Source organism: Eschrichtius robustus, chromosome 2, assembly GCF_028021215.1.
Source record: "Eschrichtius robustus isolate mEscRob2 chromosome 2, mEscRob2.pri, whole genome shotgun sequence".
NCBI lineage: Eukaryota > Metazoa > Chordata > Mammalia > Artiodactyla > Eschrichtiidae > Eschrichtius > Eschrichtius robustus.
This window is the reverse complement of record NC_090825.1, coordinates 60,388,375-60,460,463: the sequence shown is the minus strand read 5'-3', so window position 1 is coordinate 60,460,463 and position 72,089 is coordinate 60,388,375. Positions and strand designations below refer to the sequence as shown.

At 38.5% G+C, this 72,089-nt stretch overlaps 2 protein-coding genes across 2 annotated transcripts in view; one reads left to right on the top strand and one right to left on the bottom strand.

Annotated features, from left to right (window-relative positions):
- ZBED3 (zinc finger BED-type containing 3) overlaps positions 1-5,705 on the top strand; it is a 12,949-nt gene extending 7,244 nt beyond the window's left edge. Inside the window, exon 3 of the mRNA XM_068535534.1 lies at positions 237-5,705. Coding sequence (XP_068391635.1) covers positions 251-886 — 636 coding nt within the window. The 5' untranslated portion in view covers positions 237-250 and the 3' untranslated portion in view covers positions 887-5,705. The remainder of the gene's footprint in view (positions 1-236) is intronic.
- Positions 5,706-15,921: 10,216 nt separating this feature from the next.
- On the bottom strand, positions 15,922-60,867 carry AGGF1 (angiogenic factor with G-patch and FHA domains 1). The gene is made up of 14 exons (XM_068535533.1): positions 60,297-60,867; positions 57,692-57,794; positions 56,451-56,653; positions 55,417-55,581; positions 52,937-53,125; positions 39,031-39,361; positions 37,925-38,036; positions 37,044-37,095; positions 25,751-25,852; positions 24,356-24,521; positions 23,136-23,218; positions 19,894-20,021; positions 17,596-17,695; positions 15,922-16,324 (listed from the first exon to the last, which is right to left on the bottom strand). The coding sequence occupies exons 1-14, from the start codon at positions 60,504-60,506 to the stop codon at positions 16,124-16,126; spliced, it is 2,145 nt and encodes a 714-aa protein (XP_068391634.1). The 5' UTR covers positions 60,507-60,867; the 3' UTR covers positions 15,922-16,123.
- Between the last annotated feature and the right edge of the window lie 11,222 nt (positions 60,868-72,089).

Below are 72,089 nucleotides of genomic sequence, written 5' to 3'. Positions count from 1 at the left end.
AAAGAAGGGCTAGGCATTTTCTACCTTTTTTTCCCCCCTGCGGAATCAACGGTTAATACCTACTGAAAAAGAAACGCAAGCATCTACCCAAACTAACCACAGGATTTTTATCAGTAGTGAGAGGGAGGCATGGTTTCTTGACAGGCTAACTCTCGTCCTAGAAGTTGTGTGTTGGAGCGTGTGCCCGTGTGCACATGTAATTTTGTGGTCGTCTTACCCTGTGTCCCTCGGTGCAGGCGCTGCCTAGAGAATGAGGAGCGACGAGCCGGCCGTGACCATGGAAGAGACGGGCGGGCCGGACGCGGCTGCGGGCCGCCTGGGGGCGCCGTACTCCGAGGCCTGGGGGTACTTCCACCTGGCGCCGGCGCGCCCCGGCCACGCGTCGGGCCCCTGGGCCACCTGCCGGCTGTGCGGGGAGCAGGTGGGCCGCGGCCCGGGCTGGCACGCGGGCACCCCGGCGCTGTGGAAGCACTTGAGGAGCGCGCACCGGCGGGAGCTGGCGGAGAGCACGGCCCGCCGCTCGCCGCCCTCCGCCCCCGCCGCGGCCGCCGAGGGCGACTGGGCGCGCCTGCTGGAGCAGATGGGCGCGCTGGCCGTGCGCGGCAGCCTGCGGGAGCGCGAGCTGGCGCGGCGCGAGGCGGCCGTGGAGCAGGGCGAGCGCGCCCTGGAGCGCAGGCGGCGGGCGTTGCAGGAGGAGGAGCGCGCGGCGGCCCAGGCGCGCCGGGAGCTGCAGGCCGAGAGGGAGGCGCTGCAGGCGCGGCTGCGGGAAGTGAGCCGCCGGGAGGGCGCCTTGGCCTTGGGCTCGGCCCTGCTGCACGCTCCGCTCAAAGAGGAGCCCGAGGGGGACCCCAGGGACGGCTACGTCATCACGAAGGTCTTCCTGTAGGTTTTAGCCGCTCCCACCCCTCCACCCCCGGCCAGCGCTACTCAAAAAGTGAGGCCCGCGGACCGGCGTCTTCAGCCTCGCCTGGGAGCGAGATCGCAGGCCCGTTGCCGCTCTGCCGAATCGAAATCGCCAAATGTGGGGTCTTGAGAAGCACTTCGGAGGCCCGGCAGAACCAAAAATCACTCCGTGGTCCTCCGGGGTGCCTGGGAGCGCAAGCTCCAGCGGCCTCCAATGCAGGTGGCGTTTAGTGGCATCCGTGCAGGGGGTGGTTTTCCTCTGACTGACTTTGGAATGAGAGCTCCAACAGCCCTGTGAACCTAGATCACCTGGAGCCATGGCCATTTTGTGTCTGGTGACTTTGAAAGGACAGGAGCTTCCTTACACACCAAAGACTATCACACCATGTGCCTGTACACCAGCCAGGGCAACCCAGGGTAGAGGGTGCATGGAAATGAGGATAAAGCATTTTTACCCAAAAAAGAGTTTTCCTCATTTCCTAATGAGTAAATCTTTGATGAGTAGTCTTTGCCCAGCACCAAGTTCTGAACGGGAGACCGTTTAAGTGTCCAAGACTGCTCATTACCCTGTCATTTCTAGTGCCTTAGGAAGGCAGTCCTGGAGAAGCCCTCTTTTCGCTGCCCTCCCCAGCTTGCCCGGCAGTACCAAGCACCCTACCTTACCTCCGCCCTCTTTCTTCCCCTGTTTCAGACCCAGTGGCAGCTGTGCTGTTTCCCCACTTAACTGCCTCACACCTGCCGCCTTACTAGCAAGACATGACCCCATCCCTCCTTGTTGTTAGGAAGGGAGCTTCTGCCCCCGCATCTCCACAGTCCTCACTCCTGGGCCAAGGGGAAGGCACCCTCCCATCTGAGGCCACCTCCTCCTCTCATGTTTTCATCCATTCCTCTTCCACCTTTCCTGGGCCCTTCCTCCACTACGTTACCTCTTTTCCTCTGTCTCATTCCCTCCCTTTCTTCAGAGTCTTCCTCTTTAGCAATGCCCCAGTCTACCTTGGACTGAAACGAAAGACTCCCCCAGCCTGGATGCTCCCAGCTGAGCCCCCTCTAAGCAAGGAGTGTCGAGCAGTCCTTGCTGCTTATATTTGCTCCCCATTCCTTACTCCTTCACTCGTGGTCAGCTTTGCATGCTACACTGGACTCTTAAGAAGCCGCTACAGTCTCACAATGGCTGAATATGATGATTTATTTTCAGCCTTCATCTTGCTTAATCTGTCCCTTCTTGAAATTTTTCCTTTGGTAGATGGAACTTGCTTTTCCTCCAGAGAATTCCTTTTCCTGATGTAGACTGGTTTCCAAACAGTTTTTCTTCAGGTCTCTTTTTTCCTCATTTTTCTGAGAATTTGAAAATGTTCAAGCATCCAGAAAAAGTTGAAAAGCTACTACAATGAATACCCACATATACCCTCCACCTAAACAGTTGTTAACATTTTTGCCATATTTATTTTTCTTCCCTCCACCCAAAACATGCATGGCATTTCATCCCTAAAGTATTTCAGCATGTTTATCCCAATAGTCTCTAAGATAGAGTCCTTAATTGAAATTCCCTAATTGTCCCAAGAGTGTCTTTTTCTCTTTTCTAAAAAACAGGGCCCAGTTAAGATTCATACATTACTTTTGATTATAACTCTAGTCTCTTTTAGTCTAGAACAGCCCCCTTACTATTTTTTTTTCCATGACATTTAACTTTTTAAAAAGTCCCGGCCATCTTATGTATGTCTTATAGACGTCCTGTATTCTGGATTTATCTGATTGTTTCCTTAGGCCAATTTATGTACCCAATCTTGGTTCATCTATACCCGTACAGGTACAATAATCACCTCTGTGCCAGCGACTCCGGACTACCTCCAGCCTTGAGTGTTCTTCCGGGTCTGTCCTTCATGGCCAGTCCCCTGCAGCATGTCTCCACCTCTACTTGCATATCTTGCCACAGGAGATGGTAGGGGTAATTCTATTCAACTCTGCATCTCCACCCCTGACCCAATAACTAATAACTACTGGGCTCTTAAAATGTATCAGGTACATTTACATGTATTATCTCACTTTATTTCCACAGCAGCTCCTTGGGGGGCGGGTATTAATACTATGCCCATTTTACAGCTAAGGAAACTGAGAGAGGGGTTAAGTGGCTTGTACGAGATTACAGCTAGTAAGTAGTTGAGTCGGGTTCCAAATCCAGTCTCTACCTGCAGATGCCATGCTCCCAGCTGCCGTACTGTTGGCCTTGTTACTCAGTCACCGGAGCTGACACCTGTTTCATTCCTAACTCCAACTCCAGGTAGTACCATCAGTGACATTAACATGTACTGAGCACTCACCATGCCAGAGCTGTGCTAAAATGCTTCACAAGAATAACTGCCTACTATGCAGCAACCCTATGATATAATTACTCTTACACCCATTTTGTAGAGGAGAAGAGACAGGCTCAGGGGAACTAAGTAATGTCACGGCAGAGTGGGATATGAGCACCATTCTCACTGAATCCTAGGCCCCTGATCTATTGAGTCTATTTCTACAAAGTGTCACAGCTGTCTTCCTTCTGATGCCACCTGCTCAGCTCAGGCCCCATTTATTATGCATCTGGGATTCATCTTCCCATCCTTGTGTTCCCACACTGTCCCCTACTTGGCCAAAGGAACTGTCCTAAGCTGACATTGATTATATCACATTTCCTGCTCAAAGGACCCCCAAGATCACCCATCATCTACAAGCTCTAGCTTTGTGGCTTGACATTCAAGTCTCCTCTACCACTGTGCCAGTCTTATCTGTCCCTTCCCCTACACATGCTGTATGCTTTGGCCAAATTGGACTCCTTGTTCTTCTGACATGCCCTGGTCTTGGCACCTCTGTGCCTCAGTTTGCCTTTCCTCCACTTAAAAAGCCCCTTCAATTTCTAAGTATGAAAAATCCCGCCCATTTTCTAAGACCTAGCTCAAATGCAACTGCCTACATGAAGCTTTCCTGGATTCCTCATCATTCAGAGATGATTCTTTACTTCTCTGGACTCTCAGCATTTTGCATCTCAAAACCCTTAGAAAGGCCATCTAGCGTGTGGCTCTGTGGGTTCCTGTCTTACCTCCCTTGCCTGAGCCCTTGGGAGTTAAGGATGGAGTTCACTCATCCTTCTACTCCCACAGTGACTTGCCTGTAACAGCTGCTCAATAAATATTTGAGGCACTGAACTCAATGTCTAAGATTTTCACAAGTCTTCTCAAATTATTAATATAATTATTCATTTATCTTTAATCCTCTAAGTAGAATTCCTAACAGAAAACAATAACCTAAAAGGAAGTAGCAGTAAATTTTTAAAAGCTGTTTAGTCAATAAAGATTTAATAAGTGTCAGTTATTGGGCTGTTTGGTTTGAATCCAATCACCTAGTATGTCATTATCAGGAACACTTTTCTTAAAATTATTTTCTTCACTACACAATTAATAAAAATGCAATGCCCCACTCTACGAAGAAAATCTGAAAAAAAATCCCCCGTAGTCCTGTCAGTCACCTTAGACTGCTATTAACATTTTAATGTATTTTATTCTCTTGTCTCTTGCAATTTTTGTATTACTCTAATAATAGTATGATCTTTCTTTTAAGTATTGAAATTTAACTTCTTCATGTGGATTTATAAGTTGGGCTATAAGATCTGAATCTGGACTTTTTGGAAGGGAAAAAAAAAACTTCTACAAATGTCACTCTCAGTTTCACCAATTGTTAGAACCACTAAAATAAGCAAAGATTGACTTTCAGAATCTTAACCGCTCCTTCAAAATAGATGGCTAATGGGAGCACCAGTAGCCTGTTCAGGGGATGGGGAAAGCAATTAGCCTGACTGATGACTTACCACTGGTTGTGGGAGTTATACACTTTTTACACTTCTGCATTGCTATAACTTTTCTATATCAAGCATAAATTACCTTTATAGTTAAAAATAAAATTACTTACCTCTTGCAAATGGAAAATCCTTACTACCAGCATTCAGCTTCCTTATTTAAGATAAACAAAACTTCCAACACAAGAACTGAGATAATCGGCAATTCCAGAGAAGCCTAGAAGGAAATGCAGCCCTTGTCCAGTCCAACTCCATCATTTGACAGAGGAGAAAAATGAGCCTGAGTGGCTCGTCCACTCTTAGTGGCTATGATGGCTCACCTGACTCCAACCTCCTCATCAGATATTCTGCCTCTTTGGCCTTGAGGGCTTCTGCTGGCTCACCTGGCAAAGCACAAGGGCTATCAGGACCAACTGGCTAAGCCGGCATCCTGTCAGCTAAGAGCTGGGATCTGAAAGTGCAGAGGTGGGTTCCGGGGATTGCATCAGCCTCTCTGGCTGCGGCACAGTCTGCTCACAATTAGAGTTGTCACTGCTAATGGGTGATGGTGACATGCCTTGCGTATATTGGCAGAGCTTCCCTGATTTACGTGACTAGGCTTGCTAATAGCACCAGCCAGCACTGCCTTTGAGGGCAATGCATGCAGTGGTGAGGTGGATGGCTGGAATTGGGATGCAGAATGCCCTGAACCTGACTCCTGAACTCCTGCCATGATGTAAAGCGATCAATCACTTCTTTAGGTTGAAATTTGTCGGGGAGGAGGGGGGTGTGGGCAAAGCAGGGTAATGACAACCAAGGTTGAAAGAGCTAGGGCCCTTTAAGCACCTAAGTTTTCATCCCTGGAGGCTGGAGAAGGGAAGGGATTGGCTTGGTTTGGGCTGAATTTCTACTTTAAATGGCTGTGCATGTCTTAATGTCTTAGAAGGGATTCATAAAAACTGAGCTGTTGTTTTGTTTTGCTGCCATGGACTCATTAGGGAATTCTATTTCTAAAGGTTTGATCTTCTTACCTTTCTACAACTTGAATCTGCTCCTTTGTCTGGAAAATGGATGAGGTGATCCTTAAGGTCACCTTTAGCTCTAACATGCTATGATTACATAAAATACAGTGAAACATCAATCTTTGAGTGAATCAGCTGTTCTGTTTAGATTTTCTTGTTAATTGCAGATTTAGAAGAAAATGTTGCAAGTCACATATGTGTGTTTATTATTAAAAATAATAATAGTATATCACACTTCTACAGAACTGAGGTACTAACTCTATGGGATTCACTACCTAGAACTGAACATGTGTGCAGTGGTAATGAGCGTGCTCTCCCATACCATACTCTTTTTGTCTTCACAACAACTTGCTGGCAGGACAGGTATAATCATCCCTGTTTTACTGTGAGGCTCCACACTTCAACAAGGTGAAATGGCCTGCTAAAGGCCACACAGCTTAATAAGTAGCAGACTGGAGGGTGGACCTCAATCCGTGGTTCCCAGTCAGACTTGGGACCAAAGAGTTGCACCTCCTTCCACAACTCTCTTCTGGCTCACCTCTTTACCAGTGCCAGGACCTCTGTATCATGGCCTTAGTGTTTGCTGACACTTGAGTCAACGTTGGCTACTTCCCATCCACGAGCTCTGGTGCTAAGGGTAAGCAAGCCAGCTTTCCCAGAGGAAGCAAGGTTGGCCTTTATTAGTTTCCTATTGCTGCTGTAACAAATTACCACAAACTTAGTGGCTAAAGACAACACAGATTTTATTATCTTACAGTTCTGCAGGTCAGAAGCCTTGAAATGCATCTCAAAGTGTTGGCAGGGCTGTGTTCTTTTCTAGAGGCTCTAGGAGAGAATCTGGTTTTTTGCCTTTTCCAGCTTCTAGAGGTTGCCCACGTTCCTTGGCTTGTGGCCCCTTCCTCTTCAAGGCCAGCAAGGACCGGTGTTTCTCACGAGGCATCACTCTGCCTCCCTTGTCCACATTTAAAGGACCCTCTCCTTATCTTAAGTTCAGTTGGTCAGCAGCCTAATCCCACCTGCAACCTTAATTCCCCCCTGCCAGGTAACACTGCGTTTCCAGGGATTAGGGTATAGACATTCGGGGAAGGCAGGGAGGTGGCAGGCATTATCTACCCACCACAGCATTATACTGCCTGACCCAGGTCTGGGGGGTGGGGGGCGGTTTAGAAAGGCACGTGCCTGATGGGGACCCCCTATTCCTCAGGAATCAACACTTTACTGGGGGTCCTAATCTTTCCCTCTTGTATTAATATTTTACTCAGCCTCTCTGCCCAGTGCAGGGAGTCCTCATAGATTTTTCTGAGAAAGATACCTAGGTGACTATGAAGAATGCCTCTGGGGGGAAATCAGAGGCCTCCAGAGTTCTGAGAACATTTACAAATTTGTGGCACTGAGTAGGATCTGGCTGACTAGGAAGGCGGGGGGGTGGTGTGTGTGCGAGGAGCTGATGGAGCCTTTGGAGTCAGATGTGAATTAAACTCTAAGCTTTCAAAAAAAAAAAAGAGTATTCAAATGTTATGATTAGTGAAAATATTGAAACATAAAAAAATAAAAATAAAATCTAACCTCCCAACCACTTATGTTAGGTGTCACCTTGGCAACCAGCTCCACCTCTCTGAAATCCAGTTTCTTCATCAGTAAAATAGAGATAAGACATACCTTACAGAGTTGTTATAATGATTACTATTTAGGCAAATTCTGACATAGTTTAAACTCAATAACTATGACTTCTTTTTTTCCTCTTACTTATCTGAATGGGAGCTCAAAACCAATCCAAAGGACTTCAGAAAGAGCAAGTTCCCTGGGATGATTCCCGAGAGGAGAGGCACATAAGCCACAAAGGTTTGCCAAGTCATTTTCCCTCATGATGGAACTATTTTTCTCTCAAAACATAAATTTCATACCTGATTTGCCAAATAAGCTAATCCAGTCAAACTCAATATGACTTGTGACTACAAAGTAATCCGACCAATCTTACAAGTAAATATATCAAAACCTACCCATTTAAGCACTTCTGCCTTCAAAGTTGTCACCTTTGACGACTATACAGTTATTCCAAAAATGCTTCCATGCTTAAAACACTTCTGGAACTCCTCTTTTAGAGTAGCTCTTGGAATTTCTGGCACATTCTTTAAAACACCCTAAAGTTGGCAAATATTCATCTTACCAGGAAAAGTTGATTTTTGAAAAGAGCTGCCAGTTACTCAGAGCCCAGTCCGGTGAATATAACCAGATTAACATTTCTTGTTAATAAGGTGCGATTATAATAAAGCAGTGATAATTCTGTGTGTGTGTGTGGTTCATAAATTGGCCTTGAAGGTGTTGTACATTAAGGTTAAGTAAAGGGAGCACAGTCGTAGTAGAGATTAAAGCCCATCTGAGTGGGTTTATGATGTGAATGAATTCAGATAGCCCTGAGAGTCATTACATATTTAAATAGTACTAAATGTTTCTCTTTATGAAAATCTTAATTATGACATTCTCTAAAATCTGATTTCATAGTATTAAAATGAAGGCTTTAAGGAAAAGCAATAAATGCTAATGAAAGCTTTATTATTTCAGTATATATTCTCCTGGGCCTTTGGTCAAGGTAAGTAATGATCAGATGAATGAGCTGGCAGAAGTCTGTTAGTAATTGGAAGCTAAGTAACACACTGTCACATGTTTAAATGTATTTAATAATATTCCACCAACTTTTCCCTGTCTTGCTTTCTGGGCAATGAAACGTAGATGAGGAAATTTCTGGGCATTTTAACAGAGATGAGGAAAGCTAGCTTTCTGTTGGGAAAATTTCTGAAAGTCATTCTTACTCAGCAGACACAAAACATTGTTTGCCTCCATCACATCCGCTTCCCCACGTGTGTCTGCTCCTCATCCTCCAGGGACTTTTTGATTTAAATGTTTTCCATCAACTCCAATTTCTAACGACCTGATAAATATTGCTATTTTTTTCCTTGGTACTTCAGTGCTCTATTGTTCAGACTTAGAACCACAAAACCCCAATGTCTTGAGCAGGCAGTTACTATTATTTCCGGTAATTAGAGGAGATACATAATCAAATGAGGGGCTGCAGCCTCAGTAAGGTTCTACTGCTGTCTACATATCCAAAACCCTTAAAAACATGACTAAAATATTTTGAAGGCAGAGTTTATAAGATTCCCCTAAAAAGGTGTGATTTAGAGAGAGACCTGAAACCATTAAAAACAACAACAACAAATTGCTCCTTCCCCTCCACCCCAAGAACTTTGGCTTTTGAAAAAACTTTGAAGTGAACAGAAACCATTTTGGATTAATACTTTTTTTTGAAACTATCAAGACCTTCGTGTGACTACTTGGCCTTTGCATTCTACCAAATAGTATCTAAAAATAAATGTAAGCTCCAAGACTGCAGCAAGTCTTACCCGATTTGTTTACTGCTGTATCCCAAGCGCCGAGAATAGCGCCTGGCCTATATTAAGGCCACCTGCTGAATGAATGCATTGCTGCTGAACTTTTATTCTTATATAGAAGTATCTGAAATCTAGTTGTTCGAGTTCTCCCTGTAGCTCCCCTGCTCCCACAGGGTACTGAGAGCCAGGGTGACCTGTGAGACCTATCATTTTCTCCAATGGCTTCATTTCCAAAGTCATGCAAAATCCACCCCTTCTTTGAGGATGACCTCAAAGGGTCACCCATGATACCTTCTACGCTTTCTCACCGTCTATCATCTACCGGTCAGTCTCCTGTTCATTCTCCAACATTAAGAAACCCAGCTCCTGATGCAGTCTTGTCCGCGTATCAGCACCTCAGGGAACGAAGACGACCCATCCACTTACTCGCCTCATCCGTCATCCTCCCTGACTTCTACTAATAACCACCATCTCTGCTCCACGAGTCTACTCCCAACCGCATCCTTGGTATTTTTTTTTTATATATAAATTTATTATTTATTTATTTTTGGCTGTGTTGGGTCTTCGTTGCTGTGCACGGGCTTTTCTCTAGTTGCGGCGAGCGAGGACTACTCTTCATTGTGGTGGCTTCTCTTGTTGCGGGGCACAGGCTCTAGGCACACAGGCTTCAGTAGTTGTGGCACGTGGGCTCAGTAGTTGTGGCTTGCAGGCTCTAGAGCGCAGGCTCAGTAGTTTTGGCTCACGGGCTTAGTTGCTCCGCGGCATGTGGAATCTTCCTGGACCAGGGCTCGAACCCGTGTCCTCTGCATTGGTAGGCGGATTCTTAACCAGTGCGCCACCAGGGAAGTCCAGCGCTCTTGGTATTGATAGCACAGCATAATAACACTAACAGTCACTAATATTTGAGGGTTTACTATGCACTGGACACTGTGCTCAGTGCCACACAGGCCTTCTCTCATTTAAACTTCCCAACAACCCCATGAAGACATTAAGCTAGAGGTTTAAATAAAATTTTAAATGTCACTCAGCTGAGGAGTGGTGGAGCTGTGATTTGCACCCAGGTCAGTCAGACTCTTCAGCCAGGGCTCTTAACCATCCCACTGGGATGAAAAGAATCAAAACTTAAACCCCAGCTCTGCCACTCTGTCACACAGACTTTTTGGCCTTGAGCAAAATAAACACCTAAGTCTCAGCTTTCTAGTTCATAAAATACTGGCAGAAGCAAAGAAGATAATATATGTTAAGTGCTTACTTAGAACAGTACCTAACGTACCACAAATGTGTGTTCCATCCATCCTATTAACAAATGCTTAATGAACACCTCCTAAGCATCCAATCCTGTGGCAGGTACTGAAGACACAGCAGTGACTAAGACAAACAAGTTCTCTGCCTTCACAGGTCTAACCAGCCCCTGTTGCATGCTCAATAATAAATATTTGATAGAACAAGCCCTCAAGGAGGTCTGCTAGCCTCCACTCTGCCTCTCTTCAATCAGCCAGTTATTTTGCTATAAAGCAATCTAATGAGGGCCCTTCCTGGCTTAAAATCCTTCAGAAATTCCTCATTTGCAAAGAGATAAGAACCAAATTTCTTAACACATTATGTGAGAGCAACTGTACTTAAGTGGCTCAGTTCTCCTCCCTACCCCAACCTCCTCTTCTTTAATCAGTGAAACTCTTTCTTCATTTGAAATCTATTTGGAATCTTGAATTGTAAACCAGATCAATGTAGACCTATTCTGTTAATGGCATGAGAACTGGAGTCACCAGTTTGCCATCCTAACCCCTTCCCACCCCTATCACTCACACTCACACACACTCACACACACTCACACACACACACACACCCCTGTAGCTCCTAAGGCAATGCCACAGGTTCTGTCAAACAGTTTGAAAACCAAGTTTAGATCAGTCTTTTTCTAACTGTAGGGCACAGCCCATTAGTGAATTATGAAATCACTTTAGTGGCTGGAATCAGTGATTTGGAAAACAAAAGTGCATTACATGAACTAATGGCTAAGTATTGGTATATAAAACCTGTTATATATGCACACACAGACCCTCACATTCTGAGCTGTGACATAAATTGTATTTCTTAATGTGGATCATAGTCAAAATGGTTCAAAAGCCATTGCTTTACATCCTCTTGCAGCTTCAGTTCCTTCCATTTCCTCAGTCACATAAAACTCCATCCATATCAAGCCACTTGTGGTTCCCCAAACCCATCTTGCTCTTCCTCTTCTATGCGTGTAAGTGTATGGTGCTAGGCACCAGGAACGCAGTTTCAAGAAAAAGCAAAATCTTGCTTACATGGACAAATATACAAATCACACTATTTAGCTGTGAACCCAAATAAGTAGTCTAAATGAAACAAATCTGGATTTTCAAGAACATGTACCAAAGACAATTAGGGAGACAAGGGAGCCATCCCTGAAGAAGAATCAGTTAGCAGAGATCTAAAGAATATGTCAGAGTTAACTAGGTAAAAGGGTAGACGAAGAGCATTCCGGACATAACAAAATATAGGCAGCCCTGGGATGAGAGAGGATATGGCATGTCTGAGGAACTGAAAAAAAGGCCAGAGTGCTGGAGCCCAGAGAACGAGTGGGAGGGCAATACGAGACAGGACGGGAAAGGTTGGCAGTAGTTAGACCAGGTGGGGACTTACGGGCTAGGATTTTGTTTTCTGTCCTCAGAGTAATGGAAAGCCATGAGGAGGATTTAAACAGGAGATGATGAAATAGGAGTTTTGAAGACACTATGTCTGCAGTGTGGAGGATGGACTAGAGGGAAGGAGTGACTGCAGGGAGACCAGTTAGGAAGCCAGTAGAATAATCCAGGTGAGTAGTGACAGTGAATTGATTCACTATATTGGAAGGCAGGGGAAAGAGGAGAGAGGGTGTGGTAGTGAAATAGAGACCGACTCCTAGGTTTTGGCTTGCATAACTGGGCAGATGGTGCTGCTAGCTGACAGAGTAAACTGGAAGAGACAGGGTTTGGAGAAGACTCTGGGTTCAGTCTTAGATAAGCTACATTTAAGGTGACTTTGAGTTGGATATGTGCCCTGCTAAGACAACCTGGAAGCCATGGGAGTATAGCTGGTAAATGAAATTGGGCATGAGTGTGAGGAAAATACCTGGGCTTGAGACCTGAATGCCTCTCCACTCTTCCTGGTGTTGTATTTCTACTTATTATAAATGTCTATGAATACACATAGTTAACTACACGGTTTTACTGCTTTAAAGTTCAAATATAGAAATGAATAAAAAGCAAAAATCTGCTCACTCCTTGGGTAAGTAAACACTTTGATACATACCCTCATATAGTTTTTAAATGGGATGATGCTTTACATACTTTTCTACAGTATGCTTTTTTTTTTATAAATTTATTTTATTTATTTATTTTTGGCTGTGTTGGGTCTTCATTGTTGCGCATGGGCTTTCTCTAGTTGCGGCGAGTGGGGGCTACTCTTCGTTGCGGTGCACGGGTTTCTCACTGTGGTGGCCTCTTGTTGCGGAGCACGGGCCCTAGGCGTGTGGGCTCAGTAGTTGTGGCACGCAGGCTTAGTAGTTGTGGCACGCAGGCTCAGCAGTTGTGGCACACAAGCTTAGTTGCTCCGCGGCATGTGGGATCTTCCCAGACCAGGGCTTGAACCCGTGACCCCTGCATTGGCAGGCAGATTCTTAACCACTGCACCACCAGGGAAGCCCCAATATGCTTTCTTAAATCAGCAATGTAATAAGAATATTCTTCTCTATCATGGTATAGACAGTTCTATCTTACTCATCTGAATGGCTACAAAGTATTACATAGTAGGCCTGCAACACAATTTAACCAACACCCCAAGTCACCACTAATGGATAGCTGGGTTACCTGGCAGACAGTTACAGGCCCATTCAGTAGCCATTGTCCCCCTCTGCCTTGCTCATTGAACCTGATTTTGTTCCAACAAGCAACATGTTCTGCCCTAGGTGACAGTTCATGATTGGCTTAAGGCAGGTGAGACCATCCTGTTGGCCTACCTTTTCAACTTCCCTTGCAGCTATGGGCAGTAATGTTATCAGGCTCTGGCTAATAACCCTAAGTAGAAGTCTGTTGTGAGAGTTTCTGAGTAAGCTTTTGCTTTCCTGATAAAAGAGAACTAACAGGAATACTGCTCTTTCCTCTTTCTTCTGTTTTGGACATGACTGTGACGACTGGAGTTCCAAAAGTCATTTTGCAACTACAATGCCATAAGCCAGCACTAAGAAGAGTAAAGCAGAAAGGCAAAGAGAAAGCCTGGGCCCTGATACACACAGACACACACGTAAACACTGACTCATTTTAAAGAATCCAAGTGTATTTCCACTTTAAAGCCTGAAAAAGTAAAATGAAATGTTTTAGATCAAAGATTCAAGGCAGAGATATAAGTGATGCCCTACAAAAATAAGAAGCACACTTAGAACAACACAATGGGGAAAATACTTTCAGCTGTTCCTGAGAACACCTTTAGATGCTAGGTCTAGAAACGCCTTTCTGGCTCCCTGCCAAGCACATCCCCCTGTCCTGCAACTCGTTAGGAAGGCCTTTGTATACAATCTCTCCTTGCTGGAAATTTCTATTTCTTTTGCCTGCTCTTTGAAAATGTGCCAAATTAAGAAATAATCTTTTACATGAAAAGTTGGAAGGTGTTTGAATCGGGTGAACCATAACTTTTCATAAGTTCACAACTAAAGTAAGTGAAACATCAGAAGTAAAAACTTTTAAAAACAGAAAGAAAAAAATCCCCCCCCTTTCTGAGAAAAAGTGCTTCCTGGCTATTTAATTCTAGAAAACAATTTCTGTTATTTTACAGTAATGGTGATGGTTTCTTCTGTTCTCTATTTTGCCAGCTTCTCATGTTCTGGCAAAATATGTTAGATTTCTCAAAATTCAGCAACTTGTAGCTCCACTTAAACACTTAAAGGCTATTAAGTTAATAAATTTATACTGCATGAATAAACTATAGTTTTAAATATCAGACGCAAAACAACTTTATGTGTAATTCAAATTGTACATAATCCGTATTTATGCTTCTAAACAAACAGAAGCTCACATTTGTACTACTTTTACAGTTTACAAAGTGCTTTTACATACATTTTCCCATTTTCTATTCAAGACAAACATGAGAGTTAAATATTCTCATTTCACAGGTAGAAATAGAACCAGACATTATTCAGTGCTTTAACCAGTATATAGTATAGCCCTGAGACTTTAGATCTGCAAAGGGTTTTAATAAAGCAAATATCACATATATTTCAATTTTTATCACCATTTTCAAGTTTCCATTTTCTTAACAAAAGAAAACAATGAAAAAGTTTTCCACAATCTAATAATAAAAATGGGAAATATTACATAGACAGTTGTACACTAACCCAATGAGTGAGATCTACCAGAAGCAAGTTTACTCTGAGGGTCCTATATTGTTACCTATATGTAGGGCACCGGCACCAGAACCACATTTAGATGAGTAATTTTTCTACTTTAGAGAAAATAACGCAGGACACTCCTAGTGCCTCCAAGTCTAATGTACATATATGTGTATGTGTTAGGGTATGTAGATGGCCAAAAAGGATACAGAAAAATACTTAATCTAGATTTTCAGAGTTACAGGACCTCGGTTTTTCCCATCTTAGGCCTTTAATAACGACAATTGTTTGGTCATTATGTCTCATCTTTAGTAATACATTTAGTTTTCTTTCCACACCCCCCCTTTCTTCCCAAGTACCCTGTACATTAAGACTAGAAATTCCAACAGGTAGCCTTTCTTTCTGAATTATCTTCCCTATTGCATACTTTTTTCCAGAATTTTCCTTTCCTATTTCTATATCTTGAAGACATTTCTTTATAGTAGATGAAGGAGCTATATAGTTTATATTCATTATGAGAAAAGATCAGTTCCAGCATTGATTTCCCAGCAAAAAGCTGAGAGAAAAGTTGAACAGAAAGGAAAAGAACAGTGTTAACTGGCAGAGCGGTGACACCTGCACTCAGAAAGCTGCACTGCAGTCTCCGAAAATCTGAGGTTATCCTTTCATTATTGTGCTGCCAATTAACAGAGGAAAATTCTGGCTGGTCATGAGTTCAAAGCAGACCAGTATGTTTAAATTATTGGTTCAATGAATCATTCTTTTTGATGTTATAATGTTTTTTATTGCATTTGAAGACGTTTTCAATAAGTATCTTGAGTTTGAGGCCTTGGCTAGGTAACCCTTTTTCAGTAGAAATCAGATTTTTCTGGCACAACTCCATTGCCAGCAATGGGATTTATCAAAACTACAAATGCCAGCACACTGAATATTTCAATACTGTACTCAATTGTTCATATCTAAATATTTCAGCTATGAAACAAACCAAAGGTAAATGCTTTATAGTACAAATCAACATATTCTTCACAGAAGAAAACAATGAGACTGATTTTCTACAACATGTCAGCTGTTCATTAGCTCTTCAATAATATTACTTGGGTTATTTCAAATATAATAACATTTATACACCACTACCCATGTTTTCTCAACATTTTCTACCTAGGTCCTAAAGGGCATAAACAAGGATGTATATAGTCAGAATTGTTTTTATAAACTTTCGATGTTTCTTTTGTTATGCATCGTACAGTAATGAATATAAGGAGACAAGGACAAATGTACATTTAAGTTAGTGGTTACATGAATTTTGCTTATATGGCTAGTTGCTTATATGGGTCTTGCAAATGACAAAATAAAGTAACAAAGCTTGATAAGCTCATCTGTGCCCTGTGAACTTTAGTCCACCCACAGCATAACTCGATTCAGTCACTATTTATTAGTTTTTAAAAATGTTTTTTAAAAACTGCAAACCACACTTTATTACACATTTCTGAATCAAGAGGGGGTAAATTGTGACACGGTTCCCTCATGCCACTGACTCTTTTGGAGAGAAAATGTATGCAATTAAACAAGAGTTTCCAAATTCTATAAAAAAGCTTTTGTGTTCTATGACTGACCTTCACTCTACGGTCCCTTTGACCCAAGGCACAGTCCCTGGTGCATCTTTTTGAGATTTAGTTTCGGGGAAGTTTTCAGCAAACCTCTCTCGTGCTTTCTCCCAGTTCTTTTTGCTCTTGTTTTGGAGAAGGTGAAGATCTTCAATTGAAGATGGCTTGCCTGTCCCCAAGCCTGCATGTGTTCGCCGAAGTTGAAGCTGGATCTGTTACCAAAAGTTAAGGAGAGAACTTACTGTAGTATCTAAACACACTGAAATCTGCTGTATCCAATTTGGTACTTTAACTATAATTCTTTGAACTAGAAAAGATTGATGCATAAGAAAAAACTGTCAAATACATCAAATACATACAGGAATAAATACATGATTATACGTGGAACTCAAACTCATTTTTCTACATTGTCTTGCTTGTCAATAAGTACAGTTGACTCTAGAGAAAACAGAATGCTCCTTAAATAGCAATCACCAAATTTCACTGAGATGCTGCAGAATCAATCTGTCATCTACTCTAACGAGAAGTAAAAGCAATGGATGTATTTAAACCTACAGTCCAAGCCTCGCCTAAGTAAGTGAACAGGTAAGTTAAACATTAAGAGTCATAAAAAGAGAACTTGTTTATTTTCATAAAAGGAGGGGAGGAGTTCGCATTATTATGAGAACCATTATAAGCCACCAGTTACTGAGTGCCTAATATATGTCAGGCACCATCCTAGGGGCTTTATGTTCAGACATCCCTGAAAGAGTTCTCATTATCCCCATTTTTACATATGAAAACTGAAATCCAAACTTGCCCTAAGTCGCACAGCTAGTGATAGAACACATATTCTAACCTGACTACAAAACCCATGTTCATCCCACTCTACCTCAATGAAATGAGAAAATTTACATTAAACTCACACTGATGCACCCATTCTTTCTTTAGGTACCAAGTAATCATCAAGAAAGTTCTTTGATCATATTACTACTTTGTAAGGTTTTTGTGAAAGAGAATCTGAACCTCCGATGAACCATGGGACTATAGAATTAAACCACTGTATTGTTTTCCGGACATGATTCTCTCTATTGCTTGTTACATGCTCTGAATCTTGAACCTAAAACAGATTCTCCAGCTAGTACAGAGTCTGTCTGTTCATAAAGTAACACTGTGATTGCTCTTGCATGTTAGGACAAGGCACAGTAAAGAAGTCAGTAAAAATAACTAAGACACAGAAGAACTTCTGGCTCAGGAAATAACATTCACTATCCTAGTCTGATGAAGGAAAAAACTCTAAGAGCCTTCCTAAGAACTTTAAAAACAAAACAAAACAAATCATAAACACATATATTTGGTAACTATGATTGCCACAAAGGTAGTAATTATGTCTCTTTTTGCTTGCTACAATACTCCTAGCACTTAAGGCAACACCTGGCATATAGTAAGTACAGTAAATATATCCGTTACAAGAATAAAGAATGAAAGAAATCTCGAGTCTTACCGGAGTTTTCATTCCTCCACCGTCCTTCCCTAGGCCCTCTCCTTTTTTCCAACCCATCTTTTCCAACATCTTCCGACCTTTATTGCTATCAGTAATTTCACTTTAGAGAAAAGTAAGATGAGAGTTGACTTCTAAAAGACCATTTAAGTCACATTTATAATAAATTCATGAAATAAAAATAACTGGTACAACTACTTTAGAAACTATTTGGCATTACCTAATAAAGTTGAAGATACACAAATTCTACTCCTACGTATACTACTTAACAGAAAAGGGAATGTTTTGCAGCTAAATCTAATAACCACAAATTAGAAACAATCCAGATGTCCATCAGTGGTAAAGTGGATAAACTGTGGCATATTCATACAGAGAAAATTATATGGCAATGAAAATAAAATGTACCTAACATAACAAAGTAATGCTGGACAAAAAGAATATAGACACAAAATAAATACTAAATTATTCCATTTATTTAAAGTTAAAAAATAAGTGAAATTAATCTGATGCTGGTGAAGTCAGTAGAATAAGTTACCTTTGGGGAGGAGAGAGAAATAGTGATTAAGAGGGGACACTAGGAGGGTAGGTTTCTGGGGTTACTGATAATTTTCTATTTCTTGACCAAGACGTGTATTCTGCAATGTGTTAATCTTACGATATATCACTGATATTGATACTTACATTTGTGAATTTAACATCAACAAAAAAAGTTAAAACGAAACTAAACCTCTCATTAACTATTTGCATTTTGTTTTATGATCTGCTAATTTAAGGGTATTTTAATTTTATGTTCTATCGCATTGTCTTTTCAGTTCTACAAAATATGTAAATTAGCTCTCCAATAACGATAACCCAAGCAATGTCAGACCAATGGATTTCATTTTTCATTTCTGTCTTCTAATTTAACTGTAATACAATCTTCATATTCTCTAGCAATTATTTCAAAAATATTAAACCTTAAAATATATTTGTCGGGCTTCCCTGGTGGCGCAGTGGTTGAGAATCTGCCTGCCAATGCAGGGGACACGGGTTCGAGCCCTGGTCTGGGAAGATCCCACATGCCGCGGAGCAACTAGGCCCGTGAGCCACAACTACTGAGCCTGCGCGTCTGGAGCTTGTGCTCCGCAACAAGAGAGGCCGCGATAGTGAGAGGCCCACGCACCGCGATGAAGAGTGGCCCCCGCTCGCCACAACTAGAGAAAGCCCTCGCACAGAAACAAAGACCCAACACAGCCAAAAATAAATAAATTAATTAATCAAAAAAAAAATATATATATATATATATTTGTCATGTTGCTTAGCATATCTAATTTAAAATGCTATATTTCATAAAATGTGACTCCATAAATTCTAAGATGCACTGTTAGTCTATGTACCATTAAGAAAAAACTGCTGTCACATGTAACTGTAAAATTCTATCCAAGTAGCGTATCTTAGAATCAATAAAATGATAATAAGTCAAAATTTAGTAACTAATTGTTAGTTCTACATGAAAGATTTAAATGTTAACTAAACCTAGAATTTATATTCTGAGAAACAAAATGTAGCTAATATATGATTAAACGCAGAAATATAATCATTTTGTAGGCTTCAAAATTACATTTTTCATGTTTATCAATGCTACTTTACCAAGAGAAAAGAACTGGATCAAAAATAAGTAAGGGACTTCCCTGGTGGTCCAGTGGTTAAGGATCCACCTTCCAATGCAGGGGATGCGGGTTCCATCCCTGGTCGGGGAACTAAGATCTCACGTGCTACGGGGCAACTAAGCCCACGCGCCACAACTAGAGAGAAGCCTGCGCCCCGCAAAGAAAGATCCCACATGTCACAACTAAGATCCCGCAAGCCACAACTAAGACCCGACGCAGCCGCCCCCCACCCCCAAAAATTAAGAAAAATAGTATTTCAGGGTCAAGAACAGAAGCAGTTGAGTTCTGAAATAACTATTAAAAGTATCAGTCCATACCAATTTCTTACTAGCCCAGCCTCCTAAATATCTAATATATAAAAGTATGGTCACTCAGTTGTGTGGCTGCAATGTTAGCTATGCATATGTATCTGTGTTTAGGTTTGTATGTGATACATCTGTATGTATACTTACACATATGATCAGTAATTTTCTAGGGAATAACGCAATACCAATATTAGAGGAAAATGTAAACAGATGTAGAGTTTCCATCTTGTTCTACATTATTCCTATAAAGGTTACCTAGCAGATTCTATAGCCCTATAAATCACATTACCCTATGAACGTGATTATGGTACAGAGACTGTTTCAAGCAATTAAAATTTAATACTTACGAATGAACGGATGCAGGAGCATCATCTCTTTGGAAAGTTCCTTCACTTCCTATCTGCTCCCTGCGTTTTCCAGCTCTATCTTTATATTTTGGATTCTTCAAAGCCTTTTCATCTTCGTAGTCTGTATTCTTCATAAACATGAAATATTCATTGAGGAAAACAAAACTGATAAATAAAAATATAATGTCTGTATATTTGCCTTGCTTAGCAAATATGGTTCAATGTGGTCTCCATTAAACAAGCCATGATATAAATTAAGATATGATACAAATTAAGACAATTACATTATTGAATATTTCTATTCTATCCCCTTTAATATAGTGAAAATATAGTATATTTTGAATCAGTGCTGTGTACTCATATTCTCATATGAACTACAAGTATTCAAAAAAATATGGAGAACCCCTGGGGTTGGGGAAAAAAATCTATTTCTCCTTTTCTCTAAGGAACTGAAAGTTCCAAAGGACCTAAAATATTTTGATACTGTTCCTTAGAAGGGAAAAATGTAGAAAGTCTTTAAAAAATAGATAAAAGGAAATAAATACTCTTTTACCCTGGCAATAATAATAGCTTTTTGCTTCAATACAGCTTCATTATATGATTAATCAGTCACTCAACAAATATTTTCTAAGTAAAGAGTAAGTTATGCCCTATGCTAGGTAACAGAATGCAAAGAAATTTATAATCCTGAAGTGCAGACACACAGTCTTCAGCATGCTACAGTATGACTGGTTCAACAATTAAGGTATACACAAGATATGGCAGTGGCACAGAAGAGACAGGCAATTCAGCTTGGGGTTTCAAAAGCTCCTCTTCCCCTTTGTTACCATTTGCTAATCTTTACATAAAATGTACAACACTCATCCAAAAAGATGCTACGGACTGCTAGAGCAATGCAAGGAAAGTACCACAGAAGTTTTTACTTAATTTTGCTTTCAAAACAGAAAAATACAGACCACCAACCCTAATGGGTATTCCCCCCAGAAAATGATGTAGAAATTGAGCTAACATTTTTGAAAAAACATTTTAGTCCCTCCTTACATATCTATTTTCCTCCCAAATTAACCTCTTAACATTTTTTTCTATTATGATTTCTCTCCCTTAGTACAACAGTAACAAAAAATACAATTCTGCATAAAAATATGTTATTTTGGCAGCATCTTTTCTGACTTGTTCATAAAGTGTAAAAAACACTGGACAAATACACTTAAGACCTAGATCCTATATCTAGCTCTGTCATTTAGTAGGTAGGTGACCAGCTCTAGTTTCTCTAATGTAAACTGGCAATATTAATTACTTTCCTGGTCTACTTATAGGATTAAACGGTAATTTTTTTAAACTGCCTTACTGAGGTATAATTAACATACAATAAGTTACACATAAAGTGCACAGTTACTTTTGAGATTCGTATACACTTATGAAACCATCGCAATTAAGATAATAAACATATTCATCTCCCACAAAAGTATCCTCGTCCTTCTTTGTAATCTATCCCTCCAGCCCCTCTCCCTGTGCATCTTCTCCTGTAGCCAGGCAACCACTGATCTTTCTGCCATGATACATTAGGTTTGCTTTCCTAGAATTTTATAGAATCGAAGTATATAGTATGGTTGAGTTGATCTTTGAACAACATGGGTTTGAACTCCGTGGATCCACTTATAGATTTTTTTTCAGTGGTAAATACTACAGTACTACACGATCTGCAATTGGTTGAATCTGTGGATGCAGAACCCCAGGTATACAGAACTGTAGACATAGAGGGCTGAGTACCAGCTATATGCAGATTTTTCAACCAAGGTGAGAGTCAGCACACCTAATCCCCGGGTTTTTCAACAGTCAACTGTACTCTTTTTGTCTGGCTCTTTCACTCAGCACAATCATTTTGAGATTCATCCATGTTGTAGTCTGTATCAATAGCTTATGCTTTTTTATTGCTAGAATGTTTGACCATACAGAGTTAACATAGTTTATCCATTTATGATAGTTTTTGGCTATTAGAAAAAAAGCTGCTGTGACCATTTGTTCACTAGTTTTTGTATGAACATGTGCTTTCATTTCTCTTGGACAGAAATGAAATACTTTGAAGTAGAATGGTGAATAATACAGTAGGTGTATATTTAACTTTTAGACAAAGTACTAAACTCTTCTCCAAAGCAATCACACCATTTATATTTTCACCAGCAGTGTATGAGAGTTCCAGTTCCTCCACATGCCCACCAACACTTAGTATGGTCAGTCTTTTTAACTGGTTTTAAATTGCAATTCCCCAATGACTAATAATACTGAACATCTTTTCATGTGTGTATTTGCCACCTGCTTTGGTGAAGTGTCTATTCAAATCTTTTGCTCATTTTTAAATTAAGTTGTTTTCCCTTATTGAGTTTTCAGAGTTCTTTATATACTCTAGGTATAAGATACATGATTTTTATCAGATATATGATTTGCGAATATTTTTCCCAGTCTGTGGCTTATCTTTTCATTCTCTTAATCGTGTCTTTGGAAGAACAGAAGTTTTGGAGGAAGTACAATTTGTGCTTTTATGGATAGTGCTTTTAGTGTTAGATACCTTAACAAATCTTTGACTTTTTTTTTAAGGTTTGCTTCTAGAAATTTTATAGTTTTAAGTTTTAAATTTATATGTATAGTCCATTTTGAGCTCATTTTAATATGTTATGAGGTGGGGATCAAGGTTGTTGTTGTTGTATATGGCTATCTAATTGTTCCAGCACTGATTGCTGAAAAAAGACCATCCTCTTTCCACCAAATTGCCTTCATGCCTTTGCCGAAAATCATACACACACACACACACACACATATATACACATTTATCTATGTATCTATCTATATGGGTCTATTTCTGAACTCATTATTCTGTTCCATCAACATATTTGTTTATCTTTTTGCCAGTACTATACTGTCTTTATTGCTGTAGTTTATAATAAGTCTTGAAATCAGGCAGTATTAGTCCTCCAACTGTGTTTTTCAAGGGTATCATTTTAATGCAAGTTTTTTAAAAACTAGAAATGGCTATTCCAATATAGGGTATTATCATCACTTTCCTACTCCAACCTCAACAGTTGTTGAGGTAAACAGTAAACAACTAACAGGAATTACACAAATCTCAGAATCATTCTAAATAGCTCTCGTTTTATATATAAAAATGGACTATGCTTATCTACAGGCAGTTTTATACAAAACCAGATGCACAGTTTAACACATGTAACAATATTTAACTCCCTTACCTGCAAACCATATTTTACTCGTATTTTCTTTAATTCTTTTCTCCTTTCCAACTCTTTTTCCTCCTTACTTAGAGTTGGACCAACTAAAAGGAAAAATTGAGTTTGGTTTAAAAAAAAACAAAACAAAACACTAAATCTGATATAATACTGTTTATTTAATAATGAAAAACTAATAGTACTAGTATCCCATCTGCAGATTAACAAAAAGTTCAAATAAATTAATATAAAAGGATCTTAGGTTGTGATGATGTCCCTTCAGCATTTTGGTAATTAAGTCTACTTGGAAAGTAAACCAAAACTCAAAGATTATAGGAATGTTTTAGATACTGAAAGAAACACTGAACATCTTAATTTTTCAATATGGTTACTGTAATAGAAACCCAAATGCAGAAATATTGTGAATTTTCCAAAGGAACATAAGCTTGTGCAAAAGAAAAATAACAGAACCCAAGATTCACGTTACTATGTAATGTGCCATACTCATTTTCATAATGTAGTATGAGAAAACAAAAAATACATAATGAACATGTATAGTTGGTATTTAAAGGAAACAAATGATGTGAAAAAAATTACTTCTTACTAGTTAAAAGTATCTTTCAATTTTTAAAGCCTTAGATGAGTGGGTTTTAAATAAGATAGCAACATTTTACAATATTATTTATTATAGAAAGTAATGGTATATACACAGATAATATATCAAACAAACTACAAGTAGGAAAGCAAATATATCAACCAATAAATCTTAATACCTTGGCCTATTATTTTCTATGTTACTATTTTACATCAGAGTTTAACTGTGGGTGACTTTTTATATCAGTAAATAGATGTTAAAGGGAAACCAATCTCTATTTATGTCACAATTACTCCTTTGAAGTACATTTAGCTACCACTGCAGCGATGCTTCAAAAGCCTATAGACTGGATTAGCAAAAACAGAGCTAATGATTATCATTCCTGGTCATAAAGTAACCTAATGCTGTAATAGTACAACTAAATTATTACACAGAAAAACCAACTACAATCATAATCTACTAGTCTAGGTCTCAAATTTCAAATACATGTCATTTCTTAGTCTCATTTGATAATATTCACTTAACTATAAATGTATCTCAATAGAGTATTATATCAATTAGATATGAAGCTGGTAACTAACTGATACTTTTTTAGAACACGCAGTGAATTAAAAAGCTACCATGCCCATAAACAGTATGTTTCACATACCAAAAGGTTCATCTTTCTTATCAAGACGAAGGTGAGCTCTAACCTGCCCTGGTTCACAGCCATCACAGGTATCACTGCCAGGGTGAATGTGAAAGGACAACACAGTCTCTCCAATCTTCACTTCATCTCCATGCTCAAGTACGTAAGGGTCACATTTAGTTTTGGGCTAAAGGAGAAAAAAATTACAAAACCAAACCCAAGAGAGTTACATATGGTTATTTTATTTATGTCTACTGTAAGTAATGTCTGATTATAAAAAAAAAATTTGAGATTGTTCTCAATGAGATAGACATATGCACACACATTTCCACAAAACTTGAAGGTGATGCATAATATTCTACTAGTCGAGAAGATGACAGCTGAACCGAGCAACTTCTAATTTTTTTTTTAAATATTTATTTTATTTATTATTATTTATTTTTGGCTGCATTGGGTCTTCGTTGCCAGCCGTGGGCTTTCTCTAGTTGCAGCGAGCGGGGGTTACTCTTCGTTGTGGTGCACGGGCTTCTCATTGCAGTGGCTTCTCTTATTGCAGAGCACAGGCTCTAAGCGTGTGGGCTTCACTAGTTGTGGCACATGGGCTCAGTAGTTGTGGCTCACAGGTTTAGTTGCTCCGTGGCACGTGGGATCTTCCGGGACCAGGGCTCGAAGCCCTGTGCCCTGCATTGGCAGGCAGATTCTTAACCACTGTGCCATCAGGGAAGCCCTCTAATTTTTATATTATCAAAATCCACTGATCTCCCCATCTCCATGCCCAATCCTATCACAGAAATACCCAACTCAAACTTCAAACAGTCTTTTACCAAAATGAATAATCATCACAGTCAAAAAGATAAAGTGTTAAGGAGATAAGTGCATCATATTTCCCTTTTTCCGTCCTCTCTTGATAATTCAGTTTTATCTCATTTTTGATTCCTATAGACTAAGAATAAGACCTCCCTCCCTCCCTTCCATATATTATCTTATTATGTGCTAAAACACTTTGCTACATGTTGGGATAGAAGAGTTAACTGAATAGACATAGTCCCTGCCTTCAAGGAGTTTCCAGTTTAACATTTCCTTTAAAAGTTTAAAAACACACACACACACACACACACACAAAGGATGGCCCCTAAAGTTGCTGTAAGAACATTTACTCTGAATAGCTTTAAAATGCATTTATTTCTAAATATAAGGCACAGGTACATAATTAGAAGTCAAAACTCAACAGTTAAGTATCCACTTACTGTATACGTTTTTTAGCCCTTTCTAAGAATTCCCTTCCATGTTAACACATTTGGGTGAATACCAATCTGAACTAAATGATATGTATAACTATGGCCCTGAGGGATAAAAAGTTTCATTTCAGTTTTTTAAAATAATGTGCAAGTATTTAATTAATAAGTATATACTCACTTGAAGAATCTGTTTTCCATTAACAATTGTACCATTTTGACTGCCTTGATCCACAAGGACATAACTTTGTAAGTCGTGGTCAAAATAAATTTCTGCATGAAACTTAAAAAAAAGAAACCAGGTAATTATAAAGTATTATACTTTTTTTTAAACCATAGATAATTTCTCTATGATAAGATGCAATGAAATTTAGTCTCTTAATAATTTAACTTTTATTATTTTTAATACTTTTTTTCAGAATACAAAAGTATAATAATGCTTCTGGTAGAAATGAGAAGGCTGCAGGAGAAGAAGTCACCTATAATTCCACCTATAATTACCATTAATAATTTAGTATGTGTCCTATCTTTTCTACTTTTATAATATAGTTGAGATTATACTACATATATAACTTGAAATAATTTTTTCACCTAATATATTTGTTCATGTTATTAAAAATTCTTAATACGAAAGGTGATTTGAAACATTCAAGGCCGACTTCTGTTTTTTCCAAATTTTCAATACTCAGAACTAATCACTCCCTTCTGTTCCACAGCACTTTGTTTATATAACAATTAAATTACACAAAGTTTCCATATATGTGAATGTCACTGTACTGCTTACAATTATCGCTTACATTTATTTATTTTTATTTAATTAATTAATTTATTTATTTGGCTGTGTCAGGTCTTAGCTGCAGCATGCAGGATCTTCCTTGAGGCACGCGGATCTTTCGTTTTGGCATGTGGGCTTCTCTCTAGTTGTGGCGTGTGGGTTTTCTCTCTAGTTGTGGTGCGCAGGCTCCAGAGCGCTGTGGGCACTGTAGTTTGCAGCACGTGGGGTCTCTTGTTGAGGCGCTCGGGCTTAGCTGCCCCGCAGCATGTGGGATCTTAGTTCCCCAACCAGGGATCGAACCCACATCCCCTGCACTGGAAGGTGGATTCTCTACCACTGGACCACCAGGGAAGTCCCTATTGCTTACATTTAGTTTACAATTTTCTTACCACTTAGTACGTAATACAGTGCCTCACATATATTAGGCAGGTACTCAATACATGTGTATTTAACTGGATATAGAGCTGCAGAAATATTTAACTTTAAATTTCATAAACAATACATTGCTGGTGGGAATGTAAAATGGTGCAGCTGCTTTGTGGGGGGTCTGACAGTTCCTCAAAATGTTAAACAGAGAGTTACCATACGATTCAACAATTCTACTCTGAGGTAGGCATCAAGAGAAATGAAAACATACCTCCAAACAAAAACCTGTACGTGAAATGTTCACAGCAGCATTATTCTTAATAACCAAAAAGTGGAAACAATTCAAATGTCCATCAGCTGATGAACAGATAAAATATCTGTATCTGAACAATGGAATATTTGGCAATAAAAAGAAATGAAGTACTGATATATTCTACAACATGGATGAATCTTGAAAACATGCTAAATAAGTAAAAATGCTAGTTACAGGGGCGGAGTCAAGATAGCGTACCAGGAGGACGGGGAATTCGCGTCTCCGTACAACTAGGGCACCTAGCAGGCACCGGTGGGGGACAACGGACACCTAAGGGGACGGGAGGAAACCCCAGCAACTGGGTAGGATGTGGGGCGTGGGGGGAGTGAAGGGGGGGGAGAAGTGGAGGCGGGACGGGACTGGCGCCCCTAAGGGGTGGCTGGGGGACGGGAAGGGATCCCACGCCCAAAGGGGGAAATTGGGGAACCACTGGGAGGGCAGAGGATCAAAAGGGAGTGTGGCCAGGTTTCCCCTGCCCACTTGGGCCCCCAGGAACCTGTTCAGATCCCAGGCCTGATCCTCTGCCCACCGAGGCCCCCTCCAGCCGAACGGGTCCTGAGGGAGTGGGAGGGAGGGGAGGGGGAGCAAAAGTAAAGGCTGGACCTAAGGGACAGCACCCCTGAGGGGTGGCTAGGGAGGGGAGGAGTTCCTACACCCAGTGGGACCCACCCACGGTTAGGGATCCAGTGGTCGGGGAGACCCTGGGGGAGACAGTGGGGGAGAGCCACAAAAGAACGGAAGGGAACGGGGCCAGTGCTTTCCCTGTCCACTTAGGCACCAGGGAGCCTGTTGGGCTCCCAGGCCTAATCCTCTGCCCTCAGAGCCTCCCTCCTGCCTCGCAGAACCCAAGCCCCGTCCCCACGCCCCCACCCAGGGTCCCACCTCTGCACTCAGAGACACCCTCCAACACTTGGCCTAATCCCCACCCACACACCCTCACTCAGGGCCCTACCTCCAAACTCCGGAACTCCACACTCCAGAGGCCCTCCTTTCAACATGCTGCCTCTCCTCTTCAGCGCAGGGCCTAAGCAGAGGCCCCGCCCAATGCCTGAACATGGCCACCTAGGCCCCGCCCCATGCTCAAATGTCACCCCCCACCTGCCTAGGTCCCGCTCCACACTAAATCCCGCCCCTGTCTCTTCCACCCCAGTCTAAACTCTGCCCCCATAGCCAAGGTGCATTTTTTTCTTTTTTCTCTTTTAGATTCGGGTTCTGTTTTACCTTGTTGATTCATTGTTGTTCTTTTATATTTTTATTTTTCCTAATAGATTTTTTATTTTTCTAATTTTATTTTATTCTTTATACTTTGTTATTGTTCTCTCCTTTTGGCTTGTTCCCTGCCCTCCCCCCTTTTTTCTCTTTTTTTCTGTTGTGGTTTTATTTTACCTTGTTGCAGTTGCTTCAATATAGTTTCCTTTTTCCTAATATAATTTTTATCTTTCTAATTCAGTTTTGTTTTTTATTCTTTGATACTGTACTGCTCCTTTTTTTCTTTCTTTTTTTTTTACCATGCCACAAAGCTTGCAGGATCTTGGTTCCCAGGCTGGAGATCAGGTCCGAGCTCCTGTGGTGAGATCTCCGAGTCCAAACCGCTGGACTAACAGAGAACCTCAGACGCCAGGGAATATCAATTGGAGTGAGGCCTCCCAGAGGTCCTCATCTCAGCACCAAGACCCAGCTTTATCCAACTGCCTGCAAACTCCAGTACTGGACATCTCAGGGCAAACAACCAGTAAGACAGGAATACAGCACCAACAAATCAAAAAAAAAAAAGAAACGACAAAAGAATATGTTACAGACGAAGAAGCAGGTAAAAACCTACAAGACCAAATAAATGAAGATGAAATAGGCAACCTACCTGAAAAAAAATTCAGAATAATGACAGTAAAGATGATCCAAAATCTCGAAAACAGAATGGAGAAAATACAAGAAACATTTAACAAGGATCTAGAAAAACTAAAGAGCAAACAAACAATGATGAACAACACAATTACTGAAATTAAAAAGACTCTAGAAATAATCAATAACAAAATAACGGATAAGTGAGCTGGAAGACAAATGGTGGAAAAAACTGCCAGGGAGCAGAAAAAAGAAAAAAGAATGAAAAGAATTGAGGACAGTCTCAGAGACATCTGGGACAACATTAAACGCACCAACATCCAAATTACAGGGGTCCCAGAAGAAGAAGAGAAAAAGAAAGGGTGTGAGAAAATATTGGAAGAGATTATAGTTGAAAACTTCCCTAACATGGGAAAGGAAATAGTCAATCAAGTCCAGGAAGCACAGAGAGTACCATACAGGATAAACCCAAAGAGAAACACACAGAGACACATATTAATCAAACTATCAAAAAATAAATACAGGGCTTCCCTGGTGGCACAGTGGTTGAGAATCTGCCAACGCAGGGGACACAGGTTTGTGCCCTGGTCTGGGAAGATCCCACATGCCGTGGAGCAACTGGGCCCATGAGCCGCAATTACTGAGCCTGCGCGTCTGGAGCCTGTGCTCCACAACGAGAGGCCGCGATGGTGAGGCCCGCGCACCGCGATGAAGAGTGGCCCCCCACTTGCCACAACTGGAGAAAGCCCTCGCACAGAAACGAAGACCCAACACAGCCATAACTTAAAAAAAAAGAAAAAATAAATTAAATAAATAAATAAATAAATAAATACAAAGAAAAAATATTAAAAGCAGCAAGGGAAAAGCAACAAATAACGTACAAGAGAATCACCATAAGGTTAACAGGTGATCTTTCAGCAGAAACTCTGCAAGCCAGAAGGGAGTGGCAGGACATATTTAAAGTGCTGAAAAGGAAAAATCTACAAACAAGATTACTCTACCCAGCAAGGACCTCATTCAGATTTGACGGAGAAATTAAAATGTTTACAGACAAGCAAAAGTTAACAGCATTCAGCACCACCAAACCAGCTTTACAACAAATGCTAAAGGAACTTCTCTAGGAAGGAAACACAAGAGAAGGAAAAGACCTACAAAAACAAACTCAAAACAATTAAGAAAATGGTAATAGGAACATACATATTGATAATTACCTTAAATGTAAATGGATTAAATGCTCCAACCAGAAGACAAAGACTGGCTGAATGGATACAAAAACAAGACCCGTACATATGCTGTCTACAAGAGACCCACTTCAGACCTAGGGACACATACAGACTGAAAGCGAGGGGATGGAAGAAGATATTCCATGCAAATGGAAATCAAAAGAAAGCTGCAGTAGCAATCCTCATATCAGACAAAATAGACTCTAAAATAAAGACTATTACAAGAGACAAAAAAGGACACTACATAATGATCAAAATATCAATCCAAGAAGAAGATATAACAACTGTAAATATTTATGCCCCAACACAGGAGCACCTCAATACATAAAGCAAATGCTAACAGCCATAAAAGGGGAAATCGACAGTAACACAATAATAGTAGGGGATTTTAACACCCCACCTTCACCAATGGACAGATCATCCAAAATGAAAATAAATAAGGAAACACAAGCTTTAAATGACACATTAGACAAGATGGACTTAATTGATATTTATAGGACATTCTATCCAAAAACAACAGAATACACTTTCTTCTCAAGGGCTCATGAAACATTCTCCAGGATAGACCATATCTTGGGTCACAAATCAAGCCTTGGTAAATTTAAGAAAATTGAAATCGTATCAAGTATCTGTTCCGACCACAACACTATGAGACTAGATATCAATTACAGGAAAAATACTGTGAAAAATACAAACATATGGAGGCTAAACAATACGCTACTAAATAACCAAGAGATCACTGAAGAGATCAAAGAGGAAATAGAAAATTACCTAGAAACGAATGACAATGAAAACACGACGACCCAAAACATACGGGATGCAGCAAAAGCAGTTCTAAGAGGGAAGTTTATAGCAATACAATCCTACCTCAAGGAACAAGAAACATCTCAAATAAACAACCTAACCTTACACCTAAAGCAATTAGAGAAAGAAGAACAAAATAACCCCAAAGTTAGCAGAAGGAAAGAAATCATAAAGATCAGATCAGAAATAAATGAAAAAGAAATGAAGGAAACAATAGCAGAGATCAATAAAACTAAAAGTTGGTTCTTTGAGAAGATAAGCAAAATTGATAAACCATTAGCCACACTCATCAAGAAAAAAAGGGAGAAGACTCAAAACAACAGAATTAGAAATGAAAAAGGAGAAGTAACAACTGACACTGCAGAAATACAAAGGATCATGAGAGATTACTACAAATAACTATATGCCAATAAAATGGACAACCTGGAAGAAATGGACAAATTCTTAGAAAAGCACAACCTTCCGAGACTGAACCAGGAAGAAACAGAAAATATGAACAGACCAATCGAAACTGTGATTAAAAATCTTCCAACAAACAAAAGCCCAGGACTAGATGGCTTCTCAGGCAAATTCTATCAAACATTTAGAGAAGAGCTAACACCTATCCTTCTCAAACTCTTCCAAAATATAGCAGATGGGGGAACACTGCCATACTCATTTGACAAGGCCACCATCACCCTGATACCAAAACCAGACAAATTTGTCACAAAGGAAGAAAACTACAGGCCAATATCACTGATGAACATAGGTGCAAAAATTCCTCAACAAAATACTAGCAAACAGAATCCAACAGCACATTAAAAGGATCATACACCATGGTCAAGTGGGGTTTATTCCAGGAATGCAAGGATTCTTCAGTATATGCAAATCAATCAGTGTGACACACAGTATTAACAAACTGAATGATAAAAACCATACGATAATCTCAATAGATGCAGAAAAAGCTTTCAACAAAATTCAACACCCATTTATGATATGCCAGAAAGTAGGCATAGAGGGAACCTACGTCAACATAATAAAGGCCATATATGACAAACCCACAGCCAACATCATTCTCAATGGTGAAAAACTGAAACCAATTCCACTAAGATCAGGAACACGACAAGGTGGCCCACTCTCACCACTATTATTCAACATAGTTTTGGAAGTTTTAGCCACAGCAATCAGAGAAGAAAAAGAAATAAAAGGAATCCAAATTGGAAAAGAAGTAAAACTGTCACTGTTTGCAGATGACATGATACTATACAGAGAGAATCCTGAAGATGCTACCACAAAACTACTAGAGCTAATCAATGAATTTGGTAAAGTAGCAGGATACAAAATGAATGCACAGAAATCGCATTCCTATACACTAATGATGAAAAATCTGAAAGTGAAATTAAGAAAACACTCCCATTTACCATTGCAACAAAAAGAATAAAATATCTAGGAATAAACCTACTTAAGGAGACAAAAGACCTGTATGTAGAAAACTTATGTAAGACACTGATGAAAGAAATTAAAGATGGTACAACCAGATGGAGAGATATACCATGTTCTTGGATTGGAAGAATCAACACTATACTACCCAAAGCAATCTACAGATTCAATGCAATCCCTATCAAACTACCAATGGCATTTTTCACAGAACTAGAACAAAAAATTTCACAATTTGTAATGGAAACGCAAAAGACTCCGAATAGACAAAACAACTGTGAGAAAGAAAAATGGAGCTGGAGGAATCAGACTCCCTGACTTCAGAGTATACCACAAAGCTACAGTAATCAAGACAGTATGGTACTGGCACAAAAACAGAAATACAGATCAATGGAACAGGCTAGAAAGCCCAGAGATAAACCCACGCACATATGGTCACCTTATCTTTGATAAAGGAGGCAAGAATATACAATGGAGAAAAGATAGCCTCTTCAATAAGTGGTGCTGGGAAAACTGGACAGCTACATGTAAAAGCATGAAATTAGAACACTCCCTAACACCATACACAAAAAGAAACTCAAAATGGATTAATAACCTAAATGTAAGGCCAGGCACTATAAAACTCTTAGAGGAAAACATGGGTAGAACACTCTATGACATAAATCACAGCAAGATCCTTTTTGAACCACCTCCTAGAGAAATGGAAATAAAAACAAAAATAAACAAAGGGGACCTAAAGAAACTTAAAAGCTTTTGCACAGCAATGGAAACCATAAACAAGACAAAAAGACAACCCTCAGAATGGGAGAAAATATTTGCAAATGAAGCAACTGACAAAGGATTAATCTCCAAAATTTACAAGCAGCTCATGCAGCTCAATATCAAAAGAACAAACAACCCAATCCAAAAATGGGCAGAAGACCTAAACAGACACTTCTCCAAAGAAGATATACAGATTGCCAACAAACACATGAAAGGATGCTCAACATCGCTAATCATTAGAGAAATGCAAATCAAAACTGCAATGAGGTATCACCTCACACCAGTCAGAATGGCCATCATCAAAAATCTACAAACATTAAATGCTGGAAAGGGTGTGGAGAAAAGGGAACGCTCTTACACTGTTGGTGGCAATGTAAATTGATACAGCCACTATGGAGAACAGTATAGAGGTTCCTTAAAAAACTAAAAATAGAACTATCATATGACCCAGTAATCCCACTACTGGGCATATACCCTGAGAAAACCATAATTCAAAAAGAGTCATGTACCACAATGTTCACTGCAGCACTATTTACAATAGCCAGGACATGGAAGCAACCTAAGTGTCCATCTACAGATGAATGGATAAAGAAGATGTGGCATATATACACAATGGAGTATTACTTAGCCATAAAAAGAAATGAAATTGAGTTATCTGTAGTGAGGTGGATGGACCTAGAGTCTCATACAGAGTGAAGTCAGAAAGAGAAAAACAAATACCGTATGCTAACACATATACATGGAATCCAAAAAAAAAAGAAAAGAAAATGGTTCTGATGAACCTAAGGTCAGGATAGGAATAAAGACACAGACGTAGAGAATGGAGTTGAGCACACGGGGAAAGGTAAGCTGGGACGAAGTGAGAGAGTAGCATTGATACATATACGCTAGCAAACGTAAAATTGACAGCTAGTGGGAAGCAGCTGCACAGCACAGGGAGATCGGCTCGGTGCTTTGTGACCACCTAGAGGGGTGGGATAGGGAGGGTGGGAGACAGGCACAAGAGGCAGGGGATATGGGGATATACATATGCATATAGCTGATTCACTCCGTTATACAGCAGAAACTAACACAACACTGCAAAGCAGTTATACTCCAATAAAGATGTTTAAAAAAAAAGTTACAAAAGACTACATATTATACGATTCCATTTATATGAAATGTGCAGAACAGGCAAATCCACAGAGACAGAAAGTAGACTGGTGGTTGCCTAGGGGTGTGGAGGTCAGGTGGAAACGGGGAGTGATCACTATCGAGTATGATGTTTCTTTTCATGGTGATCAAAATGTTCTAAAATTGACTGTGGCGATGGTTACAGAACTGTGAATACACTAAAATCCTCTGAATTACACACTTTCAATGGGTAAACAATATACGGTATGTAGACTATATCTCAATAAAGTTCTTACAAATTTTCGTAAGTATAAACTTATAAAATTGTTCAAACATACAAAAGAATATACTGAAAAATGTCTACCCATGATCCAGCTTTAATAAATTTTGTTATATTTGCCTCAGATACTTAAAAGAAAATAAATTATTATCCATTGACGTGTACTTCACTCTATCCTCCACCCTTTCTTTCAGAGGTTTGATGTTTATTTAATCATGACGTATCTCTTTATACTTTTACCATATATGTATATATCCATAAAAATTATGTTTATTTTGTCTTGTTTGGAACTTGATATAAATAGGAATCACACTATGAATTTTTTATTGAGACAGTTTATAGACAGGAAATTCATAGTTCTTAAATGTACAGTTTGATGAGTTCTGACAAATTTATGCTAAGAGTATATATTTCTTTTATCTTGCTTCTTTGGCTTAATATTATGTTGTGAAGTATATCTAGCTGTTGTGCATAGTTGTGCTACTTTGCTGAATGGTAATCCATTGTATGGCTGTACCACTACGTGTTCTACATATTTCTACACATTCTTCTGATGCCGACATCCAGGTTTTTTCCAAGGTTTTACTATTTTTCAAAATGCTTCTATGAACATTCTTGTATATGCACCCTTCTTGTGGACAATACGAGGGTTTCTCTGGGATATACACTTAGGAATGAAACGGCTAAGCCACAGTATATGCAAACCTTAAACTTTGATACTGCCATTATCATTTTCCAAAGTGGTTGGACCAATTTATATTCCACACCAATCTATAAGAATTCTTGTTGCTCCATGTACTCTTAAACAACACTTTGTATTGTCAGAATTTTTAGTTTTTGCAAACATAACAGGTGTGAAATTAATCTCATCACTGTGATTTTAGTTTGCACTTTCCTTATTACTGCTGAGACTGAAACCTTTTCTTATATTTATTAGCCATTTGGGTTTCCTCTTCTGTAAATTTTCTCTTCATGTCCTTCGTACATTTCTTTCAATTGGGTTGTTTAGCATCATAATAACTATATCAGAGAGTTTAAATAGTTTCAAGTCTTTTGACCTGAAACCTTATTCCAAAGAGCTTTCTAAATTATGCTCTCAACAGGAATGATATTTAATAAATAGGATGAATGAAAACTGACATCTTGGTCTCATTTGTACTTCTTAAATTACTACAAATATTGAATGGTTTTCACATATTAACCATATTTCCTCTACTGTGAATTACTTACGTCCTTCTCTCATTTACCCACGGCGCGGTTTGAAAAAATGAATTTGTATGAGCTTTTAAAATATAAAGGATATATATTTTATCAGATCTGACTGTCCTAGTCTGCCTTTTAAATTTATTTAACAAATAAAGAACTTCAAACTTAAATTATTCAGTATTACCTTGTCCTCTGTGATTCTTTTCCTTTTTTTTAAACTTAGAAGGTCCTTTCCTATCCATTCGTTAAATATTCATTTCTGTTTTCCCCCTAATATTAATATGAAGTATGTGGGGTTTTTTTTAATTTAATTTTTCCATATACCTGGATATGTGTGATATATATTGTCAAACTGATTTCACACAGCTAACAAATCATCTATCCCACCAGTGGACATGTTTGTTTAAAAGAAAAAGCAGAAATGCCACCAGAGAACTACCTACATTTTAGACTGAAGTGGGAGAAGGACATCTTTGCTACTTAAGTTACAGATTGGGTTTTCTTTGGAGGCAGAAGAATCAAGGGTCATAAGAAGGTAAACAAGAAAGATAACTTGGTCAGGGTTAGGATTACGAGGATTTCCTTCCCTCTGAATGAGTACAAAGTAAAAATAACTAGACTTTCAAACTAATAATGGGAAAACAAATTTCATTCCAAAAAGACAAAAATCACAAAAAATACATATGTTAGAATTATATTATAGTCCATTAAATAGAAACAAAATGGGGATGATGAAAGGTCAAAAAAAAAAAAAAGAAAAAAGGTAACAGTCAGAAAAGGGAGGGGGGAGAAGTACAGAAAATATAGTAAAGAAGAAAGATAAATGAGAGTTTTGGTAGCTAAACCTTGTAACTTAAGCTGCAACTGTTCTTATTGTTTGTTTTGAAAAACCCGACTACGCTTTTTCCTGAAACCATTCGAGACGCAACTAGGAAAAGCTATAAATGGAAAGCCCTGGATGGTAGAGGATAGATTGTTCTTGAGTTGGAAAACACCCTGGACTCAAAGTGACCATGCACTAAAGTAGCCTGAATCCAGGTCTGATTTATTTTTGAACTGCTATAATATCTAGCATATTTATTTCATTCAATAAATATTTGTTAAATGGGCATTACTTTAATACTTAAATTAATCCACATTTTCTACTCCTGCACCAGACTGTTAAAAATTAAACATAATTTTAGCTCATCCAAATTGTGAAAGAGAATTTGTATTTTCTCAAGCAGTGGAATCAACAAATCTGCATTGCGTTCATTACCATTACTATACTGACTATTAACCTTTCTTTCTAATGGGAAAAATCCTAAGCTTTCTGCCATAATGATGATTTACAAAATCACACCTAGGGGGCTGTAACTGAAAAATCAAAGAGCTTACCTTACTGACACCAACTTCAGGGATTCGGAGAGTATGCTCCATATCTTTTTCTCTGCAGAGTTAAGTAAAATGCCTTTAATTATTTTTGAAGCATACATAAATGTAGCGCTTAAAGAATGTTTTTGAAGATAAGTTTTTCTGTTTTAAAAGATAATGTTAAAATGTAAGTCTCTCTATCACACTAAATCTGGTTTCCATAATGCTACTCTAATTTCCTGTTTGCAAGAAGGTTCCAGAATTACTTTTACTCTTTGGTACATCTGTCACAGGCTAGTAGACATCCAGTGAGACAAAATATCCTTTGTACTAACGTCCATCACTTTTTCCAGACCTGTTGACTGTTCCCACTTCTATTACTACATGTAAAAAAAAGTATACTATTTCTAAGAATTTAAAATTAAGATATCGCATGGAACCTGAATTAAAGATACATTACCTTTCCAGTTGGGAAGAAAGGAAATTATCCTACTCATGATTAAAACCTACCTCTCTACCAAGCTGGCTGAATTACAAAGGGGTAAAGGAAAAGAATCAGAGGAGGTCAATAGTGGGTTTAAGTAATTTAAACCTAAAAAAAGCAATACAAAAGATAAGAACATGACAAAAACCTCTGTGGAAGGTATCATATCACCAAGATTTTATCTCTTTACCTAGGCAGTCCCCTTCAGGGATAATGAGGTTATATCTCCAATTGTCTTCCAAAAGCAGGTGACAAAAGGTAAGTGTCAGAATATTTTTGGAGTGGAAAAGGGAGGGACATGGATGTCACTTTTTGCCTAGTCAACAAGTACCATGCATATTTAATGATTAACTGCTCAGGAAAAGTACAGTCCACTGGAATAAGACAAATACACAAATATAATAACATTAAACATTTTTACCTTCCAATTGTAGCAGGATTTACAGCTGTAATGATAAAAAGTGATCCTGTCTGCAACACAGGTGATCTAATTACAATTACTCTAATACACGGGGGCCAAATTTTTTCTTCATCTGCCAAAGAAAGAAATGTGTACATATTAATTCAAATGCTATGGGAAAAAATTAGAAATGTATAGGGATGAGTAGGAGGCATACATAAAGTAAAAATATATTGATAAAATCTTCATTCTGTTTAAAACAACATTCTTAAATTCTGCTATATCACATACACAGTAAGTAAGGTTTAACAGTGTTACCAATTTAAAATGATCAACCTATGGGACTTCCCTGGTGGTCCAGTGGTTAAGACTCCACACTTCCACTGCAGGGGGGCACAGGCTCGATCCCCAGTCAGGGAACTAAGATCCCACATGCCGTGCAACGTGGCCAAAGATAAATAAATTTATAAAAAGATCAACCTAAAGATATTCAGCACCTATCACAATTATAAAATAATCAACTCTCTCTTTTTTAAGGTCTTGGAATTTGAAAGTATCTCAAAAAAGCATTTTTACATTAAGTTAGAAAAACTGAGTCTGCCCTTTTTAAGAAAAAAATAAGAGGAAATTCCATTAAGAACAAAATAAGCTCATATACACCAATATGAAATCCTGAGTTTTAAAAGTATATCTTTATATCCTCAAGTAAAATAAATATTAGATTTACCGTAATACCTATGTAAGCTGAATTCATGGACTACTCTTTTTAAAGGCAACTGCTTTCCATCCCTCAATTACAAAAGTGGACAATTATCTAATCCACTAAAATAGACTTTGTACCTACTTTAGGATTAGAAAGTAGGTAACTTGGTTTTGTGTTCTACTGACTAAGCCATACAATGCACTCAAACTTCAGGATCCAAGTAGTAGTCATTTATTCACATCCTACTCTTGAAAAATAACCAAGCAGTTATAATTTTTAATAATGTCATTAATCTCTTTAAAACACTCAGCTCACTTTTTGGTAGATATATTATATGGGTTACTAACACTTTTAACTGTTTTGCACTTTTACAATGACCATACTTGGTTATTTATGTAAAATTAAATAATGGCCATTAACTCACCTTCATCTTCAGTATCTTCTGCAGTTACATTGTCTTCACTGGTAATGTCTTCATCGTAACTGTCCTCGGTCTGAGAGTCTGTAATTTCACCTTCTTCGGGCTCACTATCAGTCTCTATGATTTTCTCATCTTTAAATGAAGCCGAATTATAAATGTTTTCATTAAGAGGAGATTCTACAGTCTTTGCGCTAACTGGAACAGTATATTTGGGGGGACTCTTTTTGTAATGAATGTCTATTTTGGCCTTCTTTTTCACATTTGCAAAATCTTCTCCCTCACTGCAGCTTATATGTTCAATACTTGATGTTTTTTGATCTTCTGAATTCAAATTCTGGAAAGAGGTGGGAACAGGAGAGAAGACTCTTAAACATGACCATCTTGTATTTAATGCTACATGTTTCAATGAATTAGTGAAGATATATGTACAGTGAAATAACAATAGCTATTATCTCTACTGCCTCTTCCTCTCATGTTCCCTTTCCTGGTTAATGATATTACCATCCACTTATCCAAATCATAAGTCTTTGACATCTCCTTAACCACCACTTGAAATCAACTACCAAGTGCTATAGACTCTGTTTGAAATTTATCCCAATTTTCTCTCCTTATCTATTTTCAGTGTCTTAACTGTCCCAGTCCAGGCCCTCATCACATATTGCTCGGACATGTGACAGCCTAGAACAATGCTGTCAAAAATAAAATGCAAGTTATATTTATACTTTAAAATTGTCCAGTAGGGCCATTAAAAAGGTAAAAAGAAACCAGTGAAATTCATTTTATCTAACCCAGTACTTACAAAATATTATTAATTATATATAAAATTAACATTTAATCAATATAAAAATTACCAAAATATTTTACATGGATTTTCTGTACTAAGTCTTCAAAATTGAGTGCAGTTTACACTTAGAAAGCATCTTAATTAGGATTAGCTACATTTCAAGTATTCAATAGCCAGATGGAGCTGGCTGAACAGTGCAGGCCTAGAGAATACAACTAAACCTGAATTTTCTTTTTGAACGTTGAGCCAATTATCAAGTCAACATACATAACATAAAGAATTAGCTTTAATTACAGCAGGGATTTAAAGGTCCAAATGTACCTAATGTAGCAGAACTGAAGTTTTGCTAAAATTTAATATATTAGAGAGTTGGTTTGATAATACAAAAAAAGTACATATGAATCAGTTACATCTCTTTTGTTCCAAAATTCCAACTTACCTGGCATAAGCCTTTTATTATTTATTATACATGCATACTGGGCATACCCTAGGACAAATGAACAAATCTATTATTTTAACTTTAGAAGAAACAGAGGGTTATTTTCCTTTGGTTTGTAACACAGTCTGAATTTTCTTTCTATCTTAGAGCAACATGATGAAGTGAATTCATATGTTCCGCTGTTACTTTATAAAATATGAGAGCATCTTAAACACACTTGTGTTTGTTTGTTTTTTTAATTTATTTATTTATTTATTTTTGGCTGCGTTGGTCTTTGTTGCTGTGCGCGGCCTTTCTCTAGTTGCAGTGGGTGGGGGCTACTCTTCGTTGTGGTGCGCGGGCTTCTCATTGCAGTGGCTTCTCTTGTTGCGGAGCATGGGCTCTAGGCGCGTGGGCTTCAGTAGCTGTGGCACGTGGGCTCAGTATTTGTGGCTCATGGGCTCTAGATCGCAGGCTCAGGAGTTGTCGTGCACAGGCTTAGCTGCTCCGTGGCATTTGGAATCTTCCCGCACCAGGGATCGAACCTGTGTCCCCTGCACTGGCAGGCAGATTCTTAACCACTGCACCACCAGGGAAGTCCCTAAACACACATTTTTAATAGCAGCATAAATTCAGTTTGAAGACTGGCTAAACACTCACAGTGTGATAGATAAACTATACATACTTCCAGCAACATAAACTCACCAAGAACAAGAACGAGGACAAGGAGATGAAAAACTATGAGGAACTTTAAAGGCCACTGTGAGTTATGGCCAAAAAATTTCCCTATCTATATATGCTTTAAAAAAAAAAAAAAACCGGTTTCCAATCTTACATATTTTATTATTACTACTGCTTATAAGGACAATACATGCAGAGGAAAAATGAGTGAAATTGCAAGAGGTACTGCTTTTTAAAAACTATTTGTCAGTCTAGAATGTTAGGTAAATATTCATTAAGATATAAGAAAGGTCCAGGGCCTACATGTGGGCATTAAGCATATATGCATATTTCAAGTTATTACTGCAATCTCTTCACCCTACTTCCTTCCTTCTGTATACTCTACACTTTCAAAAAGTGAGGCTCAAGAACATCTTAAAACTCAAGAAAAAGATGAGGATGTCCTAACTGCTTTCCTCCCATGCTTCACAATTACCTTTTAGAATCCTTTGGGAATTCTCAGAATTTCATCAGGATTTTTCTTAAGTCTTAAGTCCTGAAGTTAATATATTTTTGAAGGATGGTAAAGATGAACAGTTATGGGAGCTAAGCTGGACCAAAATCTCACAGAATGCTTTCAAATTTCATTCTCTAGTTTGTCAGGAAAGGTCATTTGAGGACCGCTACATGTTCTTTGCTTTGCTAGGGAGAAGTAGTTTCATAATGTATCCTTTCAAACAGTTCAACCACTGGTAATAGGTAGACGTCACTAAAAAAGAGATCTTTAAAAAAAAAGAAAACTCATTTTTGGTATTTTAGTTACATAATCTTCAATTCCTAGGTATTGCCAGTGAAAATAAAAGAGAAATAAAGACAAATCAAATAGAGAATTGAGATAAAATTTCAACAGTAGGGGAGGTGGCCAAGGTGGTGAAGTAGGAAGACACTGAACTCACCTCCTCCCATAGACACACCAAAATTACAACTAGTTACAGAGCAACTATCTATGAGAATGACCTGAACACTAGCAGAAAAGATTTTCCACAACTAAAGACATAAAGAAGTAAGCACATGATACATATATACAATGGAATATTACTCAGCCATAAAAAGGAATGAAATTGGGTCATTTGTAGAGACATGGATGGACCTAGAGACTGTCATACAGAGTGACAGAAGTCAGTCAGAAAGAGAAAAACAAATATCGTTTATTATCACATATATGTGGAGTCTGAAAAAACTGGTATAGGCGATCTTATTTACAAAGCAGAAATAGAGACACAGATGTAGAAAACAAATGTATGGATACCAAGGCAGAAAGCGGGGCGGGGGGGGGGGGGGCGTGGGATGAATTAGGAGATTGGGATTGACATACATACACTATTGAAACTATGTATAAAATAGATAACTAATGGGAACCTATTGTCTAGCACGGGGAACTCTACTCAATGCTCTGTGGTGACCTAAATGGGAAGGAAATCCAAAAAAGAGGGGATATATGTATACGTACTGCTGATTCACTTCGCTGTACAGTGGAAACACAACATTGTAAAGGAACTATACACCAATAAAAATTTTTTAAAAAATTAAAAGAAAGAAACAAACAAAAGGAACCACACGAGATGGGTAGGACAGGTGGAGACCCACACCCCCATGCTGGCAACCCACAAATGGAAGGAATATCACAAGCACAGAGGTCCTCTACAAGGAGCGAGGAGTCTGATCCCCAAATGGGGTCCCCAGCCCAGGGGTCTTGCACTGGAAAGATGAGCCCCCAGAATGTCTGGCTGTGAAAAACCAGCAGAGTTTATGTTCAGGAGAACTAGAGGGATACAGGAATAAGATTCTGCTCTCAAGGGCACATGCAAAATGTCACATGCTCTATGTCCCAACACTGAGGCAGTAGTTTGAAAGGAGCCTGGGTCAGCTATTTTTGGGAGTCTGTTCTACCCCAATAACACTGGTACTGGAACACACCACTTTGGAATTTTCCTCTAGTCTGTTAGTGCTGGCGCCCCAGCCCTGCCCACCAGCAGGCTGGCACAGGCCCCAAACCCTACCCCTGGCCTGCCAGAAAGAGAGCCATGTGGGGACCCAGCTTCACCCCCAGTGAACCAGGAACAGCCTTGAGCCCCCCAGACCATGCAGCCAACTTCACAGGAAGGCTACCCTACCCTCTAGTAGGCCTACAGCCACCATAGAAGGCATGGCCTCACAGCCAACCAGGCCAGGGGCCAGCCCTGCCTACCAGTGCTCCCACAGTAATCAGCCCCACCACAACAGAAGGATGTATATGCAACCCACATAGGGGACACCCCTAAAGCATCTGGTTCTGGAGACCAAAAAGGAGTGTGCTGCTGGGGCCCCAGAGGAGGTCTCCTAAATAAGGCCATTTCTCCAAGACGGGAAACATAATCAACCTACCTAACACACAGAAATAAACACAGAGAATTGGGTAAAGTGGGGAGACAGAGGAATATGTTCCAAATGAAGGTACAAGACATAACCTCATAAAAAGAACAAACAAAGTGGAGATAAGCAATCTACCAGATAAAGAGTTCAAGGTAATGATCATAAAGATGCTCACCAAACTCAGGAGAAGAATGAATGAACATAAAATTTCAATAGTTAGAAAATATGAAGAAGAACCTAACAGAGCTGAAAAATAGAATAACTGAAATTAAAAATATAACTAGAAGGGACAACAGATTAGATGATACGGAGGAACAGATCAGCAGTCTGGAAAACAACAGCAGAAATCACTCAAGCTGAAGAAAAAACAGAATTTAAAAAAATGAGTATAATTTAAGAGACCTCTGGGACAATATCAAGCATATTAACAATCACAATACAGGAGTCCCAGGAGGAGAAGAGAAAGAAAGGGGCAGAAAGCTTATTTGAAGAAATCGTAGCTGAAAACTTCCCTAACCTGGGGAAGGAAACAGATATCCAGGTCCAGGAACCATAGAGTCCCAAACAAGATGAATCTAAAGAGGTTAATTACAATTAAAATGGCAAAAATTAAAGAAAAACAGAGAATTTTAAAAGCAACAAGGGACAGCAACTAGTTATCCACAAGGGAGCTACCATAAGGCTATCACTGACTTTTCAGCAGAACTTTGCAGGCCAGAAGGGAGTGGCACCATATATTCAAGGTGATGAAAGGCAAAAACCTACAACCAAGAACACTCTACCCAGAAAGGGTATCCTTCAGATTGGAAGGAGATAAAGAGATTTACAGACAAGCAAAAGCTAAAAGAGTTCAGCACCATTAAAACAGCTTTACACGAAATGTTAAAGGGACTTCTCTAAGTAGAAAAGAAAGGACCACAACTAGAAATATGGAACTTATGAAAGGAAAAATCTCATTGGTAAAGGTAAACATACAGTAAAGATAGCAAATCAACCACTGATAAAGCTAGTAGAAAGGCTAAAAGATGAAAGTAGTAAAATCATGTATATCTACATAAGCAGTTAAGGGATAAACAAAATGAAAACGTACAACATGACCTCAAAAACATCAGATGTGGGGGGAAACGAAACTAAAAATGTAAAGCAGTTAGAATGCATTCAAACTTCAGGAATCGTCTTAAAATACTCACATATATATAGGTTGTCAAATATGAACCTCATGGTTACCAAAAACCAACAACACATACACAGAAAAGAGAAAGGAATCCAAACATAACACTTAAAGGTAGTCATCAAATCACAAGGGAAGAGAGCAAAAGAAAAAAGGAACAAAAAAGTACTACAGAACCCCCCCCGAAAAACAATGAACAAAATGGCAGTAAGCACATACCTATCAGTAATTACTTCAAATGTAAATGGATTAAAAGCTCCAATTAAAAGACAAAGTGGCTGAATGGATTAAAAAAAAAACATATATATGCTGCCTACAAGAGACTCACTTCAGATCTAAAGACACACACAGACTGAAAGTGAGGGATAGAAAAAGGTATTCCATGCAAATGAAATAAAAAGGAAACTGGGGTAGCAATACTTATATCAGACAAAACAGACTGTAAAACAAAGACTGTCAAAAGAGACAAACAAGAATGTTATATGCTAAAGGGATCAAGCCAACAAGAAGATATAACAATTGTAAATATCTATGTACTCAACACAGGAGCACCTAAATACATAAAGAAAATACTAACAAACACAAAGGGAGAAACTGACAGTAACACAATAATAGTAGGGGACTTTAACACTCCACTTACATCAATGGACATCATCTAGACAGAAAAACAGTAAGGAAACGCTGGCCTTAAATTACACGTGACTAAATGAACCTAACAGATACATAGAGAACATTTCATCCAAAAGCAGCAGGATACACATTTGTTTCAAGTGAACATGGAACATTCTGTATGATGATGACATGCTAGGCCACAAAACAAGTCTCAAGAAATTTAAGACTGAGATGCAACTAGAGATTATCATACAACGTGAAGTAAGTCAGAAAGACAAAGACAAACACCATATAATATCACTTATATGTGGAATCTAAAATATGACACAAATGAACCTATCTACAAAACAGAAACAGACTCACAAACATAGAGAACAGACCTGTGGTTGCCAAGGGGGAGGAAGGGAGGGAGAGGGATGGACTGGGAGTTTGGGGTTAGTAGATGCAACCTATTACAATTAGAATGGATAAACAAGATCCTACTGTATAGCACAGGGAACTATATCCAATCTCCTGGGATAAACCATAATGGAAAAGAATTAAAAAAAAAAAAAGAATGTATAGATGTGTATAACTCAGCAGAAATTAGTACAACACTGTAAATCAACTATACTTCAATTAAAATTTAAAAAAAATTTAAGACTGAAATATTAAGCAGCGTTTTCAATCACAACAGTATGAAACTAGAAATCCACTACAAGAAAAAAACTGCAAAAACCACAGACACATGGAGTCTAAACAATACACTACTACACAAGCAATGGGTCACTAATGAACTCAAAAAAGAAATCTGAAAAATACCTGGAGACAAATGAAAATGGAAACACAATGATCCCAGATCCATAGGAGGCAGCAAAAGCAGTTCTAAGAGGAAGTTTATAGAAATACAAGCTTACCTCAGGAAACAAGAAAAATCTTAAATAAACAATCTAACCTTACAGCTGAAGGAACTAGAAAAAGAAGAAAAAACCCCAAAGTTAAGAGAAGAAATAATAAAGGTCAGAATAGAAATAAATGATACAGGGAATTCCCTGGTGGTCCAGTGGTTAGGACTCTGTGCTTCCACTGCAGAGGGCATGGGTTTGATCGCTGGTCGGGAAACTAAGATTCTGCAAGCTGCGCAGCGTGGCAAAAAAAAAAACAAAGAAAGAAAGAAAGAAATGGTAGAGACTAAAAAAAGAAAAAAGATCAGTGAAACTAAGAGCTGGTTCTTTGAAAAAATAAACAAAATTGCTAAACCTTTAGCAAGACTTATCACCAAAAGAGAGGGCCCAAATAAATAAAATCAGAAAGAGAAGTTACAATTGATATTGCAGAAATACAAAAAATAAGAGATTACTATGAACAATTATATGCCAATAAAACAGACAACCTAGAAAAAATGGATAAATCCTGAGAAACACAGTCTCCCAAGACTGAATCAGGAAAAAATAGAAAATATGAACAAACCATTTACTGCAAATGAAATTGATTCAGTAATCCAAAAAACTCACAAGAAATAAAAGTCCAGGATCAGATGGCCTCACAGGTGATTTCCACCAAACATTTAGACAAGAGTTAACAAATCTATCTTTCTCTAACTATTCAAAAAAGTTGAAGAGGAAGGAACACTTCCAAACTCTCTACAAGGCCAGCATCAGCCTGATACCAACATCAAAGACACGACAAAAAAAGAAAATTTCAGGCCAATATCACTGATGAACACAGATGCAAAAATCCTCAAGAAAATATTAGCAAACCAAATTCAATAATACATTAAAAGGACCATATACCATGATCAAGTGGGATTTATCCCAGGAATGCAAGGATGGTTCAATACCCACAAATCAATCAATACAATACACCACACTAACAAACTCAAGAATAAAAACCATGATCATCTCAACAGATGCAGAAAAAGCTTTTGACAAAATTCAACATCCATTTATGATAAGCTCTAAACAAAGTGAGTACAAAGGAAACGTACTTCAACATAATAAAGGCCATATATGACAAACCCACAGCCAACATCATACTCAATGGTGAAAAGCTGAAAGCGTTTCCTCTAAGATCAGGAACAAGACAAGGATGCTCACTCTTGTCACATTTATTCAACTCAGTATTGGAAGTCCGCACCACAGCAATCAGATGAGAAAAAGAAAAGAATCCAAACTAGAAAGGAAGAAGTAAAACTGTCACTGTTTGCTGGTGACATTATACAACATACAGAAAATCCTAAAGACACTACCAAAAAAACTGTGAGAACTAACAAATGAATTCAGTAAAGCTGCAGGATACAAAATTAATATACGGAAACCTGTTGTATTTTTACACATTTAACAACAAACTACCAGAGAAATTAAGAAAACAATCCCAGGGACTTCTCTGGTGGTGCAGTCGTTAAGACTCCACACTCCCAATGCAGGGGGCCCAGGTTCGATCCCTGGTCAGGGAACTAGATCCCACATGCATGCCGCAGCTAAGAGTTTGCATGCCACAACTAAGAAGCCCTTGAGCCACAACTAAGGAGCCCACCTGCCACAACTAAGGAGCCCATGTGCCACAACGAAGGAGCCCGCAAGCCGTAACTAAGGAGCTCGCCAGCCGCAACTAAGGACCCTGCCTGCCACAACTAAGACCCAGTGCAACCAAATCAAGAAATAAGTATTTTCTTTAAAAAAGAAAACAATCCCATTTACAACTGCACCAAAAAGAATAAAATACCTAGGAATAAATCTAACCAAAGAGGGACTCCCCTCATGGCTCAATGGCCAATGCAGAGGACACGGGTTCGAGCCCTGGTCCGGGAAGATCCCACACGCTGCAGAGCAACTAAGCCCGGGCTGCACAACTACTGAGCCTGCGCTCTAGAGCCCACGCGCCACAACTACTGAGCCCACGTGCTGCAATTACAGAGCCTGTGTGCCTAGAGCCCGTGCTCCACAACAAGAGAAGCCACCGCGATGGGAAGCCCGCGCACCGCAACGAAGAGTAGCCCCTGCTTGCCGCAACTGGAGAAAGCCCGCACGCAGCAACGAAGACCCAACACAGCCAAAAATAAATAAATAAAATAAATAAATAAATAAGGCTCAGGGATTGATGAATTAAAAAAAAAAAAAAATCTAACCAAAGAGGAAAACGACTCATATTCTGAAAACTATAAAATATTGAGGAAAGAAGAGGAACAAATGGAAAGATATACTGTGCTCATGGACTGGGAGAATTAATATTGTTAAAATGGCCATTCTATATCCAAGACAATTTAAAGACTCAATGCAATCCCTATTAAAATACCAGTGGTGCTTTTCGCAGAACTAGAATAATCCTATAACTTGTAAAGAAACACAAAAGACCCCAAATAGCCAAAACAATCTTAAGAAAGAAGAACAAAGCTGGAGGTACCATGCTCCCTGATTTCAAAATATACTACAAAGCTACAGTAATCAAAACAGTATGGTACCGGCACAAAAAAAGACACATAGATCAATGGAACAGAATAGAGAGCCCAGAAATAAACCCACACTTATATGGGAAGTTAATCTATGACAAAGGAGGCAAGGATACACAATGGGAAAAGATTGCCTCTTCAGTAAATGGTGATGGGAAAATTGGACGGCTATGTGCAAAAGAATGAAACTGGACCATTTTCTCACACCAAACACAAAAAATAAACTCAAAATGGATTAAAGACTTAAATGTAACAAAGGAGGAAAGAATATACAATAGAGAAAAAACAGTCTTTTCAGCAAGAGGTGTTGGGAAAGCTGGACAGCCACATATAAAATCAATGAAGTTAGAACACTCTCTCACACCCTACACAAAAATAAACTCAAAACGGTTTAAAGACTTAAATATAAGACATGACACCATAAAACTCCTAGAGAAGAACATATGAGAAACATAGGAGAAACATTCTCTGACATAAACTGTAGCAACGTTTTCTTAGGTCAGTCTCCCAAGGCAACAGAAATATTAATAAACAAGATCTAATCAAACTTAAAAGCTTTTGCACAGCAAAGGAAACTATAAACAAACAAAAAGACAACCCATAGACTGGGAGAAAACCTTTGCATACAATGCAACTGACAAGGGCTTAATTTCCAAAATATAAAAACAGGTCACACAACTCAATAACAAGAAAACAACCAACCCAAAACAAAAAATGGGCAGAAGACCTAAATAGACATTTCTCCAAAGAAGACATACAGATGGCCAAGAAGCACATGAAAGGATACTCAACTTCATTAATTACCAGAGAAATGCAAATCAAAACTACAATGAGGTAACCCCTCACACTGGTCAGAATGGCCATCATTAAAAAGTCTACAAATAATAAATGCTGGAGAGAGTGTGGAGAAAAGGGAACCCTCTTACACTGTTGATGGAAATATAAGTTGGTGCAGCCACTATGGAAAACAGTATAGAAGTTCCTTAAAAAGCTAAAAATAGAGTTACCATATGATCCATCAATCCCACACCTGGGCACATACCCGGAGAAAACTGTAATTCGAAAAGATACATGCACCCCAATGTTCTTTGCAGTGCTATTTACAACAGCCAAGACATGGAAGCAACCTAAATGTCCATCGACAGATGAATGGATAAAGACGATGTGGTATATATACACAATGGAATACTACTCAGCTATAAAAAAAAGAATGAAATCATGCCATTTGCAGCACATGGATGCACCTAGAGATTATCATCCTAAGTGAAGTAAGTCAGAAAGAGAAAGACAAATATCATATATCACTTATATGTGGAGTCTAAAACATGACCCGAACTTATTTACAAAACAGAAACAGACTCACAGACATAGAAAACAAATTTATGGTTACCAAAGAGGTGGGGGTGAGGGAATAAATTAAGAGCTCGGGATTAGCAGATACAAACTACTATAGAACAGATGAACAACAAGGCCCTACTGTATAGCACAGGGAACTATATTATCTTGTAATAAACCATAATGGAAAATATGAAAAAGAATATATATACATATTACTGAATCACTTTGCCATACACCAGAAACTAATGCATTATAAATCAACTATACTTCAATAAAAAAATATGAATATATACGTATAAAAAGACACGTATGACCTGAAACCACAAACCTCCTAGAAGAAAACATAGGCAGTATGCTCTTTGACATCAGTCTTACGAATATTTTTTTGGATATGTCTCCTCAGTCAAGGAAAATAAAAGCAAAGATAAACAAATGGGACTACATCAAACTAAAAAGCTTTTGCACAGCAAAGGAAACTATAAACAAAACAAAAAGGCAGCCTAGTGAAAGGGAGAAGGTATTTGCAAATGATATGACCAATAATGGGTTAATATCCAAAATATATAAACAGCTTACACAACTTTGCATCAAAAAAACAACCCGATTAAAAAATGCGCAGAAGAACAAATAGACATTTTTGCAAAGAGGAAATGCAGATGGCCAACAGGCACACGAAAAGATGCTCAACACTGCTAATCATGAGGGACATGCAAATCAAAACCACAATGAGATTATCACCTCACACGTGTTCTAGAAGCTATTATCAAAAAGACAACAAATAACAAGTGTTGCCAAGGATGTGGAGAAAAGAGAACCCTTTTGCACTGTTTGTGGTATTGTAAATTGGTTCAGCCACTATGGAAAATAGTATGAAGGTTCCTCAAAAAATTCAAAAGAGAACTGCCATATGATCCAGAAATTTCACTTCTCCGTATTTACCAGAAGAAAACAAAAACATGAACTCAAAAATATATATGCACCCCAATGTTCATCACAGCATTATTTACAACAGCCAACATGAAAGCAACCAAAGTGTCCATTGATAAATAGATACAGATGTGGCGTGTGCACGCACACACGCACACAGGAATATTACTCAGCTATTTAAAAAACGAAATCTTGTCATTTGCAAAGACATTAATGACTCTAGAGGGCATTATGCTAAGTGAAATAAGTCAGAGAAAGGCAAATACCTTATGATCTCACTTACATGTGGAATCTAAAAAACAAAACAAACAAAAGGAAAACAGATTCATAGATACAGAGAACAACTGGATGGTTGCCAGAGGGGAGGGAGCTGGGAGTGGGGGCAAACGAAGTGAAGGGGATTAAGAGGTACAACTTTCCAGTTATAAAATAAATAAGCCACGGGAATACAATTTACAGCATAAGGAATATGGTCAAAAATAATATAATAACTTTTTATGTGGAACATGATGGTTACTAGACTTAAGGTGGTGATCATTTCATAACGTATGCAAATGTCAAATCACTATTTAGTACACCTGAACCTAATATTGTACTTCAACTGTATTTCAAAAAAGAAAAAAAAAATCAAGAGTAAAGTATTGAATAGTTGCCACAATTTACAAAATGCCAATATAGCAAATAAGCCTCCTTTCCTGCCTGTAAACTACCAACCTAATTCTATTTAGGGAGTAGAAATAAGAGCATTGATAACATTTTTTTACTTCCCTTCTTTCAATTTAACATTGTATCATAAGCATTTTAAAAATTCCCCTCAGCCTTTATAAACTACCATCTGAATGACTAAATAATGTTTTTCAATTAAATGTACTATCATTTTCTTTCTTTTTTTCTTTCATTTTTATTAAGACATAATTGACATACAGCACTGCAGAAGTTTAAGGTTTACAGCATAATGATTTGACTTACATACATCAAAAATGACTACCACGGTTAAGTTTAGTGAACGTCCATCATCTCATTTTGATACAAAATTAAAAAATTTTTTTCCTTGTGATAAGAACTCTCAGAATTGACTCTCTTAACAACTTCCATATATAACTTACAGCAGTGTTAACTGTATTTATCATGTTGTACATTACAGCCCTAGTACTTATTAATCCTATAACTGGAAGTTTGTACCTTTTGACTACCTTCATCTAACTATCCCCCTCTCCCCACCCCCTGCCTCTGGTAACCACAAATCTGGTATCATCTTCTATGAGATTATTTATTTGTTTTTCAAATGTAACTGACTTATAACACTATCTCAGTTCTTGGTGCACAATATAGTAATTCAATATTTCTATGCATTACAAAATGATCACAATGTCAAGTCTAGTTACCATGTTTCCACACAAAGATATTACATTATTATTGACTATATTCCCCACACTGTACATTTCATCCCTGTGACTCATTTACTTTGTAACTGGAAGTTTAAATGTACCATCATCTTCTTAACCAATAACTGTCAGCCATTTAAATCCATTTTTTTGTTCTTATAAATATTGCTGTATAACTATACAAAGGAATGTTTCTTTCTTTGGAATTTTTTTTTAAATTACAAACTAGAAATGAGACTTTTCCAATTAAAGCATATGAACATTTTTATGGTTACTGATACAAATAATCCATTTTCCCAAAAGATACCAATTGAAACTAATGAATATATACGTATCCTAAATTTGCTAGCAATGGATTTTTTTAATGTTTGCTAACATAAGAAGAAATTGCTCAACACAACTAAGAATTCTGAACTTTTACCTACACCTACTTACAAACTGTGTTTTTCTTTTATTGTGAATTGTGCACTGACATCAACTTATCAATAGCTGGTATGAATGTGCTTCTTCCAAATTATGTAACACAGGAGTATTTTATCTGCCCTAAATCTACCTGCTTCAAACTTTAAGAAATTTTTTCTACTTCTAGTGATTGAGAATTTGTGAAAAGTCCATGTTTGCTCCATGTGAAAGCTTCTTGGTTGATAGATTCTGATATCTTGTTATTGTAATGAATATGTTTAAAATACAGAGTTACTAAATGATTTTCAGTTTCATCAAAAATTTTGGCTTAACTATGATATCATTATGTAAATTTTAAAAATTATGACATTACCTTTTCCTCATTTGTTGTAGAAGAATCAAGATCCTTTCTTTTCTTCTTCAATTTTTTATCTTTACTTTGTTTTGTGCCAGAAGTCTGATAAGGTTGCAAATCTACTCGAGAATGAAATTGGTATCGACCACTTTCCACATCACAGTAGTAATAAATTCCAGTGGAAGGATCATAATATAGTTGATTTTCCTTTCAAAGTTAAGAAAACAATAAGTTCTATTCATGTAAGATGAAATAAAATAGAAAAATAGACTTAATAGAAATGAAAAATATATTCAAATACAGTAAATTTTCTTTTAAGAACTATAGTATTTTTTGGAAAAAATGAATAAAGATAACAGAATGAAAAATGCTTGTAATTTTCCAAAATACTTTACCATTCAATATCTGCTCTAATTTTCCTAGTGTGGAAAATGAATACGTTTACATATTATAATAAGTCTCATGAAATTGCCAATATTTGACCATTTTTTTACTTATAGAAACAGCAACTTCATATGGTTCAACAGAAACCTTTTAGAAGTCATGAAAACTAAGGTATGCATCAGAAAAAGCCGACCACATAAAAGCAATTGCAGACTCATTCTCCATATAATTACACGATAATGGTTTGGTAGTATAAACCCCTAAACCCTCCTCTCAATGACATAAAACAAAGATTTGCCTTGCAATGTTCATGTTTCAAAATCCTGGAGAAAAATCTGAAAATAAAATTAAGCTCATGAACACTACAATGTAACATTCTGTACAAAGAAATCAATAAACAATTGTCTTCACTTATCAATTAATTCTACACTAAGTAACTACATAAGACTTAGAGTAAAGCAGCCTTACAATATAGAGTTTTGGTAAATTATGGATAAAAACTAGAAAGATAAAATTATGTAATCATCTGCATTTATTAGATACTGGCCAGTACTCTATAACCAAGATTTAATTGAACCATCTGTATCTTATTTACATCATAAATCCATGCAGATCAGACTTGGAAACATCTTGCAAAGATATATACTGAGATTAAGCAAGTAAAGCTTCCTGAAAAAGAATAATTTATTTTTCTAACTGTTGATACTATTGCAATTTATTTTCTTTAATTCATTTTGTAGATCTCTTACAAAAATATTTAGAATTCTCACTATCTTTCCTTCAGCTAAAAACTGAATGGAAGCTTTCTGATCTTTATTTCCAGTGATAACAGAACTTCTACAACTCAAATCTTTTTAATCTGCTATGTCTTTCAGTCCAAAATACAGACATTTTCAAATATGTAAGAAAATTAATTAAAATAAAATGAAAACTAGCACAATAAAAATGGCAAAACAATGAAGTCCCTACTCCACTGAGACACAACCTGCAGAATGTAATCAAGCATTTACAGAATAGATGTCAGGAAGAAAGTTACAGAAAAGAAGGTAGAAGAATGACAAAGACTAATGTCATATACTTGGAAATTCCATATTTTTCTAGAAACCAAGTAATTAATAGCTATTTTCTTTGGTAATAAGAGTTTAAACATAATTTTCTAGGTATTAATTAGCACTGTCAATTAGCACACTCCTGTGAAATTAAACCCTCTTTTACAAAGTATTTACAAAGTACTATACCAAGCACAAACTGACAAGCTAATGAAATCCCTTATCTAACTAAAATATTTACTATTATCATTACATTCCCTAGACTAGTCAATAATAGTTCCAATAACTGGAATGGTGAATATCTGCTCTACTTTGGGGCACTACATTCTGTAATTTCTGAGGACCAGATCATATGTGTAGACCACTGAGGTTGAGGTATATAACTTCTAGCATCACTGTCATCAAAACCTGAAAAAATCCAATTAAATACCAGACCTTCAACAGTCATAACACTATATTATAAATCAAGAACTTTCTTTTCTGGTTTTGTCCTAGTCCGTGGTCCATTATATTTCTGATTCCATATTAATTCCCTAGTTCTCACTGTTAACAAATTGATTTTTTAAAAGTGAAATGTTTAAAAGTCACAAAATATAAAACAATGACTAATAATAAACATGCTATACAGACTTTAAGAAAAAGACTCCTCTGTGGTCTAAAATGGATTCATAAAGATATAAGTATTTGAAACAATTTTTAAAAACTCTTACCCCAAGCCTAGAATTAACATTACTTCCTTTTAGTTTAGGTTCTTAAACATTTTACAAAATGTAGTTGTCTCCTTTTATTAATAAATACACTAAATTTTTGTATGTTACTTTACATATAAAAGGTTATTAGATCTCTCTAAAATATTAATCTATAATAACACAATTAACTTATTTAATTAAACATAGAAATATAGTATCATAAGCTATTTTATAAATCTTTACTCTTGCCAAATAGCTTTAAATCAATTTTTACATGCAGCTCCCTGCTTATCTTAATTCAACCTAGGGTTTAATATTTGGTATTCAAGCAGCTAAGAACACAACCATACAGTATTAAAAGGTCTGAGATACTTACAGAATCGTAATAGAATCCAGTGCTGTGATCAAAATACAATCCAGTATTCTCATCATAACTAAATCCAGTCTGTGATACAGCAGCTTCTGCTGCAGCTCTCAAACTTTCAGCTAGTGATGAACCTTCTAAGGATGTATCTTCTGTTGCTAACACAGATGCTGGCTCCTAGGTATGATACAATCGTGTCAAATAGGACAAAAACATCCTCATATCAATATAAAAGTTAGCAGAATCTGAAACAATAAACAGACCTAAAAACTATTTTGAATAATAAGACCTCAATTTCTGCAATGCAAAGGGATGGCTATCAATTACAATTTGATCCACTTTAAAAAATATGAATTAGTGTATCAGTTAATTCAATTCTGACCCAGTTTGAAGACACTAGAAGTAAGTGAGTGACCATTACTCAAAAATAAATACCATAGGGAAGCAATACCATAGGGAATACCATAGGGAAGCAATCCACAAAATACAGACTGAAATATTCTTTAACGCAAATGATCTGGATTCTTCAATAATTACAGGCTCAAGGGGAAAAAAAATTTTAGAAAAGAGATAGAGAAGAAAGCTATAAATTATACATCACACATCAAGCAGTTGCCCTGTATGAACCTTACTGGGATCCTGATTCAAACAAATGGTAAAAACAAATTTATAAAACATTCTGGGAAATTTGAACAGTGGCAAGATATTTGACAGAAAGGAAGTATTAAAAAAAAATTTGGTGTGAACATGGTACTGTGGTTGCTCAAAATTTTTTGGTTGAGTCAAACGTACTGACAAATTTTGTTTTAGTTTATGTACAGCATACACTTTTGCAACACAACAGAGTAGGAAAACAGTTACACGTACGAACAAGTTCTAATTTTTGTTTCTCAAAAACTGTATTATTCACTGCATAATTACACGCAGAACATTTACAACCCTTGTATATGTTGTAATAAACCAAAGAAGTCTATTTTTCTACATAATAACAACAAAGAAGAACAAGTTCTTGAGTAACAACAGTTTCAAGTGAAGCATTTTATTACCTGTGAATTTGAGGCTAGATGGTCCTCTTGTCCACAATTAACATTTTCTGTTGTATCAGTACCAGCATAAGCATCATTTTCTATGTGTGACTGGTCTTTAGAATTAAAAGTAGAAGCTTTGATATCCTGATCTTCCTGAACTGGGAGTTCAGATGCTTTATTTGGAAGATTAACATCATTATAGTATGTCTGATAATAATAATCTATTGCAAAAACAAATTAAGTGATATCATATTAGAATAGTGTATATAAAAAGGACTTAATTCCAAAACACTGGCACTGAACACAAAAGAGCACACGTTGCAAACAAATCATATTTTTATAATTATACACATTTTAACAGATTAAAATTAATGGTCTAAATAAATCTGCAGAGATATATATCTTTGATTCTAATGTCACCTTCAGTACCCTAGCTGTCAAGCTAAAAAGGAAAAAAAGGTAAGCAGACTTGGATTTTCCATAGCAAGAGTAAAAAGAGAAAACGGGTAGACAGGTTGTGTTCTGTCAAAAAAAAAAAAAAAAAATTAGCAACTTCTAACAATGTCTAACTACATACCTCAGTATACTTCAATATCAAATGACAACATGTCAAGGGCTGACTTTTCTGTCAAATTTTGCTCATGGTGCTGACTTTTTTAAAAACATAATATACAAAAAAAAAAAAACATAATATACAGATATGTAATGTTCATACCATTGCTGTGTTCAGCAATTTGCTAAGTTGCGTACTGAATAAAACAAGGCAAAATTTAATGGGAAAGATCATTTCTTGTGATCCCTATTTATTAAAACTTGGTTTCTCAGTTATTTTGCCTCACAACATAATGCCACTAATAAGGCCAGGGTTGTAGGCTCACCCCATTCCCAAGAGGGCCTAAGAGACTGACACTGAATTGATGCTAAGTGGAACGCATCAACAAGAAAACACATGCCCCTGGTCACAAGTAAGGTCAGATGAGAGTAGATGGCTTACAGCATAGCAAAAATTACTCAGTGAATGTGCCAATGAAAGCATATTAGCAATATTACGTATTTACAGGAATAACAATACATTTCTACTTTCCCACCAAAAGAGCAAATAGATTATCTGAAAATACCAAATCATATGGAGAAAAGTCAACTTTGTAACAGCTCTCCTATTTATTTAGATGTATACAGATTCTAAATTTAAAGAAAACTCCACGTTAGCATGATTTGAATGTAGTAGTATTAGGATATCTTCACTATAAGCTGAATACCTGAGATTGACCAAGGAGGGTGGTTCTCTGTTTGTACTTCTACATCAGACTTTTTATTATCTTCATTTCTCCCACAATGGAGTATTTTACTGAGCTCTTCTACCTGAAAGAAAGCAAGGCTTTAGGAAAAATAAACCATACAGCAATCTAATAATATACACACTATTCTCCTGAAATTACAATGATTATTTTTCCTGGTAAAAGTTTCGAGAAGTACCAATATCAGCTAGTTTCCTTTTCAGAAAAACTGAAAATACTACAATATAATTGGCTTTCACCTTTTACATCTGCAGAAGGAGATGTTTTTATTCTTATATTCTCTAGCTAACCTCAAACTATTACCTCCAAAAATCAGACTGACTAAATTAATAAGACTTTGTGAACAGGATCCTTTATTTCTAACAAATAAGAAAGTTTTTATACTACTATTTTAATCGGTCAGCAGTTCTCCCTAAGGAGAATTAAATCACTGAATTAAATTATCTAGTATCATTCAGTGTTCTCCACCTGGAATTAACCATTCACTTAAATAATGCCACTCGTATACTTTAACATACTTTTTCCTTGAAATAGTAATCTTATAAAAGGAAAGAGAGGTGACTGCCTCAGAGATGCACCTCGCCTCCCTGTGTCTCACTGAATACCAAGGCCAAAGCAACTGAGTGTGAAAAATACCCATAAGCAGATGAAGAGCTGCCTCATCAGTACAGCTCAGTCAGAAAGGAACTCAGTGTGAGATTATACCCATTATTAGCGCAAACCCAAAAAACAAGCTTCTAAGTATTTCTTTAATGATACATAAAGCTTAAAAAGAGAAAGGTGATAAGACTGATTATATACAGATTATCTGTGCACTTCACAGATTATCAGATCTGCTGCTACCACCAGGGCTGGAACTAGAGTGAAGCGAGCAAGGCACCTAAGGCACAAAATTTAAGGAGGCATTCACTCTCAGATTCATGCAAGTATAGAATCATACCTGAGAATGAGTGCCCCCTTGAATTTTTCACCCTAGGCTACTGACTGCCTTGCTCTAATCCTGGCTCTGGCTACTACCACTATTACTATGAACAAGACCATTTATATAGTATCTGCTACATGCTAGGCATGGCACTTGGTACTGTAGGTAACATCTCATTCATTCTTACAACCACCTTACAAATTAGTCGTCCTAATCCCCATTTTACATGTGAGAAACCTAAAGAAAGTAATTTGCACAAGGTTTCCTTGACTCCAAAGCCTGTACATATTGTACTTTCCTGCTAGTTCACCCTCAATTCTCAAGCCAAAGTTTTACTGCTCCACATAAAACACTATCTAGTCATTAGGAATGACAGTTAACAAACTGTCTACCCACCACCAGGGGAGGCTGACTAGAAAGATAATAAAGAAGAGTTATTACTATCACTAGTAAAGTTACAGCTTTCTATGCATTTCAATTTTTCATATTAGACTGCTACCAAATTAACACTAATAACCAAAACGCTGGCTCTTCAAAGATTAGCAAAAACGTTTTCTTTTAGGATCTCTATAGCAAGCGGTACTTTTACAATTTAGAATTATAAAAGCCTTTTTTATACAGCTCATCATATTTTGCTCCCCTTTCCCCTCAATATTTTAACAATATTTGTAGTCTCCTAGCACAGTCGCTATGCATTGTAGTTGTCCAAGAAATAGTTGAGTAACAAAACACAAATTTTCGATAATGTCATAATGTTAACAACTCTATACAACGGGCACAGAAAGTCATTGCAACTCAGCGGTTATTTTCATAGATTATTTGATAACAAAGCGTAACAAAGTTTGATGATACTTTAACGTTCAGCCTACGTTTGTGGTTTTAGGAAATGTACCAATATATGCCAAAAGACTAGACAACAGTTTAACTGAAATTAATAATTACGTTGAAATAACTTGTTGGGAAAGAGCGCGACTGCCCAAAACAATCAAGCTGAAAAGATTATGCTGTTTAAGAGTTTTTTTTTTAATGGGAGTTTAAATATTTGTCCTTACTGCATGTTATAAGAACAAAATTAGCTGCTTAGTGTCTCTAACGAAGACAGTTCTATCTTCCCTACTTCCACTAGACTACTCAAGATGAATGCCCAGAACAACCTCACACATACCTAGCGTTCAGCAATTTGCAAAACTGTAAAACAGTCTGTTGACATTTACTTTGATTTAACCTCCACCAGTGTGGTCCTAGCATTCTCATTTTATGGGCCACTGAGGCTCAATATCAGTTCACACATCTAGGGTATGATAAATGGGATTCTGATTGAAATCCGGCTATTTAACAAACTCAAAAGTGATCTAGAACAAAATATTAGAAATGTGCCTACTGCCAATGGGACTTCACAAGTGAGAATGAAGACTCAAGTACTTAAGTGCACTCCACGCCGGCCACAACTGCAGTTCACGCACTTATCTAAATCGAGCACCCCAACTCTTAGGTTTGTTCCAAATGTACCGGGAATTATCATCGCACTGAACTTTTAACTCTTTCAGGTACTCTATAAAGCAGTCCCGGGCCCTACCAGGGAGCCCTTCTGAGGCTATCTTAGACTTCGAAGGCCTCATCTCGGGCTGGATGGGGACCGCGCACCTGGGTGCGGAGCTCCTGGTTGTTGCTCTCGGCGCTCTGGTACAGCCGCTCTGTGTGATGCAGCAGCTTCTCGATCTCCCGCACTTGCCGCTTGCAGCTCCGCAGCTCGCGTTCCAACTTTTCCACCTTCCGCCTCAGCTGGGCCAGCTCAGGCTCGGGGGAGGGAGGTGGCGACGGCGACAACGAAGGCGGCGGCTCCTCAGAGGCCATGGGGTCCGGCGCGAAGCGGCCCGCGGGAGCGGAGGGACTGCGCTCAAGCTGAGACGGACGCCAACGGACCCAGGAGCCACGGGAGCGCGCGGGCAGCGAAAGGCGGCCTCATCCCCGCCCGGCCGCGGCAGCCCGCGGCCATGAGGCCCTAAAGCTGGTTACCTGTAGCCGAGGCGAACTGCGGGCAGCGAGCAAGGGGACGGAAAATGGGCCCAGTCCGCCGGGCTTTGAAACAGTAAAACTTTATTGGTAACCACCTGCCCCGGCGACCGAGTAAGCCACCGAAACGTTGGAGAAATGGGCGGGTGAGCGAAGCAGGGTCCAGAAGCGATTGGGCCGTTTCTGGGCTGAACCGGAAACGACGGCGCCGGCGGTGGGCGGGGCCAAGACGGAAAAGGAAGCGACGGAAGGCGAGAAGGGCCTTACAGTGCACAGGCACACTTTCCGCTGGCTGCGGGGTGCACGGGACGGGACGGGACGGGACGGGACGGGACGGGACGGGGCGGGACGGGGCGGGGCGGGAAGGGGCGGGAAGGGGCGGGAAGGGGCGGGGCGGGACGTGAGGGCGTGGAGAGCGGGCGGAAAAGGTGCTACGGTAGCCCGGGAGAGATAAACAGAACATCGCGCATCCTCTGGTCGCGGGATTTTACCCTTGCACACTTTCAAAACGTTTTCAAACTTTTTGCACAGAGTGCACTTCCTAGCTCCTCGTTTTACAGATGAGAACAGTGAATCTCCAAGAAATGTTTTGCCAAGGTTCATAGAATTGATGCTAAACCAGGACTGTGAACGTAGTGTTCTGACGCTCTGCTTACTTAGTGCTTCTGCGGATTCCGTGACGTTAGGCCCCCCAGGAAAAGAAAGCAAATTCCTATAGGTCTGGCTTGCAGAGAGAAGCATCACTAGTGGGAAAGCAAGCAGCAAGATTCTACGGAAGCAGGAGAGAATTTTTTTCTGTTTCAGTGCATCTATTTGGTGTTTTGTCTATGTGAAACAGGCGTTTGTTCAGCAGCCTTTAAACTGATGAGGGCTTCTTGGAACACACTTCCTTTCTGAACCAACGTCATTTAGAATTAGAGCTTGAGTTCGGAATGCCAGGCCTGAGACCTATGGAGGTCAGCGACTATGTCTTGCCTGTCCTCTCCCAGGGCCCGGTTCAGTGCCTATCACAGAGCGGGTATCCTTAAATATTTGCTGAACATAAAAATCCTGTTTGATGTCCTAGTTCAGTGGCCGCTCTGTGTGCTTTTTGTCCCGTGCGTTGCCCACTAGTTAAGTCACAGGCGGTGAGTTCTCCAGCGGGGACCTGCCCTCTCTAGGTCCTGCACACATTATTCCTTAGGCTTTAAGAGTCCTTCAAAATGGCACCACAGTGATCTTCTAGCCATCAAAGGATATTTAGTGAGCAGGCAGAATATGTACTCCCCGATGTAAAATAGAGATGTACTGCCCCCCAAAATCTGACTTACCTTAATGCATTATGACTCTAATCAAGAATTTATCCAAATCTTTTTAAATAAAAGCTATATTTCCCACTTTCGTCACCTTTGGGGGGGGGAGGGTAAGGAATTCCATAAACACCACCTGTAAGGTAACTTTAAGGTAAAGGGGACTTCCACTTTCTCATTTTATAGATGGGAAATTTCAAGTTTTAACCATTCATTATAGAAGGAATAAATAAGCTTATTAGCTGCTACTTGAAGCAATGATTTGTCTTAAAGGTAATCCATTTAATCCTAAATTCTGACCTATCATGCCACTAGTCTATAACTTACCTCTGACCATTAGTCTGGAAGAAAAGAGTCAAAATATTTTTTGAGAAAAAAAAAGCTTTGTGTATGAGGTGGGAATTGCATTAAGGTTCTAGTAACAGAACTTAGTTTATAGTGGCTTATTAAACAAATTAGGAGGTTACTCTATTACATTAAAGAAGTCTGGAGATGGGCTGTCCAGAGCTGGTAAGGTGGCTCTACCAGCTATTTAGAGACCCAGGCTCCGTCTGTCTTTCTGCTCTTCTATTCGTAGAGCATATTCCCAGCCTCCAGGTCAATTCATGGTACAATATGGCAAGGGACAAAAGGACTTTCCCAAGGCCCCACCCAGTGACTTCTGTTTATATCTCACCCCTTGCTGCAAGTAGGGCTGGGAATTGTGTGTGTGTGTGTGTGTGTGTGTGTGTGTGTGTCTTTCTGAGCTGGACACATTATTCCCTCTAACAATAAAGGGTTCTATAAATATGGAAGAAAGAGAAAATACTTGTTGAGTAGGTAAATAGCAGTCTGCCACACCTAGTTTTCAAATCAAAAGGTACTTAGTAGAGTGGACAGGGCCAGTGCCCTAGAGAAACATACTACTCGGCACCCTTCATAGTTTGACTTTGTTTTTATAGTGTTTTCCTAAGTTATTATTGATATTTGGTACCACAGACTGTAATCATACTTCTTAGTTCACAACATATTATCAACATTAGCCCATGGATGGCTCTTCTCTTTTTCTGTTTTTGGGGTTTTTTTTTGTTATTTTGGTTTTTGTTTTTGTTTTAAAATTGCTCTGTATCCCCATTCCCCAGTCCCATTACCTCCTTTCTGCCAATATGGGCACCCAGTCTCACATGTTTGATATATGACCTTAAATATAAATCTATCCTATCCTTATGTTTCCTGTGTATTTCTTTTACATAAGTAGTATTTGATTTTAAATCTTATGCTGTTTCTTATTTTTTCCACACTAAAGATGTTTTTAAAATTCATATATATTGCTATCGTACATCTAAGTGCTGCATAGTATTCCAAGGTTTACATATACCACATTTTATTTACCTATTACCCTAGTTGTCAACATCTAAGTTATTTCCAATTCTCTATTAATACAATTGATGCCACAATGAAAATCCTTGTTCATGCCACTTTATTGACCTGTGCATTCATTTCTTTGGGATACATAGCAAGGCGTGTGATCTCTGGCTCATAGGGCAAACATTTAATTTCACTACGTTCTGCTATATTGCTTTTCAGAATGGCACCAACAGTGCACAAGGAGTTCTTTGTCCTCCGCATTCTCTCCAATACATAATATTAGTCCCTCTTGTACATTTTTTTGCCATTTTTATGAGTGTAATGAGGTATTTCACTGTTGTTTTAATTTGCAATTCTCTGATTATCAGAGAATTTCATATATTTATTGAAATGGCTATTTGGACTTTCCCCTCTGTGAACTGCCTATTCATAATTTTTTTGCCTATTTCTTTCCTGTTCTTTTGCAGTTCTTTCTATAATCTAGATATTAATCATTTACAGTTTTAGATATTGCAGAGATCTTCTCCCAGTCTGTCATATATCTGTTAAACTCATCTATGGTGTCTTTTATTGAACAGAAATCCTTAATTTGTATGAGTCAAATCAGTCTTTATTCAACTTCATTTTATTTCATATGTTTTATGATTTGGGCTTTTGAATCTTATTCGTGAAGTCTTTCTCCACCCCGAGTCATATTTTCTTCTGTAAGGTTATAATTTTAACCTTCACTTGTAGTTCTCTACTTTAACTGGAGGGATTCAGATGTATTTTTTCCACACACATTTATCATCTATCAAGTTCCCATATATATCTGAGTCCGTTTCTGAGCTCTCTGTTCTCTTCTGTTTGTCTGTTAGCCAGAACTATTCTACATTCAACACTTTGGTTTTGTAGTATATCTTGATATCTGCTAGGGCAAGTTCCCACTCTGCTTTTATTTTTCAAAATTGACCTACTCATGAACCTCTATTTTTCCATGTAAATTTTAGAATGAGTTTGTTGAGATCCTCAAAAAATCCAAAGGAATTTTTATTAAGATTTCATTGAATATATAGATTTATTTGGGAAGAAATAGCATAAAACTTTACATTGTTAAGATATCCCATCCACATACGTTCTTTTTGTTGTTGTTGTTGTTCAAATTATTCATTCTCTTTTGTCCTTTAATAGAGTTTTAATACTTTTTCTGTAAAAGGTCTTGGGCATTCTTTCTAAGGTATTTCCTAGGCACTCTGGTGTTTTATTGCGAATGAAAATTTTTTTTCTAGTATTTTAGAGAAAGAAAAGTCAAAGTGATGGATAGTTTTCTAGCTTGGACAAAGAAGGTAGGGACCATTGGAGAAGAGTATGTTACACAGGGGAGGGTTGCTTTCATTTTGATTTTGTTGACCAGATTGAGTTTGAGGTTCCTTCAGGACATCCAGTACAGATGCTCAGTAAGTAATGAGCATTCTAGAAGCCCGTCTGAAGCTTAAGAAACAGATCTGGCTGTAGAAGTAGTGTGTGAAGCAAACACAAATGGCTCCGAGGGCTAAGGAGATAAAGCAAATAAATGCACAGGGCATAGGGTAGCAACTACTCAGTCCTGGAGAACTGTGAACCCACGTGGGAATGTGAACCCAGTGTTACAGAGCTTCTGATTTTTCAAGGAAAGCCAGAAATTTGGATTTTTGTGGAACATCTGTTTAAAAACAATGGTTCAGATTAGGAAAATCATTCCTATGGTTTCATTATTACATCCTCTTCACTGTACATGTGTGCTTCAGGTGCTGCTCTGGAGTCCTATCTTTACCATCACTGCCACTGCCATCTTTGCTCCTCTCCTTCCCCTTTCATTGTTTTCTAATTTGTCTCTTTCTTTTCCTTTCTCTTTCCCCTTGATTTTATGATTTTGTTTGAAAAAGTTTAACTCTATATATATGTATCACTAGTCAATAATAGAGCTGTTCTTATCTATGCAGTGATTCAAGTAAACCCTACATCTAATTTAATCTTCAGCCCTTTGATTATCACTTGTAGTAGATGCTGTGGAAATCACATTAATGGCCCCACTTCTTTATCTATCCTGGAGTCACATCCTTTGCCATGTGACTTTGTGGTTTCCTTCACTATAGAGGCCCTCCCTTCCATTTTTGAATCTGGGTTTCGCTGTGTAATTTGCTTTGGCAGGTTGAATGAGGGGATGTGCCAGAACAGTGGACCAATTCCCAGCCTATGTCTCAGAAGGCCTTAGAATTTCTGCTTGCTTTCTTGGATTCCTGGCATTGCCATGAGAAGGACACACCTAGGCATATATGCTGGTCTCAGAAGGAGGATAAATAACACATAGAACAGATCTGTTCCAGCTAAGATACTCTAGCTAAGCCCAACAGAGGCCCCAGGAAGTCTTCAGACCGTTTGCAATCCCAGCAGAGATCAGCCAGCCCCTGCACCACCCCAGATTTGTGAGGAATAATAAATGGTGGTTGTTTGAAGCCACTGAGTTGGGGACATTTTGCATACAGCAATAACAGATATTAACCTGATCTAAAGCCATTCCAGGAGCCTGTGAGTTTCAGCAGGCTGGAGTCCAAGCACTGAGATATTAGGATACAAGTATCCCCCGTTTTTCTACAGTTTGAGTTTTACCACTTTCCTTCTACGGATACCTGTTTTTGCTAACAAAAGAAATCTGGAGAGGATTTCCACTTTGATTTAAAAAGGCAAAAGCTGAAAATAGTGTCCAGCATTTGTTTTGCAGCACCCAGAGCAGCGAGAGTGGCACCACCAAGCTCCTTCCTGAGAACTACCCTCAGCATCTCAGCATCAGCCTCCACAGCTTTGAACTGCGTCTGTGAACATCTGTTCTTTATCTCCATTTATTTTGTGCACCCATTAGAAAGATGTGTCCTAAGGTATCAGAAAAGCCTAAGAGAGCTCGTAGGATGTTGTGCTTAGCATAAAACTGGATGTAATTCTTTTGATCGTGGTGAACAAAATAGACACTGTGCATGCATCGAACTTGACTGCGTCCACCACTCGTACTAATTGCACCCAGAAAGAGAGATTCTTCAAAGCTGCTGAAGTCACCATTGGTTCTGCTAGGAGCAAAGTGTACAAAGTGCAGTGTTCAGTTAAGTTATCCTACACCTAAGGAGAAATCAGTCAGTCTTTTCAATAAGCTGAAACAGAAAGCACTGGTTGATGGTGGTGAAAATGTTGCAAAAGTGGAATTTAAAGGTAGTCATGGGTGACTTGATCAGTTTTTGAGGTGAGGGGAGTTTCATAGCTTAAAGGTTACTGGAGAGAGTGCTTCAGCTGATACTGAAGCTGCCAAAAAAGGTCCCAGAAGAACTGAAGGAAATAATTACAGAAGGTGGTTATTTGTATAAGCAAGTGTTTAACTGCAAGGAAACAGCAATTTATTGGAAAAAGTTGCCAAGCAAATCATTAATTTCAATACAAGAAAAGCAGGCTAAGGGACACAAAGCACTGAAGGACAGGTTAATGCTAATGCCTATTATTAACACCAATGGTGATGCTGTCCTTAGGCCTCTACTAGGGTACCATTCAGAAAACCCGAGGGCACTTAAAGGCATTGATAAGAATACACTTCCTGTTGTGTTTCATTCACATCCAAGTGTTTGGAATACCCAAGTGATTTTTTCTGAGTACATGAGTGGATATGTTAGTCCTTTTGTTGAAAAATACTGTAGAGAAAATAACCACGATAATAGGTGTCTTTTGATTGTCAATAATTGGGCTGCTTATCCACCTGGCATTACCGACTATAGCAATAACATTTGTGTTGTGTTCTTACCGCTGAATACAACGTCATTGCTGCAACCGTGTGACCCAGGCCTGATAGCCACAATTAAGGCTTACTCTATACAAAATGTGATGTGTTTTATTGTAAGTGCCATTGACAGAAAGGGCAACTCTGAAGCATCTTTATGAGAGATTTGGAAAGGCTACAATATAAAACTGGTAATCGTCAACCTTGGAGATGCTCTTGATAGGCTAACCGTCTCGATGAGAAATGGCATTTGGAGGACACTGTGTCCCAAAGCAGTGAAGTATTTTAAGACTTTGAACCAACAACAATAAATACAGCAAAAGTGACTGTGTTTGTGGAAGTTGGCAAAGATGATGTTGAAGAGGTTTTGGCATTCCATGACCCACAGCTGACAGGTGGAGAGGGTCATCCAGGAACCGACCATGAAGCACTTGTGTGAGCTTTCACCCTGATTGGCAGAGCTGCAGTGACTGCAGAAAAGCATGACTTTAATTTTGAAAGGGCACGTAGGTTTAGGGCAGTTTTGCAGGATGTTTTGAGTACCTACAAAGAATTCTGTGACAGCATATTGCATGAGGCTAAGCAGTCAAACACATTGTCATATTGCAAGTCTTCCACATCAGCCACAGCAGACATCAAGGCAGGCAGACAGAGAAGGTGTAGATCCTAGTGACTTGTCTGCCCTGATGGATTTAGATGGTGATGAGATCTTAATAGGTGACTGTCTTCCTTTCCCTCCTACCTGTCCTCTACCTCCCACCTCCCCAGCCTCCCATGACTCAGCCTGACACACCATCATCACTACCTCCCCGCCTTCCAGTGTGCTTGCTGTCTTCCCGGTTCTGATAAGCGAAACTACACTGTACCATACATTATTTCTACTTTATCCAGCCTGTGTATTTATCATATCACTCCTGCTTTTACCATATGTTCCTGTTATTTTAGGTTTTATATATTATTTGGTATGATTTGGTAGGTTATTTTTGGGTCTGGGAACACTCACACATTTTTCCATTTAACTTAACAGTAATTGCTTCTTTGCTTTACACAGTCTTGGCTTACGAAAGTTTACATAGGCCTGCTCTACTTTCGGATAGTGAGGGAAACCTGTATTCCACAACAGAAGAATACTATCAATTAACTAAAACCTGATTTATATCCAATTTCTTTTAGCGTATCATCAATTCTATATTTAATGAACACTCACCTTTCATAATTTATGTTGAATCTGGTAGCCAACTCTCTCCTGTCTGATCCTGCTATTTGATGTCACGCAAGAATATCTAGGGAGCCATAGCATTTCAGTAGTTCTGATTTATTGCTCTATATTACTTCTGGTCAATTGCCCATTAACTGTTTCCTCCCCCTGGAGACCCAAGGAAAGAATGGGTGGGTGTAACACTAAAACCCTGGAGTGATGGTAAAGGAAGGAAGCCAAAGGAAACTAGGCAGGCCCATCTTCTCCACCCCCAACTGAAATACTTACACTTTGCGCCTTCATTGTATAATTGTGTAATGAGTAAAAAGATTACTATATTGTAAATTTCCCCATGCTGCCCCCACCCATCACACATGCCTAATGTGGAGAACGCTGACTCTCCAAGGACAGTCTCTCTCCACTAGACCCATTCTAGACCTTTAAGATGCAAAAATCAACCCTTTAGACTAGGGCAGTACTTTTTCAAACTCAGTGGTGATGGACCATTAAAAAAAGTTCCAATCTATTGTGGATTGATACTTCTGTAAAATATAACAAAGTGTGTGGGTGAATAGGAAGAGGAGAGATTAAGGGATGCAAGAAGTTTCTGGGTAGTAGGAAATGATTACCCTTCAATAGCTTAAGAGATACAAGTTAAAGTTTGGATATGTAAAAAATTACTTGGCTATTTGAATTGTACTTTGAATCCAACTGACCATCATTAGGTTGTTGGCATTAAAATTGGATACAAATACAAAACTTTGCAATTATGCATCATTGCTAAATTCTTTTGAGGGTGTTCATTGCTAGTTGGTGCCTTTCAGGCATCCTACAGCATAAGTGGGAAGGTGACTAGATAGTTCTTTAAAAAAATCACTCAAGCCAGCTTATGCTGAACTACGTCTAACTGCCCATTGGTGGAAACATAGGTAATATCCTTGTCCTGAGCTTGAGCTTGTAAGAAACTTTTATTCATAATGTTAAATTCATTCATTTTCTCACTGCCTCCAAAGTTCCTGGGACTCAAACCCTTTCTGCCTTCAATTTTTAAAAGTGTTTTTGTGGCAGACACTGCTGGTTGTCAATCCAACAGCCATTCTCCCTTCTTCCTTACAAGGGAACCCAAATTTTGTTCAGGGTATCAATACACCTAACTAAAAGTCTGTATTTCTTACCCTTCCTTATAGCTGGGTGACCATGTGACACAGTTATGGCCAAAGAGGTGTAAGTAGAAGTCTAGAGGAGAGGCAAGTCTCCTGGGAAAGCCACTGCTTTCCAATAGACAAGGACAAATGCAGGCTTTTGCCTTTGCCTTTCTCTTTTTTCTTATTCTCCCTACCCGGAAAGTGGATATTATGCTGGAGGTGGAGCAGCCATATTCTAATCATGAGGCAATCATGAAAATGAACACCACATTCGAAGGAAAACAAACCAGAAGGACAGGAGGATCCTGGAATGTTAATGACTGACACTGTGAATTGCCTATCTCTGGACTTCCTCTTTGGGGAGAAAAACCCCTTTTGATTAAGTCACCATGGTTGGATTTCTAGTTCATTGAGCCAAATATAATTTCTAAATGACAGTTATTTTTATGTAGAGTTGTTTATCTACTTTGCTTGATGTCTTAATAAGTTTTAATAACCTAACTTTTAATGAGTAAAACGTTTACTACACTAGTTTCTAGACATACTTTGTAAGAGTTTCAACTCAAGAAATGATTGCTGATAAAATGACACTAAAGCTAAGAACTTAATTCTTGGTGCTGTTTTGGTTAGCAATGGAAGATTTGAGGATATGTAGTTTTTTTCTTGACCATCTTTTGTTTTTCCTCTCTGTGACTGGCCTGGGAAAATTTCCAGTTAAAACATTTCAATTGGCTCAGAGATGAAAGTTTTATACCCTCCAACCTTTTCTCCAGAAGTCAAGGATTAACTAACTGACAAGTGTCCAGCAATTAATATCTTAAAACTTACTAGGAATTTGGCAAAGAAATTGTTGTGGATTCTTTTCCAACCAGTGTGACAGAAAAATGTTCCTGGTGTGTTTTGAAGTTTCTGACTTTTCTCCTTTCACTTTGGTAAATATTAACCGAGAAGTGGTGTATAGAAGTTGTATCCATGGTGGAAAGAGGAGGCTGACTGGTTGTGTGTGTGTGTGTGTGTGTGTGTGTGTGTGTGTGTGTAGCATTTGTTTGCTACCTGGGTTCATTTGGAAATTAGAATTTGTTACATTTGTAGTTAACTTTGATTCAGGCTTTTACAAATGAGTAGTAGATTTTGCTGTGAACATAAAACTCTCTAAAATAATCAAATCTATTAAAAATGAGTAGTAAGCATAATACCTGTGTACTGAGCACCACCAGCACACCCCCAAGATAGCAAGTGTTCAGTATCTGCTTGCTGAATTGAACGGTAAGAGCATTAAGTGCACGAGAAAACGCAAGTAATTTATATACCAACGGCTGGAGTGGTGCAGAACTGTGGAACTTACAGAGTTTACGAGCTGAAGAAAGTTATGTGAAACATTGGCGATATGTGATTTTTTCCATGGTGCCACCGCCTCCCAGCATGAGATGTGATCAGCATACAGCCACTCTGTATGCTGATGCAGCATACAAGGATGCAGCACTCTGCACTTGGCTCTTTCCACTGAGCCCAAGCTTGACTTCGTAATCCCTAACTCTTCACTTTCTTCTTATTCTCCCCATCCTTCATAATCCTCAACACAACTGTTCCAGTCTTTAATATGGTTCTGCCAATATTCTTCTTCATCCTTATTTCTAAAATGTGCATAAAAACTTCAAGAGAGGCTTTAAAGGCAAAATAGGGTACCATCTATTTGTTCGACCAATATGTATGGAACACCAGCTACATGCCAGGCACAGTGGTGGGCTCTGGGCATACAATGGTGAGTGAAAATAGATTCAGTTCATTGTCATTTACAGTCTAGTAGGGGAGACAGGCATTAGTCAAGAAATCACTTGTGGGCTTCCCTGGTGGTGCAGTGGTTGAAAATCTGCCTGCCAATGCAGGGGACACGGGTTCGTGCCCTGGTCTGGGAAGATCCCACATGCCGCGGAGCGACTAAGCCCGTGAGCCACAATTACTGAGCCTGCGCGTCTGGAGCCTGTGCTCTGCAACAAGAGAGGCCGCGATAATGAGAGGCCCGCGCACCGCGATGAAGAGTGGCCCCCACTTGCCGCAACTAGAGAAAGCCCTCGCACAGAAACGAAGACTCAACACAGCCATAAATAAAAAAAAAAAAAAAAAAAAAAAGAAGAAGTCACTTGTAATTCTAGCATTTCTAAATTCCTATGTGATGTTTAGGTTAACTAAATGTGCTTAAGGCGAATGGACTTGAAAATTTTCAGAAGGCATGGTTTAACACGTTTCTCATAAAATGAGATTGCCAGCATAGAACCATATCATCCACTGAATGCAAATTACTTTGTAGAACTACAAGTCTTAAAATGTAATGGAAGTTATATTTAAAAGAAGCACTAAAGATTGTCAAAGAAAGTAGAGTAAGGGAAGTCTTGCAACAAGGTCTTTGGTTCCACTAATTAGATTTAAGAAAATAGCAAAGGAAATTTTCTTCTAGAGGATCAAAACAGACAACTGGGACAGAATAGACACTCTTTCCTTGTTAGGGAACCAAAGCATACTCAGAACCTTTCCCCCAATTCTTCCACGCTCAGGCATTCTCCCTGGAGCAGCCAAGTTCGCTCGAGATTGGCACAGCATTGTAAATCAACTATACTTCATTAAAAAAAATTAAATTGAAAAAAAAAGTGTGAAAAGATAGGAATGTTCAGA

Bases quoted from the DNA above. Each gene is read 5' to 3' on its own strand.
- AGGF1 (XM_068535533.1), bottom strand. From the start codon at position 60,506: ATGGCCTCTGAGGAGCCGCCGCCTTCGTTGTCGCCGTCGCCACCTCCC. The intron at 57,795-60,296 runs GTGCGCGGTCCC...GCTTTCTTTCAG, and splicing joins ACCAGGAGCTCCGCACCCAG to GTAGAAGAGCTCAGTAAAAT. The intron at 25,853-37,043 runs GTAAGCTCTTTG...CTTTTTTTTAAG, and splicing joins CTGAAGTTGGTGTCAGTAAG to TTTCATGCAGAAATTTATTT.